This window comes from Musa acuminata, chromosome BXJ1-3 (genome assembly GCF_036884655.1).
Source record: "Musa acuminata AAA Group cultivar baxijiao chromosome BXJ1-3, Cavendish_Baxijiao_AAA, whole genome shotgun sequence".
Lineage (NCBI taxonomy): Eukaryota > Viridiplantae > Streptophyta > Magnoliopsida > Zingiberales > Musaceae > Musa > Musa acuminata.
In genome coordinates this window covers 3,439,892-3,511,308 of record NC_088329.1, presented here as the reverse complement: position 1 = coordinate 3,511,308, position 71,417 = coordinate 3,439,892, and the positions used below count along the sequence as shown (strand labels likewise).

Here is a 71,417-nt window from a genome sequence, read left to right as displayed (position 1 = left end):
ATGCTGCCAGAACTAGCCGAGAATGAGTAGGGAGCTTGCCGAAGGGTTTTTCGGAAGCTCGCCGGAAGGTTCGTTGGAAGTTCGCGGAGCTCACCGAGAAAGATCGTAGCTTGCCGAAGAAGTTCGTCGGAACTCGCCAAGATCAAATCGTGAAGTCTAGGAGCTTGCCGGGAGTCCGCAGAATGGTTTCCGAGAGTTTATCGGAAGACCGTCGGAAGTTTGCCGGAAGATCGCCTAAAGATGTCTTGACGTAATGGACTTTGTAATAGCTTAGAAAATGTCTTTAAATTCGTAGTTAGCATGTTAATTTGGGTTAGGATTAGGTGTTAATCCTATAACCCAAGTAGGGGCCAATTGGGCCCGAATTCGGACTGGTTTGGGCTGATTTTGAAGCCCAACCAGTGGGCTGAAAAAGCCTAGGTGGTGGCACCGCCTAGCACCCGAGAACTAGGCGGTGGCACCGCCCAACAGCCGAGAGCCAGGCGGTGGCACCGCCGGATTGAGCGGTGGCACCGCCAGACCGTTGCCAGCCTCGGGAACTTAAGAGAATTCAAATTTTGGAGCCCAAATTTGAATCCTCTTGGGGCCTATAAATACCCCTCTATTCTCAGCTGAGAACACAACCTTTTGAGAAGCTAGAAGTTGAGAAAAGCTTTAGGAAAAGTCTTGTTTTCAATAGCTTGAGTGTTCACCTCCTTTCTTTTCATTGAAATCTTTGTAAAAGGGGTGAACCACTTGTAAGAGGTTGTAAGAGGTTGTAAGAGGGGTATAAGAAGGAGGTTGATCTTCGCCTAGTAAAGGAAGATCGTTAGTGAATGCCGGTGGTCTCGACGGAAGAGGAATCGGAGGAGTGGATGTAGGTCACGATTGACCGAACCACTATAAACTACCGTCTTCCCTGGTTTACATTTACTTCCTGCTATTACCTTACTACAAACCATCTTCACTTTGATGCTCTACTTCTTTGTCTCTTTCTTACGTATGCCTTCAAGTTAAAACGCAATCGAAACTGTTTCAAATGAAACATTGCTTTTATCGTACGAAGTTTCCGAAAGTGTTTAAATCATCGAAAGTTTATCATATTTTTGTTAGGATCGGAGCGGCACTAAGAGGGGGGGGTGAATTAGTGCAGCGGTAAAGTACGATAAACTTTTGACGATTTAAACACTTTTGAAAACTTCGTACGATAAAAGCAACGTTTCGTTTGAAACCGTTTCGATTGCGTTTTAACTTGAAGGCATACGTAAGAAGGAGATAAAGAAGTAGAGCATCAAATTGAAGATGGTTAGTAGTAAGATAATAGCAGGAAGTAAATGCAAACCAGGGAAGACGGTAGTTTATAGTGGTTCGGTCAATCGTGACCTACATCCACTCCTCCGATTCCTCTTCCGTCGTGGCCACCGGCATCCACTAATGATCTTCCTTTACTAGGCGAAGATCAACCTCCTTCTTACACCCCTCTTACAACCTCTTACAAGTGGTTCACCCTTTTTACAAAGATTTCAATGAAAAGAAAGGAGGTGAACACTCAAGCTATTGAAAACAAGACTTTTCCTAAGGCTTTTCTCAACTTCTAGCTTCTCAAAAGGTTGTATTCTCAGCTGAGAATAGAGGGGTATTTATAGGCCCCAAGAGGATTCAAATTTGGGCTCCAAAATGTGAATTCTCTTAAGTTCCCGAGGCTGGCAACGGTCTGGCGGTGCCATCGCTCAATTCGGCGGTGCCACTGCCTGGCTCTCGGCTGTTGGGCGGTGCCACCGCCCAATCTGGCGGTTCCACCGCCTAGCTCTCGGCTGCTAGGCGGTGCCACCGCCTAGGCTTTTTCAGCCCACTGGTTGGGCTTCAAAATCAGCCCAAACCAGTCCGAATTCGGGCCCAATTGGCCCCTACTTGGGTTATAGGATTAATACCTAATCCTAACCCAAATTAACATGCTAACTACGAATTTAAAGATATTTTCTAAGCTATTACAAAGTCCATTACGTCAAGACGTCTTTAGGCGATCTTCCGGCAAACTTCCGACGGTCTTCCGATAAACTCTCGGAAACCATTCTGCGGACTCCCGGCAAGCTCCTAGACTTCACGATTTGATCTTGGTGAGTTCCAACGAGCATCTTTGGCAAGCTCCGATCTTTCTCGGTGAGCTCCGTGAACTTCCAACGAACCTTTCGGCAAGCTTCCGAAAAACCCTTCGGCAAGCTCCCTACTCATTCTCGGCTAGTTCCGGCAGCATTCCCAACGAACCTTCGGACTTGCGTCGAGCTCTCGAACTCCCAACGAATCCTTCGTGCTTGACTCCGACACTTTGTTTCGTTTTATGTCTTCATCGTTATCGTAGTTAATCCTGCACGCACAAGCCAAAACTCTACAACGATCCAGACAATTATTACAATGCGAATTGACATTCTGTTGCCCGGCACGTCATTGGTTGGCGCTTCGTCCGATTCTTTAGCGCATCGTCCTCTCTTGCGGCCTATTGCCCAATCGGTGGTTGACCTCCGCAACCCCGATATCCTTGGCACAATTCCGCTCTCCTTGGCCCGATACCCAACGTCCGAAGCGTTCTGCCATCCAATATCCTAACGTGATCTCCGGCGCAACGTCAATTCCTCCTATGTCAACTGTCTAATCCTGATCGAGTAGACCTGCATCACTCAAAATGCAGTTAAACATATAAACACAATCAATTAGTTTCATCATCAAAATCCGAGATTCAACAATCTCCCCCTTTTTGATGATGACAACTAATTGATGACTAACGGAGTTAACCTTAACTCCCCGGAGTTTAACTAAACTCCCCCTATCAATATGCTATTGATAGAACACTTGGATTATCCCCAATCCAAGTAACATTCATCACTTGTTCTGATAAACATTTAAACCATCATGCAAATATATATAAAATATTCAATTCATTGCATGAAGTCATCAATATACTTCTCCCCCTTTGTCATCAACAAAAAGGAGAAGAAGCTCTAGCTATTTTAAAAGATATGCAAATTTTTGCAACATGAAGCTAGATTTTCATCACAACATAGCAAGATTCTTAAGTTCAATCATGGCAATTCAACACTTGCTTCTTGTGCAAGATTGCACTTTGCTTTTCTTTGCATATTCTAACTAGCAAAAGCTTTCTCCCCTTTGTTTTTATCGAAAAGAAGGGAAGACTACAAGCTAGCCAGCATTTGCCTTGAGCTAGCAATCTTTCTCTCCCTATGTCATTGCCGAAAAGAAGGAGAGGAACCAATGATTTGGACTTTTACATAAATTATGAATTTGCATCAATCAATATTTCAATCATCACATGGTATATACAAGACAAAAATGCAAAGAAATCAAGTCATGAAAGACATCAATTGTTAAACATGATATGATAATAGTCTCAAAATTTTCAATTTGCGATACATGTGATACATTGTCATACTAAAAAAAAATTTAATGCGATACTTTTAAGGATATCAACCTATTTTTGATACAAAGCATGGCAAGAGCAATTTTTTTGCAAGTTTTCAGAGTTTTACACTTTTTGCTTCTTTCGATAGGCAAGATAGTGATGTTCAAGAAGATAACTTTTGCTTCTTGAAATAAGCAAGTTAGCAATCTTTGCTACTTAAGATAGACAAGCTAGCAATCAAGTTTTTGCATCCTCTTGACTTGTGCAAGCTAGCTATCTCCCCCTTTGTCATTGTCAAAAAGAAGGGAAGACCCTTTACATCAATTATGACAAAGGTAAGTATCAATCTTATTTGTGCATCATCATATTTTCAAATTAGAATATGCACATTTTCAAAAACCTTATATTCATTCATGCACAATATTGAATAAATCAATCAACATTATGAGGATATCATACATGATACTAAAATTTTTAACTATTTGTCAACATTTTGATCATGATACCAAACATTCATCATTTAGAGTATTCATGATACAAAACATTAAATCAATATTTATAATACATCATTTTAGCAACAACTCATAGTATTTTAAATCATGATTTACATCATATGCAATACATCACATCATAATTAGAAAGCACAAGTATTGCATACATCATTGTAAATTATAAATGTTTCATATCATGATGGTATTAATTTGTCAAATTATATCCTACCATGCATGATCAAAACTTCTACCCATTTGTATTTCATGCATAATTTCACTTCATCACATTAGGAGTATCAAGAGGAATTAATTGGGTGATGAGATAAATATTTCACGAATACATGGAATTGTATAAAACATCATATCATAAGTATTTCATACATTCATATCATCACATGAAGGATTATAAACAAAAATTAGTGATGAGATATTACTTCATGAATACAATAAAATTCATATAACATATCATGGTTTATTAGAATTAGTCTTCCTTTTGGTGAATAGCAAAAAGAATAATAGGAGAACAATATCGCAATTCATGCATATAAAATCTTATGATTCACATAGAACATCTCCTCTTTTATAAAACGAGAGAATCATGATGAAGAATCTTGATTTACATAAAGTTTCAAAATATAATTATCAAGATCATGAATACTAAAAGACCATGAAACATTTTGATAAATCTCCTTTTAAATAGAAAATAATCTTGATTCATTCAATAGAAAATTGTGAGAAATGATTTCAATAAAGCCCATTAAATTCAAATCGTCTAAATCATCAAAATCTCAACATTTCTTTCAAGAGATTCAAAATGGCATAACTAATTTTATTAGTCTCTTAGGTATAAATCAATAAGATAGAGAAAAAGAAAATTTTCAATAAAAAATCTTTCATCCTTTTGTTTCAATTGATTCCATGCATGCATGTCCTTTTCTTTCAAATCCATGCATCATTCTTAAATGCAACTTTCATCACGGTAAAAATCGATAATCCATAAATCACAAAATATCATCATGGAAATCATCAAAATCAATAAACTATAAATTATCCAAAACTCATCATCATCATGTATAGTTTCAAAAAAAATAAATTTATTAGGCGTGATATCATATTTCATAAGGCATTTTTAATCAAAATCATTTTGTTTATCATAAACATACAATTTTCATGATTATTTTCAAAATTACTAGAATGATAAGCATGATCCCAATTTTTTTCATTACATTATGCAATTAAAAATAATATTTCTAAACTAAATAAAAAGAAAATGCATCACGGAAAGCGTCAAGTAATTTCAAAATAATTCAAGAGAGTTGAGTTACTTACCTTGTAGTCGAAGCTTGTCAAAGCCCAATTCGCAATTTCACTTTTGGAAGTTCTTGATTCATCCTTGGTTGCCTTCCTCTTCTTTAGCCTCTTCCTCCGTTCAAGTTCATTGTTTATTTTAGATTTTTGTTTAATGAACTTATTAAGATTTAATGTTCGAAGTTCAAGTTCATCATTGTCCTCATCACTTGAGTCATCGCTCAAGTGGTAATCATTTGTCTGGAGTTCCAAATCCTTCCTATTCTTTGGAAGGTTGTTCTCAAGTTCTCTTTTTGTCACATTGTTCATTTCGTAGGTCATTAAAGACCCAATGAGTTCTTCGAGAGGGAATGTTTTAAGGTCCTTGGCCTCTTGAATGGTCGTAACTTTTGGATCCCAACTTTTTGGAAGGGATCTTAAGATTTTAGTGACTAGTTCAAAGTTAGAAAAACTTTTACCAAGAGCTTTGAGTCCATTGATGACATCCGTGAACCGGGTGTACATGTCTCCGATGGACTCACTTGGTTTCATTCGAAAAAGTTCGTAAGAGTGCACAAGAATGTTAATTTTGGACTTTTTCACTCGGCTAGTGCCTTCATGAGTGACTTCAAGAGTTCTCCAAATATCAAAAGCTGAATCACACATCGAAACGCGATTAAATTCATTTTTGTCAAGTGCACAATATAAGGCATTCATAGCCTTTGCATTTAGAGAAAACATCTTCTTCTCCAAATCATTCCAATGGTTCATTGGAAGAGAAGACATTTCAAATCCATTTTCGACTATATGCCATAAATTTAAATCCAAAGAAAGTAAGAAAACTCTCATTCGAGTTTTCCAATAAGTGTAGTCCGTCCCATTGAAAAAGGGAGGACAAATGAGAGAGTGACCCTCTTGAAAGCCGTAAAGAGCCATTTCTATTTGGGTGTTAAACCAAGATAGAAAAACGTGGCTCTGATACCAATTGTTAGGATCGGAGCGGCACTAAGAGGGGGGGGTGAATTAGTGCAGCGGTAAAGTACGATAAACTTTTGACGATTTAAACACTTTCGAAAACTTCGTACGATAAAAGCAACGTTTCGTTTGAAATCGTTTCGATTGCGTTTTAACTTGAAGGCATACGTAAGAAGGAGATAAAGAAGTAGAGCATCAAATTGAAGATGGTTAGCAGTAAGATAATAGCAGGAAGTAAATGCAAACCAGGGAAGACGATAGTTTATAGTGGTTCGGTCAATCGTGACCTACATCCACTCCTCCGATTCCTCTTCCGTCGAGACCACCGGCATCCACTAATGATCTTCCTTTACTAGGCGAAGATCAACCTCCTTCTTACACCCCTCTTACAACCTCTTACAAGTGGTTCACCCTTTTTACAAAGATTTCAATGAAAAGAAAGGAGGTGAACACTCAAGCTATTGAAAACAAGACTTTTCCTAAGGCTTTTCTCAACTTCTAGCTTCTCAAAAGGTTGTATTCTCAGCTGAGAATAGAGGGGTATTTATAGGCCCCAAGAGGATTCAAATTTGGGCTCCAAAATTTGAATTCTCTTAAGTTCCCGAGGCTGGTAACGGTCTGGCGGTGCCACCGCTCAATCCGGCGGTGCCACCGCCTGGCTCTCGGCTGTTGGGCGGTGCCACCGCCCAATCTGGCGGTTCCACCGCCTAGCTCTTGGGTGCTAGGCGGTGCCACCGCCTAGGCTTTTTCAGCCCACTGGTTGGGCTTCAAAATCAGCCCAAACCAGTCCGAATTCGGGCCCAATTGGCCCCTACTTGGGTTATAGGATTAATACCTAATCCTAACCCAAATTAACATGCTAACTATGAATTTAAAGATATTTTCTAAGCTATTACAAAGTCCATTACGTCAAGACGTCTTTAGGCGATCTTCCGGCAAACTTCCGACGGTCTTCCGATAAACTCTCGGAAACCATTCTGCGGACTCCCGGCAAGCTCCTAGACTTCACGATTTGATCTTGGTGAGTTCCAACGAGCATCTTTGGCAAGCTCCGATCTTTCTCGGTGAGCTCCGTGAACTTCCAACGAACCTTTCGGCAAGCTTCCGAAAAACCCTTCGGCAAGCTCCCTACTCATTCTCGGCTAGTTCCGGCAGCATTCCCAACGAACCTTCGGACTTGCGTCGAGCTCTCGAACTCCCAACGAATCCTTCGTGCTTGACTCCGACACTTTGTTTCGCTTTATGTCTTCATCGTTATCGTAGTTAATCCTGCACACACAAGCCAAAACTCTACAACGATCCAGACAATTATTACAATGCGAATTGACATTCTGTTGCCCGGCACGTCATTGGTTGGCGCTTCGTCCGATTCTTTAGCGCATCGTCCTCTCTTGCGGCCTATTGCCCAATCGGTGGTTGACCTCCGCAACCCCGATATCCTTGGCACAATTCCGCTCTCCTTGGCCCGATACCCAACGTCCGAAGCGTTCTGCCATCCAATATCCTGACGTGATCTCCGGCGCAACGTCAATTCCTCCTGCGTCAACTGTCTAATCCTGATCGAGTAGACCTGCATCACTCAAAATGCAGTTAAACATATAAACACAATCAATTAGTTTCATCATCAAAATCCGAGATTCAACAATTTTACCGCTGCACTAATTCACCCCCCCCCCCCCTCTTAGTGCCGCTCCGATCCTAACAGAATCGAGCTCCTCTGAAGACGAGGAGAAAATCAACAAAGGCGAGGTGGCAAACTACGCCTTTACACCTTTCGACGCTAAGGTAATCAAAATGCCCTTAATTTACTTTGAAATTACATAATGCTTTTCATAATGCATTTTTCTTTTTTTTCCTTGAAAATTACATGTTAAAAAAATATATATATATGATGAAAATGCAAAATTTATGATCATGCTAGTAATTTTGAAAATAATCATGAAAATTATATATTTTATGATAAACAAACAAAATGATTAAAAATATGAAATCATGCTTGATGATATAATGATGTTTTGATACCATGATTTTATTCTATGCATAAGATTTTAAAGTTATACATGATGATTTTTGTGACTTATTGGTCTTGATGGTTTTATGATGAAATTCATTTTAGGATCCTAAATGTTGATGCATGTTTTCATTTGACATAAATGAAAAGGCATGCTTACATGAAATCGATCACTTAATATGAAACATTTATGATTTGCAATAATGCACGCAATACTTGAGCTTTTTAATTATGATGTGATGTATTGCATATGATGTGAATCATGATTTAAAATGCTATGAGTTGTTATAAATGTTGATTTAATGTCATGAATGCTCTAAATGATGAATGTTGGTATCATGATGAAAATGAAGTGATAAATACTTAAAAATATTAATTTAATGTTTGGTATGATGAACACTTTATTATCACATATGAAAATAGTGATAAATACTTTGAAAATAAATGTTTGTATCATGTTAGATGGTTTGACACATTGTGCATGATAAGCTATAAAGATGATTGAAACAATGATAGGAATGATGATTTGGAATCATATAATAATGAGTCTATATATGATGATAATAATGCATGCAATGATGAAATATTCATGATAAAATAATTATTTTGACATTCAAAGACTGAATTTTCATCAATACTAGTTACCCTTGTTATAATTTAGAGATTAACGTATAGGGTCTACCCTTCTTTTTGACAATGACAAAGAGGAAGCAAAACATGCTTGAAAGCTAATTTGCTAGCTCATATAATTCAAAAAGGGGGGAGAAAGAAAATAATTACACTTCTCAAAAGAAAAAGAACTTGCTATATTAAACATCACCAAGGAATGATATCTCGTAGAAGCAAAAAGTTAACTTGCATATATAGCAAAACTTATATTTCAAGAAGCAAGAATTGCTTTCTTGAACATCTCAAAATTATTAGCTTGCTTATCTTAAAATCGTAAACTTGCCATCGTACTACCATGATGATGAACATGCCTTATCTTCATTTGAAAAAGCTATGGCAAAACTACGTCCTAATGATTGAACGTGTTAAAATTATCTTTTGAACCTTCTTGATTGAATGATCAAATCACATGATTACTATTACATGCCTTGGTATCACTTGATCAAATAACATGTTGAAAATCATGTGTCAAATACAAAAATGTTTTGTCTTTAAAAATCAATAGCTTACTCATGTCTGAATACATGAAAGAGTTCATTTCATTTTCGGATTTGTTTAAATGCTAAAAATCAGATTTTCCTGTACACTCTTATGAAAATTTTTTGGAAAAATGCGTTTCCTCCTTCATGCACAAAGAATTATAATATACAAGGAGAAGAAGTATTCAAAGCATTATACGTGTCATGCCTTCCTTTATATGCTTGATAACTTGCTTATATTGTTCTCCTAGTGTCACATCTACCATGCTTTTAGTTGATGACAAAGGGGGAGAAATATATGAATTGATATGTTTACTAATGCTGATATGTTTGATATCACTAATGATGATATGGTTGCTATCACTGATGCTGATATGTTTGCTATCACTAATGATGATATGGTTGCTATCACTGATGCTGATATGTTTGCTATCACTAATGATGATATGGTTGCTATCATTGATGCTGATATGTTTGCTATCACTAATGTTGATATGGCTGCTATCACTTCTGATGCTATGACTAGGCCATACTTGCATCACCAAGAAATATATGATTGCTATCACTGCTATATGCCTTGTATCAAGATATCAAACAAAAATTTGCATCGTATGAACTGATATCTTACCATATGATGAAATGCTACAATTGATAAACACTTGAAATGATTGCGTTACGATATCAAAAGCTAGCATTGCAAAGGAAGAAAAAATTGCTAGCCTGCAACTTGCATATTTCAAGAAGCAAGAGTTGTCTTCTTGAACATCTCTAAATTGCTAGCTTGCATGTTCTAAAAGTGCTATCTTGGATGCTGTAAAACTTGCATATCTAAAACTTGATAGCTTGAATGTTCTAAGCATGATGTAACATTTGCTAAATTTTTTGGCTTCAAAACTGCATGATGATAAAACTTGATATTATGTTTTTCATGCAAAGAGTTGAACCAATATCACAAACACTTGATTGTGGTACTTCTCCTTTTTGTTGATGACAAAGGGGGAGAAGTATGTTGATGACATGTTATGCATAAGTTTATGATGACATGTTGCTTGGATTTTTGAATCCAAGAGTTTCTATCAATATGGCATATTGATAGGGGGAGTTTGTTTAAACTCTGGGAGTTAAGGTTAACTCCGTTTATGATGACGTGTTGCAAGTATTCATGATGAATATTGCAATGACTTGAATTCAGTTTGAATTCAAGGTTTCTATCAATATGGCATATTGATAGGGGGAGTTTGTTTAAACTCCGGGAGTTAAGTTTAACTCCGTCATCAAGTGGTTGTCATCATCAAAAAGGGGGAGATTGTTGAATCTCGTATTTTGATGATAAAACTACTTGATATATGTTTATGATTTAATCTGTGTTTTGAGTGACGCAGGATGCTTTGATCAGGATGAGACAATTAAAGCAGGAAAATCATGTTGTGCTGGAGGAACATGTCAGAAGATTGGACGTCGGGCCAGTGGATCGATCGACGTATCGACAGAAGGCTTCGGGTCGTGGACTCGGGCATCGGGCCAAGAAGAGCAGGTATTGTGCCAAGGATATCGGAGTTGCGGAGTCAACTGGCCGATTGGGCAATAGGCTGCAGGAAAGGACGATGCGCCGAAGAATCGAACGAAGCGTCGAGGGACCAATGACATGCCGGACAACTTGGTTAATTGCTTAGGATTAATTGTCTCGATCGAAGTTTTTGTTTTACATTTGCAGGATTAACTACGATGAAAGTTAGACAAGCAGCAGGAGTTGCGCCGGAGTCAAGTTCATGATCACGTTGGGAGTTCGAGAGTTCGACGGAAGTTCGGACGGTCGTCGGAGGTTCTGCGGGAACAAATCCGAGAAGTCCAGGAGCTTGCCAAAGAAGCTCGTCGGAACTCGCCAAGTGGATCATCGCAAGTCCAGGAGTTTGCTGGAAGTCCGCAGGAGGATCACCGAGGGTTCGTCGGATGATCGACGGAAGTTCGCCGGAAACTCGCCGGAAGGAGCGATTGACGCACCGGAGCAAGCTGCAGGATATGTCTAAGAAATTTATCGTAGTTAGCACATTGATTAAGTTAGAAATGGGAGGTGATCCCATTAGCTTAATCTTGGGGCAATTGGGCCCCTGGAAGAATCAAATTGGGCCGAATGGATTGACCCATTCGGACCCTGAATGCTGCAGGCGGTTGAACCGCCCAGGCCAGGAGGTTGAACCGCCTGGGGCTCGGTCTCCGAGCTCTAGCAGGCGGTTGAACCGCCCCAGTCAGGCGGTTGAACCGCCTGAGCTCGGTCTTCGAGCTCTGGCAGGAGGTTCAACCACCCCTGACAGGAGGTTGAACCACCCAGAGGCTCAGTCTTCGAGCTCTGGCAGGCGGTTCAACCGCTCCAGTCAGGAGGTTGAACCGCCTGATCCCGGAATTCCGGGAATTGACAGATTTGAGCTCCAAATTTGAACTGGGTTGGGGCCTATAAATACCCTACCCATTCAGCACTGAAGACACACAACATACACACCGAAATCTTGATCTTGTTCAGTGTTTTTGAGAGTTCAAAAGTTGTCTAAGTTAAAAAGTCCTCCTCTTTCAGTTCTTCAAGCTTTGAGTTGTAAAGAGAGGAGAGAAAGACTCTGTAAAGGTTGTCTCCTGAGCCTGTCAAAAGGAGAGAAACTGTAAAAGGGCAGTGAGCCTTCGCCTATTGAAGGAAGGCCCCTAGTTGACGTCGGTAACCTCGTCGGTGGAGGAAGCCAAAGTGGAGTAGGTCAAGACTGACCGAACCACTCTAAATCTCTGGTTTGCCTTTATTTTGAGCACTTTATCATTTCTGCAAACCTCCTTCATAGCTACTGCTCTCTGCGCTTTTACGAACGAGTTTCAAGGTTTAGACGAAAATCTGCATTTAGACGTAAAAATGCTTTTAGACGTAAATCGGCTTTCCTCGTACAATCATCAGATTTCAGTTTACGTTTACGTCTTGATTTCAACTGCATACTGCCTTCTGTGATTTTACAAACGAGTTTCAAAGTTCAGACGTAAATCTACGTTTAGACGTAAATCTGCGTTTAGACGTAAATCTGCTTTTTCGTATGATCATCGTATTGCAGATTGCGTTTACATTTTGAGCTTTACCATAACTGTACACTGCCTTTACACTCCTGCTTAAACTGTGTCTTATCTACTCAAGTGATTTATGAATCAGCATTTAGACGTAAATCAGTTTCTTCGTACGAACGTCGGATTTCAGTTTGCGCCGATATTCTGGTTTTCAATCACAACTGCAAACTGCCTTCTGCGTATTTACAAAACAGTTTGCGCTTTACAGTTTACGTTTACGTTTAGACGTAAACTGACTTTTATCAAACGACGCAGCTTTCGGTTTTAAATCGTCGCAGAAAGTTTTATCCGCTGCACTAATTCACCCCCCCCCCTCTTAGTGCTCTCGATCCTAACAAGATGCTCCTGCGACATGGCCCTCCTTCTAGCGCCAAAAATGTTGGTGGATTGATGCGCCGTGGCTAATGAGTCAGCACGGCTTGGTCCACGGGGCAATGTCGGGAGTCTCTGGTTGGTTGAGCTGGCTTTCGAGATCGATCGACCACCACTTTGATCGTTGGCAGGGTTTGATTAGCGCCTTCTAGCCAGCGGATGATAGCTTCCCTGCAAAAAAGATCGTCGTCGAGTGTCTTCCGACTTTGGTCCCTCCGACGATTTAGTCAATGACGGGCTAGATGATCTTTTTTCTCCCCCTTCCCTCCCCAGGTCGGATGCCGACCTGGGGTTTTTATACTACTGTACGAGGGTCGACCGTACGCGGGCGTAGCGACCGGTTCTCGGGAGGTGAGGTGGTACCTTTGTACGGCCGCCGCTCGAGATGCGCGGAACGGCGCCATGCGGTGCCGTTCCGAGCTTTCCGGGACGGGATGTGCCGAGCGACGCCTTAGTACAGTCTCGGGCTAGTCGCGAGGGGGTGCTCCTGCTTTCCTGGCTGTAGCGCCATGTGCCATCGATCGTGACGTGGCTTGGGCCCAAAATATACCTTATCAGAATCTTTGACACTCAGAGCAAATTAAAAATTTTGAATGCTAATATGAGCCTTAATTAAGAGTCTTAAAAATCAATCGACTTCAAACCATTTTTAGATAAATTAATTTGATATGGTAGATTTTGATTAGACGTTTCTTTTTTAAAATCAATAATATATGTATACATTGAAACTCTTATTTAAATTAAGTTCCCATCTGTCTCTGCACAGACACTGATGGACTGTAACAACTATTAAGAGGGAATTCCACAAGTTTGCATGGGGTGCCACTCCCTCGTTGAAAGTTTCAATGATTCGCGTTCCGCATCTCCGGGCGGAGCGGTAGGCAAAGGCTGCTCGACCCACGTGGCTTTTGCCGGGTCCGAGGGGTCTAAGCCTCCTGCTTAAGATTAGTCCACCCCTTCCTTTAGTGGATTACAAGTGGTGGGACGAATACTGCCCTCCATCCATCATGCATCGAAGCTCCCAATGCAATAATCTGAATGATTTAGATCGAGAAGAGACATGACCACTTAACATGCAACAATCGTGTTCGTCGTGTGGAAGGATCCAATGTGAGAAGCTAATTTAGAGGAGATAAGTCAGATGGTGGTGTGAGATTTTACGCATGAAAAGCTTAATCTGGAAGAGGCATGTCTTCGTTGTGCTCAAGTCAGAAAGAAAGAAACACCAAGAAGATCTACGAAGGGAGCAAAGGCTGTTTTAGTAAGTTGACGAGGCTGTACAAACGATGACGACGACGGACTTGGGGTTGGTGGAGACGAGGAGGCGGCGGAGGGCGGTGAGATCTAGGTCGTACACGTCGAACTCGAGCAGGTTGGCGATGGCGGCGACGAGGCTGGTCTTGCCCGTCCCGGGCGGACCGTAGAGGAAGTAGCCCCGCTTCCAGGCGCGGCCGACGCGGGAGTAATAGTTCCGGCGGCTGACGAACCGGAGGAGGTCGTCGCGGAGAACCGGGTCGATGGCGAGGGTGTCGAAGGTGGAGGGGTGGGAGAAGGGCGCGGGGGACCAGGGGTTACGGTGGTCGTCGCCGAAGACGACAGAGCGGTTGGTGTAGAGGCGGCGCTCCCGGGCCCGGAGGCGGATGCGCTCGGCCTCCGGGAGGACGTGGGGGATGTACTGGGAGCGGACGGCCTCGCGGTGGCGGCTGTGGAAGGAGAGCTCGAGGTAGCGGTGGTCCGAAGAGAGGGAGCTGCTGCGGATGGGGGAAGAGGAGGCAGAGGCGCGCTCCACGACGGAGCTCCACTGGAGGGGAATGCCTTGGAAGGAGTCGTGGGTGGTGTGGTAGGAGGGGAGGAGGGAGGGGGCAGTCGTGGCGCTTGGCGAGACGGACGACGCGGGCGTCGTCGAGGCAGTGGCTGCCGAGGTAAGCCTGGGCGGCGCTGTAGAGTTCATTGCTGCAGGAGCCGTCGTACTCATCGACGATGATCTTGAGGTCGGTGTCGAAGCGGGTCATGAGGCCACGGAGGAGGAAGCCGACGGAGTGGTGGAGCTCCGGGGGAAGGAAGTCCCTGTACGCCGTCCGGAGGAACACCAGCGTCGCAAACAACTGCCATATCGAGTTCCATTCCCACTCGAACGCCATCACTTGCCTCTCTCTCGATTCCTCCATCCATCAATCTATCGCCCTTCTTCTCTTATACGTCGCGATCGGGAAGACTGCATTTTGTCATCACGGTCGCGTTAGTGAGTGCTCGATGACGACGAGCCGGAAGTGGCGGACAGCTGACAGAATCGTGGAACACTGGGATTGGCCCACCTTGAGAGACAGTCTGCGGGTGCCATTTTGTCGCCATCGCAACATCGCTAGGGACTTTCGACCCAACCCATGTGCACCTGACTCGCAGCCTCCTGTACTTGAGAAACGGCCTCAGCCCGTGCCGAGACTGCAAGTGGAGCGCACGGAGGAAGAATGCCGGTCTCTCTATCTGAGACCGTGCAACGGGAAGGCAGGGCCAAGAAAAGAGCTACTTACTTGGAGGAGCGAGGCAGCAGCTTCGACGTTGCGGCATCTCTACGCTAGTCCTCGACAAAAGAGAAATGCCAGGATCCACGTCTTAACGCCGCTTTCGGCACCCTCCTCCATTTCCCCGGTGGACCAACTTTTCATCTCCTTTTTTCTGTTCTCGCTGCTCTGCTGAAAGCGTCGTCGGCAGTGGGCTGCGGACGACAACAAAGCATTAAATAACAGGTTAGTGTGGATGGAAAGAGAGAGAGAGAGAGAGAGAGAGAGAGGCACCATACTCGATCAACTTGTTCATTCAATCGGTCGTTGTCTCCAACTCCATTAGCCTTCTTTTGGTTTATTTTTCTCTTCCTTTTTTTGTGTCCGAGTCAAGAAAGGTTGTGTCCACAACAGACGAGGAGAATATGAAGGCTAAGGTAGACTCTTTTGCACGAGGCAAACTGTGTAGGGTTAAAAAGTAACTTAGATGTTCCTATCCTTCTTGGATGACATGGGACCTATAATTTTTGTTAAGGGGCGCAAACAACAAATTAATAGGTTAGGTTCTATTCTATTCAAACACATCCGCATCTGCCACTCTAGATAAGACATGGGCATGACCCTTCATGGATCAATCACGAAGAATGGTTATACGGCTTTACCTTTGAATCTACGTCAAAATGGTCAAAGTTACCATGGAAACTATCACAATCAAACTCCACTATGTATCATTAGACTCTTCAATTCTGTATCCATGTGAAATTAATCTTCCTGCCAACATTTATAATACAAACTCAATAAGAGACCTTCTTTCATGGGTCTCATTTTGCTTTCATAGGGGGCATATCAAAATTGTTCCTTAAGGCTTAAATTACCAAACTTGAGCTACTTTAATTGCAGGAGTAAATTCCAAATGGTAAAAATGGTTTGTATATATAAACGACTATTCAGGAAGAAATTTAGGCACTCTAACCAAACAATCTTATTGATTATTCTAACAAAAGTGAAAACAGCATGATACAGACTCCACTAAGCATCACAAATATACTCTTTTTGCTACTAGTTTTGGTTAAAGCAAAGGTATCTTTTTATTGACTTCCAAATCCATGAAACCATTACAGATAACAAAGCGATGACAAAGATCAAGCAGACAATTTGTACCTATTGCTGCTCGGTTGTGTTATCAAGGCTAGCCAAGAAACTGTACCACGACACAAGCGATGTTGTCAGAACTACCTCTTTGATAGGCCTCCTGTAACAGTTTCTTTGCTGCTTGTTCTGGATCTTGTAGGGGTTTGACAATAGCTACCACCTCCTCCTGAATTTGGAACCAAATGAAAAAGAAAGGGTTCAATCTTCGGAGATGATATTTCAGGTACCTTTTTTTTTTTTTTTTTATTATCTTCTTTTAAAGTACCTCATTCGTGACAACATCCCACAATCCGTCACTTGCAAGGATGAGGAATTCGAGAGATCCATCAACCGCTTCCTCCTGCATTCAACAGTAGTCGAAGCAGTCAAAGGCATTACTGTCAGATGATGATATGTCTCGAGTCTTGAAGACAATAACATTGTAGGAATAAAGTGACAGGTCAGAGATCAAACATGAATTTCTGGATCTGCGACAACAAACTGTTTCAGGTGCCTATCACCAAATGCACGAGAAACGGCAAGAACACCACCGACACGCCATGTCCCTGCAGTTACAGTTGATCAGTATTTAAATAACGAAATGATCTAAACTGATAAAAACTGAGGGAGGAGATCAAGTACCAGCCCACATTACAAAGCCCCCAGCATCCTCAATCCTTTGCTCTCTCATCTGTTTGGTCAGGCTTGTGATCCCTTGAGACAGCTATAGCTGCAAAAGTAACAAAAAATAGCGTGAGCCGAGTTCCTAGTAAAGAACTAAACTTTTAAGAGGCTCAATCAATAATTCAATACAAGATTCTGGTGATTGTATTCTATTTCAGATACTGAATTTGTTAAAAACAGAACCTTCAAGCACATCCAGAGAAAATCATCTCCATATTATCACCATCAAAATAGAGTGATCGGTTTAATTATGAGAGCTCACATCAACCAAGTACCACAACAGGTTGATTTGCCAGGTCTCTGTTGTTCAAAGTACCAAGAACTGGCTTTTGCCCATGATGCACGAGGGACAAAAGGTTTCTTTCTCTAAATTACCAAGCAATCAGAAAAATTGCCGTTGCAATCTACTGGACGAGCTAGAAGCAAAACTTGCTATATGGGGAACAAAAGACTTTTTTCTCTAATTTATGAAGCACCCAGAAGTTCGTTTGGTCAACTACTCTTATCATGATCAGAAAATTGCTTTTGCAACATACTGTAAGAACCAAGAAACAGAACTTGCAAGTAAAATGGGTGCTCTACAAGAAATTGCCACAACTGTTTGCTTCAGAAAAGGACTTTTTTGCAACTGATGCCATTGAAAAAGCAAGAATCAGATGTTTGTATCAAGAGGTTCATAGAATACATAAACTTTTGTATTAATTGAGCACAAGTTGAGATGCCAAACTCGATTTAACAAAGAAAAAGTGGGGGAAAAAAATGAAAATTAGAACCACAAGCAGCTTTTTAATATGCTAAATAAAAAATCTTTAATAGTTACAATTTTCAAGATAACGGGATCGAGTGATGCAACAAATTCTAGATTGATTTTTGGACCCAATCAATTGAAATGAGAAGAGATTGCATGGATATCTTATAAAGAATACAGAACAACCACAACGGGTATAAGAACAAACATAAACAACAGGATTCAATGACAACAAGGATGTCAACAGCACCACAGAGTACTGTTTATTGCCATTCATAAATCAAACAGAAATTTGAATCTAGTTAGAAGGCAATAATCACAAACTAAAGATGACCACATATAGTATAATTGAACCATGAGATGAACAAATGGGCAAGCAAACATCCAAACAAAAGCAAATGGTAGATCACGGATAATGATTATGGAAATATATAAAATGTTAAATACCAAGCTCTACATACATGAGGGATGATTTTTTATACAAATGTGTAAATTTGGCAAGAAAAAATAATGGAGACACAATAATATCTACCTAAAATTCCGTATAAAAAATATATTCTTTAACACTGAACAAAACAAATAATGGAGAAATATGCTTATAACTAGCTTCAAGATTAAGGAAACATCACTTCCATTGTCATCCTGTTTTGTCATTGGCGTGAATAATTAAACTCCTAATCGTTGAAGTCTACGATTAGATGGTTTTGACAAGGGTGAATTCCAGAATGCAAGAAATATAACCAAAAAAATGTGGACTGGAGAATAAAAGACCCTAGAATAATAAATCACACCAATAAAAATCCCATTTGTAGATTTCAAGACATGTCATACATCTAAAGTGGCACCAAAACCTACCATGTATGGCGCTAAATGGAAAGTTTCATCAATTAAGGAACAACACTCAAGCGATGAACAAAAAATAGTTCTTGGATCATACATTAAAGACAAGATAACATGACTAAACTATTAATATACAATTTCACCAAAAGTATCTAGCTATCCAACCACTGTAGCATCGAAAAGTCATAAAGACATTAAGTGCAATGGCTTATAGAAGTAGCATAAAAAAGTGATCATTATTCTTTAACTAATTCTGTGTGTAAAAATTGGATAACTTAATATTAAGTTTCCAATCCTGTTTAACTTGCTAGTAAACTATTAATCTTCAAATCTCAGTTCAAAAAGAGTACATGCAATACGAGAGCGTAATGAACTTTAGCACCTCATCCATCATCGACAATTTGAATCCTCATTTATCATCATAAGTGTGCAGTTTCAGCCATTTCTGAATATTTTTTCGCAGGTTCAATTCTCCAAATTGAGGCTTAAATTCTGTGAATCCAAACAGGAATATGTTCTCTTTCTCCTTCCTGTCTATACTTTTTTATATTACTAGATTTTTGAAGAATCTGAAACTATATGATTATTTGTTTCAATGTGTACAGTACACCGGAGACACACAGAGCTACTATAGCATTTGGCAGGATCAAGAGAAGGCCAAAAAACTTTGTTGGTCTAGAACCTACATATATCCTAAGAACCTAGATGTCACTGGTGTCACATTCTAAACATTGCTCTTAAATAGGTTGGGTTGTCAAAATACAGTTGGTAAAAAAAAAATGCAGTACACTCCGTCTAAATTGAGCCGGTTTAGTTCTAGATTAAGTACAGAAATCCGTTACACGTAATTGATGATAAGAGAACTGATTTCAGGATGTGGGGCCTACCATCTCCTCCTCTACATATGACAGCTCTAGAGTCCCCAACATTTGCAACGAGCAAACGATCACCAACAAGGACAGCTGTTGATGCAGTTGAACCCGCCTCTCGGTTCTGGCTACAACTGCCACAACTGTTTGCCTCAGAAAAGGACTTGTTTGCAACTGATGCCATTGAAAAAGCAAGAATCAGATGTTTGTATCAAGAGGTTCATAGAATACATAAACATAGCAAAACTTTTGTTTTAATTGAGCACAAGTTGAGATGTCAAACTGGATTTAACAAAGAAAAAGTGGGAAAAAAAACAACGAAAATTAGAACCACAAGCAGCTTTTTAATATGCTAAATAAAAAATCTTTAATAGTTATAATTTTCAAGATAACTGGATCGAGTGATGCAACAAATTCTAGATTGATTTTTCGACCCAATCAATTGAAATGAGAAGAGATTACATGGATATCTTATAAAGAATACAGAACAACCTCAATGGGCATAAGAACAAACATAAACAACAGAATTCAATGACAACAAGGATGTCAACAGCACCACACAGTACTGTTTATTGCCATTCATAAATCAAACAGAAATTTGAATCTAGTTAGAAGGCAATAATCGCAAACTAAAGATGACCACATATAGTATAATTGAACCATGAGATGAACAAATGGGCAAGCAAACATCCAAACAAAAGCAAATGGTAGATCACAGATAATGCCTATGGAAATATGTAAAATGTTAAATACCAAGCTCTACATACATGGGGGATGATTTTTGATAAAAATGTGTAAATTTGGCAAGAAAAAATAATGGAGACACAATAATATCTACCTAAAGTTCCATATAAAATATATATTCTTTAACACTGAACAAAACAAATAATGGAGAAATATGCTTATGACTAGCTTCGAGATTAAGGAAACATCAACTTCCATTGTCAGCCTGTTTTGTCATTGGCGTGAATAGTAAAACTCCTAATCGTTGAAGTCTACGATTAGATGGTTTTGACAAGGGTGAATTCCATAATGCAAGAAATATAACCAACAAAATGTGGACTGCAGGATAAAAGACCCTAGAATAATAAATCACACGAATAAAAATCCCATTTGTAGATTTCAAGACATGTCATACATCTAATGTGGCACCAAAACCTACCATGTATGGCGCTAAATGGAAAGTTCCATCAATTAAGGAACAACACTCGAGCAATGAACAAAAAATAGTTCTTAGATCATACATTAAAGGCAAGATAACATGACTAAACTATTTGTATACAATTTCACCAAGAGTATCTAGCTATCAAACCACTGTAGCATCGATAAGCTGTAAAGACATTAAGTGCAATGGCTTATACAAGTAGCATAAAAAAGTGATTATTATTCTTTAAATAATTCTGTGTAAAAATTGGATAACTTAATATTAAGTTTCCAATCCTGTTTAACTTTCTAGTAAACTATTAATCTCCAAAATGTCAGTTCAAAACGAGTATATGCAATACGAGAGCGTGATGAACTTTAGTACCTCATCCATCATCAACAATTTAAATCCTCATTTATCATCATAAGTGTGCAGTTTCAGCCATTTCTGAAGATTTTTTTACAGGTTCAATTCTCCAAATCGAGGCTTAAATTCTGCGAATCCAAACAGGAATATGTTCTCTTTCTCCTTCCAGTATATACTTTTTTATATTACCAGATTTTTGAAGAATCTGAAAATATATGATTATTTGTTTCAGTGTGTACAGTACACCGGAGACACAGAGCTACCATAGCATTTGGCAGGATCAAGAGAAGGCCACAAAACTTTGTTGGTCTAGAACCTACATATATCCTAAGAACCTAGATGTCACCGGAGTCACATTCTAAATATTGCTCTTAAATAGGTTGGGTTGTCAAAATACAGTTAGTAAGCAAAAAATGCAGTAAACTCCATCTAAATTAAGCCGGTTTAGTTCTAGATGAAGTACAGAAATCCATTACACATAATTGATGATAAGAGAACTGATTTCAGGATGTGGGGCTTACCATCTCCTCCTCTACATATGACAGCTCTAGAGTCCCCAACATTTGCAACGAGCAAACGATCACCAACAAGGACAGCTGTTGATGCAGTTGAACCCGCCTCTCGGTTCTGGCTGTTCTCAGATTTCAAATATTCTGCGTCCGTGTGGTTGTATGCATCAGCTGAAGGTAACAGCACAGATGAATTTCATAAGCCAAATATTATATTTCTTTAAAAGCTCTTTCATCGCACTAAATGCAAATCAGCACCACCTATAGCTGATTTTGTCTCGGTAATGAACTTTGGATGCCTGAGTAAGTTGCCGAAGAGGTTTTGTTTAACATACTCCGCTACTTGGGCACCGCCATGACCTACACAACCACTCATCAAAGCATCAAAGTCTAACGTTAGGATATTGAATGTATAAGCAACTCTCCACGAGAGAAATTTACCCTAGAAAAGGATTGAAAGAAGCAAGTTAATGAATGGGTTTTCTATGAAAATTTTACCAAAAAATTTCAAATACAAAAGAAAAAAAGATAAGACATTCTAAACATAAACAAAGACAACAAAATACTGCAGAAATTTTACCATCAAAGACCCCAAACAAGCCAACAATTTCTCCATCAACGCTGTCAATTAGCGTCTCATAGAAGTCTTCCATTGAAGATCTTTTCCGTGGACAGCTTGCATACTCATAACCAAACTTCCCATCTTGACTGTCTTGAAAGAAATGAGCATGAGTTTTAATGTTAGATTGACACGCAAGAGTAGGATGTTTCTTTACAGTCTGCTTTAGGCAACATATTCAACTGCAGATTCAAGCACCACATTTAACAGATAGGAAGCAGTTCTATGAGTTTATTCAGCGTAAAAGAACCATGTTTCCCATGTAAGTTCACACATCCATATCTGAGGAACCATCTCATAACTTGTTTGTCAATTATTAAGGATCTAACTAATATTGAATTATTAAGGAATAAATGACTGTTTATACATAATAAATAAATAAATCTCTTCCGATAACTAGTTAGTTTGCCTTCGAATTAGAACTCAAAATATATGAAGCGAATGCTAGCATAAGATCAGCTCGAAAATCGCACGAGATACGAAACATAAACAAATCTAGAAAAGAATATCGTAAGCCTTAATACGACTTCACAAGGAATAAACGAACGAGACCTGAGTCCTCCCCCGCTGACCGGAGCACCGTCTGCTTGAAGCCCGCTGATGGAGTTCAAATACCCCATCTTCCCTCCGAAATCTTCGCCCCCCAAACAAAGATCAAAGTGAGGGAAGATCCCACCGAAACAAGAAGGCCGATCCAATCAGCCTGGAAAGAAACCCATGCCCGATTTCCCACAAACGTTTACCACGTCGATCGACGGAAGCAATCTCGAAATCCAAAACGAAAAGAGGGCAGATGAAGAGATCCTTCACCGAGAGACAGAGAGAGAGAGAGAGAGGAGACGCCGAGCTCTGGTTTCGATCGCTGGCAACGGGGAAGAAACGTCGAAGGAGGAAACAGCGGATTAATGGTGGGGGGAGGCGGTGGGTTTTCTAGAGGTTAAAATGTATGAATGCGCATATACTTAGGTCTCCATTTGGTACCCTAAATAAATAAATACACATGTGTCAAGAAAAATAACTTTAATTGAGTGTTAAAGTATAATTAATTAAGTTTAATTGACTAAATCGAAGATCAAATTAACAATATATGAGCATACATAACAATGCTATAATAAAAGGTTGTAATAAATCATACATACATTTGTGTGTGAGAGTTCACTTACTATCTTTTCTTTGCGTGCTTGCATTGCTTATGTGGTTGCCATCACGTAACCGCATGCCATCGTGACACTTGTCGCTTGTTTGGGTGTTCTTTTCGATGCATGATTATTCCATTTCTTATGAGATATATATATATATATATATATATATATATATATATATATATATATGATTTTACAAAATATTCATATAATCGATCCTAAATAATTAAGACTTCAAAAAATTTTAAAAAATATATTTTTAAAATATTTAAAAATTATTATTTTAAAATAATAATAATAATTTTTTACCGACATCTAATAACTTAATTTTTTAGTTTCTCATTTAAATTTATTTTTTAAATATGATTATAACATTTTTTTGGTTTAACCAAATCGATTATAATGTTTTTGCTTCGGGATTTTGAAGATTATATATAACAATTGAACTTTGGATTCATCTAGGCTGGTTAAAATATTTATAATTATTATGGATAAAAACTTGAAAATTTTGATGAACAAATGCCAAACGGGTTGAAATTTCTGTAATTGAAGACTTTATTATACCAAAAGGATTAGCAGTATATATATATATATATATATATATATATATATATATATATATATATATATATATGGATTAACAAATGCCAAACGTGTCGAAATTTTTGCAATTGAAGACTTTATTATACCAAAAGAGAAAGGATTGACTATATATATATATATATATATATATATATATATATATATATAATCATTTCATGATAATAATATTTAATTATTAAATTTAGTATGATCTTTCTAAGCATTCCTCTTTGTTAGACATTATCCATGATATCTAACATGCCAAGTAAATGATAAAATTGACTTTAATTAAGAGCCTTAGTTATCGCTAAGATCGATAGATAGTGAAAAGATCATTAAATTGCTCACGTTGCCTCGCATCACTACTTTTTCCTTATTCAAATAAAAATAATAATCATCTGAAAAAAAAAAAGTTATTTTTAGTTTCAAAATTTTCAGATAAACATAAGGATGCTAAAGATAGAATAGTTGTGCGAGGGAATATTTTACTACTGATTTTGAATGTTTAGGATATTTTTAATTTATGAAATTACTAATTTATAAGGAATCTTGAAAAAAAAGAACCTTTGTCACTCGAGCAAATTAAATTAAAGACTTCCAAGTTAAGAATGCTAATATGAGCCTTAATTAAGAGTCTTAAAGATCAATCCACTTCAAACCATTGTTAGATAAATTAATTTGAGATGGTAGGTTATGATTAGGACAAAATGGACAAATGCAAAATCCAATGTATTTGGAAAGATAGTGAGATTTGTCACAAAGATGTTCAAATTAGGGTAGAAGTGGTGTCTTTTACTCCAATTTTTGGAATGAATCGATTGCTGCCTACTCTACATATAATTTCTAATCTTAACTTTTCATACCTTTTGAATATAAGTAAATTTAAGATTTTCTAAGATCTATGAATTTTGGTAAAAAGACTCAATCTAGATGACTACACAATTGAATTATTTATTGGATGTTGGAATATCATAATGGTCCAACTGATTTTAATTTCATCATTTTCATCATAGGTGTATGCTTATTGATGATCGACTAAAGTTTTTTTTAACCAATATTATTATATATTTTAAATTATAAAATTCTTCCTAAAATCTTAATTGAACTTTTATTCCCCAAATTATCTCTCATGGGCAAATAATTTTTATAATTAGCCAATATTTAAGATAATATTCTATCGACATAGGAGATTCTTGTTTGGAGGTGGTAAAAGTTCTTTAGTGATAATTAAAAAAACATATTAATTATCCCTCAATGTCTCAAACTTATTTATTATCCCTCCATATGCTTGCATCATTCATTCTAATTTAGTCGGGGCATATGAACTTTTTCTTGCACAACCTGTTTACTATGCATTATTAAGTGAATTTGTCTATGATATGTTATACCTTCTCATAACAATTTTAATATTGTCTCCCAAGAAATCATTTCTTGCTGTTTCATTCACAATGGCACAAAATTCTACTAACAAAAAACCCTCTATTTCATGATATTTAATCGCAGCATTGGACACAAGGAAGACAACATTTTTCATTCAACTTCTCTTCTCTTATCTACGAGAATGTATACATAATAGGAAATACAAACAAACAAAAAAAGTCTCTTCAGGTTGTTTCGAAAAGTTCCTCTTCTTCACCGCATGGCCGAAGCGTATTAGAGTAAGGGATCAACGATGTAAACCACAATCCCAGCGGTCCCAGTTTCTTGATTTCTCCATCCTTTATACTGTAGGTGTATGCATCTTCAAGTGTAGCGAAAACAAGTAGTGTAGTCGTCGCCACCTCACACAGCATCGTGAACCCCATCCGGTCCAAGCTTGCCTCATGCGTCGTCACCCAGCGTATCGCACCGTTGCCACTCTTCTCCAGCAGCTCTAGAGCGAACACCCGAGAAGACTTACGGTAATGAATCAGGCAAACCGACTTTCCCTCCCACTTTCCGATCCCAATGGTGTCGGAGCGATCGATGTTCATTCTTTCCGGCGGACGGATGATCTGCGTGCACTTGGTCCTCAGGTCGAAAGCGACGACGTACCGATTAATCATCATGAGCGGTCCCGGAGTCGACACCCAGAATATGGTCTCGTCGTAGACCACCGGGTGATCCAAGTCTATTGCGGCCCCTCCAAAGTCGAGACGCTTGTCCATCGTCCACATCTTTGCCACCGAGTCGTAGACCTGGCAGCGGCGAAACGATTTCCACTCCGAGGTTGGTGAGAGGTAGACCAGCTTGTAGTCTTTCATCACCTTCTCTCCGTCGTTCATGAAGGTCACTGCCGCGATGCCACCCTCCAGACACATGTCCGATGGTGCGGGTAGATGACACCGAGTCCTACGTGCCGGGTTGTAGACAAATAAACTATGGGTGGTAGCACGGCGGTTGTCGTGCCTGACGAAGACAAGGCCATCAGCTGACCCAAGGATGAAGCCATTGTTCTTGCTCAGGAATTCGCCAAAGGTTCTGGGCACGCCGGCGCAGGGGTCAACGTGGAGAAAGGAGTCGAAGGAACTATAGCTCTTGATGAAGAATCCGGAGACGGCTTTGCAGAGATCTGATTGTGAATGGAGGAAATCAGACTTTTCCGAGAGCTCGTGGAAGGACTTACAGACAGGTTGGAGTCTGAAGAATGTCTTCGCGGGGAGGTAGGACAGGATCTCTTCGTGCAAGTCGTCGGGAAGCCGACAGCTTCCGGTTACGGGCTTCTTCTCGCCCACGATGCCGATCTCGAGCGGAGGGTTCATCGCTGCAGCAAGAAATCGAGATTCGAAAACTGTATAAGAAATCTCACTGTGTATATATAAACACACTTTAAACGTATATATATATATATATATATATATATATATATATATATATATATATATATATATATATATATATATATATATATATATATTTATATATATCTATCTATCTATCTATCTATCTATCTATCTATCTATCTATCTCTCTCTCTATCCCTCTCTCTCCATATATCTATATATATATATATATATATATATATATATATATATATATATGTATATATATATATATATATATATATATGTATATATATATATATATGTATATATATATATATGTATATGTATATATATGTATATATATATATATGTATATGTATATATATGTATATATATATATGTATATATATGTATATATATATATATATGTATATATATCTATATATATATGTATATATATATATATATGTATATGTATATATATGTATATATATATATATATGTATATATATATATGTATATATATACATTTAAATGTATATATATGTATATATATCTATATCTCTATGTATATATATGTATATATCTATCTATCTATCTATCTATCTATCTTAACATTGGTCTTTTTTTTTTACATGAGTTGAGTGCAACGCGAAGACACACACGTTGAAAGATGCATGCCTCGTTAGCAGCTCGTGTAGACATTTTTCTCTTTATTTTGGTACTTCAACATCACCAAGAAATCATATTTTGGTCATATTGTCTATCTCTGCAAGTTATATGTGCTCATTATTGTTTCTGAGTTTCGTAAGCAATTTATTTTTTGTGATGCATACATACATACTTTTTACCATTTATAAACAGGGATGTTTTTTGTTGGGGCCATACTCGATTGAAAATCCAATTGGGGTCTGAATCTGATAAGCTTATGGATCCAAAATGAGGAGGACCCGTACCTAAGATTCAGATCGGACATTCTAATTTATGTATCATCGGGTGGGTGAGATATAGGATCGATACTTGATCCTGTACTGTTAATGGATCCAAAATTTTAGGTTGGACTTCATATCTTGTATGGAGCCACGAGGGTTATGGGCATTCCTATCCCCATAAGACATGCAAACCACAGCAGCTTTCCTTTTCTGCTTCATTCTTACGTGTGTTCGAAACAAGCATTCCTCCGTTGGAAGGCTAAACATTTCTTTTCTCCCATTGGCATCCTCCCAGCCGGCGGTGTAATGGGATGTGTGAAGAGCGGCAGCCAGAAGTCATTAGTTGCCGGAGGGGTATCGGCTGCGTTATTGTGTCACGTGTACACCCAGCTTCCAGAACGACCTTTATACACATCATCCCTGGGGTTAGGGGTTCTACCATGGCTATTCTGCTCAACACCGGCTATATCTATCTTTTTCCCCCTTCTCCTTATGCTTAACCTGCCTGTTTTACTTATCAGGTACGTCTGTGACTCTTCTAGCTGTAATGGGGTCTCGTAACAACAAGTCTGGAAAGGTATTCCCTGCAGGTGTCGTTTCTCTTGTGTCCTTGATAATGGCCGGTGGCTATCTTCATGGAATTCTGCGTAGCAGTAAAACATTGTAAGTTTTGAATAGTCTTCTTCGTGTTCTTCATGGACATGCAGTAACTTCATCTTCATGGAATTCTGCGTAGCAGTGAAACATTGTAAGTTTGAATAGGCTTCTTCATGGACTTGCAGTAACCTTTTCTTTTATGCAGCTTGACTGTGTTCTTCTCTACCCAGTCACAGTTTCTACTGTGCAAGAACTTGCATAATTTGGATGCAGTTTTGCTAGGAAATAGAACATTACATCAACAATGTTCACGGCACCAAAACTCATAAAAGAATGCGCATAATTATTATTTTCATCATTAGGTTCTCTAAGGTTGTCAATTGTAGATGCTCGATGGTTTGCTTCACGAGCACATGGCCAATGGCCAATTAGATCTTTCAAACAGGTTCTTCTAATGCCATATCCATGCTCTCTTGATGGTTTTGTCGAAAGGTCTAATTACATATTAATCTTTGTAATTATTTATTATTTATATTTTAATTTTTATATTTTAAAATATTACATTAAGATATCTATATTTACGAATATTTACAAAAGTAAAACATTTGATCACGTTACTCTAAGAAAGAGAAACCGAAGAAAATTTTTCATGCTATTTTGTGTCTCTCTACGGTAATGCATATATATATATATATGACAGGGAAAAAGTCTCATCAGGTTGTTTCCAACAGCTCCTCTTCCTGACCGCATGGCCGAAGCCGAAGCGTATTAGAGTAAGGGATCAACGGTGGGTAATGGGCATCCCAGCGATGCCAGCTTCTTGAGTTTTCCATACTTTATATATCATAGCTATATGCCTCGCTTTGTATGGTGAAAACAAGTAACGTCACTCAGCATGATGGAGCTCACGTCGGGGGGGGGGGGGGGGGGGGGGTGGGGTTCCCTGAACCCTATCTGGCCCAAGCTCACCTCATGCGCCATCACCCATCCTGGCGGACAGTCGTTTGTCTTCCTCAGCAGCCACAGTCCGAACACCACCCAAGTACACATTTCCTAATGGATTAGGCACAGCGACTACCCAGCTTCATCGGACCAACGAAGTCCATGCTATGGGTGTTGTTGAGCGTACCGCCCATTCCAACGATCTGAGATTTGAAAGAATACGACTGTCCAAGAGGGAAGGGGGTAATTACCGTACCCCGAGCCGCAGCAGGAACACGTTACCCTACTTCTTCGCCATGCCCACGAGGTTCCGGTGGTTGAGGTCGTTGCCGACCTGTAGCCAGTTTCCGAAGATAGGGAAGGAGACGGGGCCTGGAGGGGCGCCATTGGAGCCGGAGCGGGAGAATACGAAGGAGAGAAAGAAGAGGAGGGGATGAAGAGAGAGAAGGAAGGGAGATTGATCAGGGCACAGATGCTTGGCTGCGTACGTGCAGGCAACTGCCGCAAGGGTGAGCATGGCCAACTTTGTGGTGGAGGCAGCCATTGCGATGGTCGTTGGCTTCCTTCTTGTTGCCAGTGCTGGTTGGATGCAAAGGAGGGAGAGTGGACGGTGATTTATATGCCAAGTAAGCGGTGGTGGTTCGCTCGCCCGCCCGCCGCACCTCCCGTTCAGCTTTCTTGTTGAAGTTTCCGCGTCCCACCACCGTGCCTGCATGGATGTATATGCACACGTTCTTGTCATCCTCTGCATCATCTATCGACACAGCTTTCTTCTTTAAGGACCGATTGCAATATTCATCAACTCTTTCCATGAAACTATATATATTTCATATTTATTGTATTACAATAAAGTGAAAATAATATATATCATTCTTCATATATTTTTATGAAAGTGACAACGAGTAATGACATTTAAAAGTTACTATTTCAGACATCATATAAAAACAGTAGTTAATTATTAGATTTAGTGTGATCCATCAAATCACTCTCCTCCGTTACACATTATCCATGACATCTAACTTGCCGAGAAAAGAAGAGGGAAAAGGTAGCAGAGGTTACTTGGTGTTGGGGGTTTTAGCATCATCACATTTCGAGATTTCGGTACCTTTTTTTTTTTTTTGCCGGATAAGACTTCCTGAGATCTGACTACTGAATTGCTCAGAATCATCCGACGATGAGTGATCTAATTCTGAAGTTGCATGAGTTTTTTTTCTTCAAATCTAACAACAGATATAATTCCATTAGAGATTCTTATCTGTTGGGCACATAGCCCATTAGTTCAGCCCATATCAGTATTAATTTTTTTTTCTTTTAACGTAAACCTTAACTTTGTTTAATCTAGACGTGTGACAGGTAAGGTTGAAAAAAAGAGGATTGTGGACGTGGTTGAGAAGAAAAAAAAAAAAAGAAGAAACTGAAATAGTAGCAATTAAGGGCAAAAACAGAAAAGAAAAAAAGAGAGAGGAAGAGGACGAGGATAACTCAGAGGCTGTTCTCAATTATTAAATCAGTTTTATAATTAATTCTTACTATGATCACTTATGGAATTTTTTGGATATTATGCACTGTAACGTAATCGCTTGGGTTTTGTACAAGAGATTATGAGATTTATACATTTATTATTTTTATAGTGAATTTTCTCTAGCTTATCCCATGATTTTTACCCTTCGTGTTATAGAGATTTTTTCACGTAAATCTTGATATTTCATGTAATTGTGATTGTTGTTTAATTCCATTATACCTCCTAGTATTTTTTCATATACAAATATTTTATCACATCATTATCGACCTTCGGGTGCATAAACAAATATGGATGATGAACTATGTACAGTGATACGGAAGTTGGTAGGAACAACCTCTGTAAATGATTTGTAAATTTTGGATCCATGGCCTGGTTTTTTTTGTAAAATTGGTAGGAACAACCATTCTTGTCTTTTAGTTATTTGCTTTGGTTTTGTACTCATCTTTTTTATTGTTCATAAATAATTAGTATTGAGACCTCTGAATCCACCGAAGGGGAAGGCATTGTTCATCTCGGTATCCTTCATGGTTTGTGTGGTTCGGATAGGCATTGTGCTGATCTCAGTGATGCTGCCATCTTGTGTAGTTGATGAATCCTATGGATGGGTTTCAATGTTTGTGTAAACAACCTTAAGCCGTGGCCTTGGGGTCGATGCGGTTGGGTCCGGGGCCGAATGATTGGGGATCTTCCTAGGACAGCCCTTGAGACTGCTGAGGTGGCCGACTACAGTGGTTCAATTGTGACGAGGTCACCATTTCCTCCGGAAGGGGGCTCCTCGCCTGGACGTTCTGCGGGAGGCCTCCGTCTTCGCACCTACACACAGGTCGGGTCAGGAGAGCTCAGCCCGACCCCTCCGACGATCAAGTCAGTGGATGATCTTGGGGGTTTTTATCTTTTTTTCCTCCCTTCCCGTTTAGAACATGAGGATCTTTATAAGGAAGCTTACTGTTTCCTAATGCACCCGCTTGCAGGGAGCAGGATCGTATTCCTGATAACGTCTGATAGCGGTGTTGGCGTGACGTGAAGGATCGAGCCTGAGCAGGATGTTAATGTGTCTCGGTCGGTGTTCCGGTCTGTTTGACCAGGTGGTGTCAGGGCAACCGGGGCGTCATCTGGGGCAGTTGACGTCAGCCCGAGTCTTAACATTATTATTACCCTCATCATATTCCCCCTCCCCCCCCGAAGGAAGCTATGCATCGGTTGTTGTAAAAAGGGAGTCCGAGGCATGACTTCAGCTTTAAGAGACCATCCCAACTGGGCGGTTGTCGGTCCGTTACCAAGGGTGTGGGAATTGTGGAGTTTAGTAACTAAGGAGGGTTGGATGTGTAGCGGTGGCCCTGGGTAGTGTGTAGCCGAGGAGCGCGACTCAGGTGGGCAGACCACGCAGAGGTAGTGGTCTCGGGCAAAATGCAGCTGAGGAGCACGACTCAGGTGGGCAGGCCACGCAGAGTAGTGGTCTCGGGCAACATGCAGCCGAGGAGCACGACTCAGGTTGGCAGGCCGCGCAGAGGTAGTGGTCTCGGGCAACATGCAGTCGAGGAGCATGACTCAGGCAAGCAGGCCACGCAGGCGTGGTCTCGGTCAACACGTAGCCGAGGAGCACGACACAGGCGGGCTGCGGCCGAGGGGTATGGCTCAGGCGGGCAGGCCGCGCAGGCGTGGTCTCGGGCAACATGCGGCCGAGGAGCACGGCTCAGGTGGGCAGGTCGCACAGGCGTGGTCTTGGTCAACACGCGACCAAGGAGCACGGCGCAGACGAGCTGCGACCGAGGGGTATGGCTCAAGCGGGCAGGCCGCGCAGGCGTGGTCTCGGGCAACATGCAGCCGAGGAGCACGGCTCAAGCGGGCAGGCCGCGTAGTCGTGGACTCGGGCAGTCTGCGGCCGAGGAGCACGTCTCAAGCGAGCAGGCCACGCAGGCGTGGTCTCGATCAACACGCGGTCGAGGAGTACGGCATAGACGGGCTGCGATTGAGGGGTATGGCTCAGGCAGGCAGGTCGCGTAGGCGTGGTCTCGGCCAACATGCGACTGAGGAGCACGACACAGGCGGGCAGGCTGCGCAAGCGTGGTCTCGGTCAACACGCGGCCGAGGAGCACGACGCAAGCGGGCTGCGGCCGAGGGGTATTGCTCAGGTGAGCAGGCCATGCAGGCGTGGACTCGGGGCAGTCTGCGGTTGAGCCGTGTAGATACAAAAGGGGTTAGGTCGAGGCTAACTGCGAGCCGGGAGGCGGTCAAGTAGATACTGAACCTTCGCTCTGAAGAGACTAAGGCAGGGCCTAGATTTCTTTTCACGAGGACTACATCGGATAGCCACCGCGGGTACTTGACCTCTTCTATGGAGTCCGCTGCCAAAAGTCATCCCTTCTCCTCACAGCCACCCAGGCCTCTGCCGCGATGTACTGGTTAGCCCGCTGGAGCATATCTGGTACCGTGGTGGGGGGTCGCTCCACGAGGGACCAGAGGAATCTGGAAGGTCGCAGGCCTATCATAAACGCATGCTTTAACAGAGAGGGATGAGCGTCCGGCAACCCTCGGATTTGTGTTGTAAAGCAATTCACAAAATGGGAGAGGGGCTCGTCCTCCCGTTGGTTAAGTCCGAGGAGCAGTGCAACAGACGGCTTTGGCTGGGCATAGGCCAAGAAGTTAAGCTCGAAGTCTTTGACGAGCTGATCAAAGGAGGCGATCATCCCGGTCTTCAGAGCGCTGTACCATGTGCGGGTTGGCCCCCTCAGAGTCGTGGGAAACACCCTACACATCAAAGAGTCAGAGGTTCCATACAACGCCATTTGGGCACGGAAAGCGGCTACGTGGTCCGCTGGGTCGGTGGCGCCGTCATATGCGTCCAAAGAGGGGAGCCAAAATTTCGGGGGGACTGTCTGATCTTGTATCTCGGGCGCGAACATACACCCTTGGTGTGCGTGCTCCCCGAGCTCTCCCTTTGACCTGCGAACCTCCTTCTCCACTTTGTCGAGCCGCTGACTGACAAAGCGTAGCTGGGCTCGTAGGGAGTCTGTTGAATCAGAAGACAATGCCTCGGGTTCCAGGCGACCGCTCGGGTTTGCCATCACTCGATCCCCGAGTGGGGCCGATCGGACCCGAGGCGAAGTGGGGAGCTCCAGAAGTGGCGTGTGGGCCCGAACGGGCGGCTCCTATTACTGCAGTGGTTGGATCGTAGGCGGGTGCGCCGGATGAGAAACGAGCGAGATAATGGTTTGCACCATACCCGTCAGAGCTTGGACTTGATGAGCGAGGTCCTGAAAGGCCTCGGATGACACAGGCGACGGGTCGGCTGGGGCTCCTTCGGGCGGCGACCAGCCCGGTTCGTTGAATAACCGCCAATGGTGCTTTGAGGTCGCGACGGGGTGCTCAGCTCGAGGTTCTTCACGTAGGGGATCCTAGTCATAGGTGCCCAGCAAGCCAATCACGTGAGTGATGGCACGTGTTACTTGATACAGAATCTTTTTGCTTATTATATTTTGGCGTATATCACTTTATAACTATTGCATATGTGCATATATATTGTGATGTCCTTGGATTTGTGCAATGGGAATCGGATTGTGATGAGATCACGATAATGAGATCGATTCACCTTTAAACACATATCCTAAATAATCCCGGTCATAGGTTACTCGAGAGGGACATCGTGATAACCGGATAGACTGGTGTACTGTATACCCGTCCATATGATGGATGCAGCTGGTCTCATAGCTGCTCGTGTAGGGACACTAGGGATACAGTACAGGTGCTCATTGGAGAATGAGTTCACTGATTGATCCGCTTACGGAATGTTGGATGGTTGATGATGCCTTATTGTCAGACAGCGATTCCGTAGTCCTAGTGGTGTATCTGGTCCTTAGACTTGAGACACCAAGGATGTCCTGTATGAGTGCTCCACTCTTTGATACCAGACTTATAGGTTTGGCTGTCCCAGATCTAGTACAGCTGGTCATTGGGAGTGGTAGTCGACCTTACGAGGGCTATTGAGTGTCGATAGAGGATCATCCACTCTCGGCGTCATGAGAGGAATATCTCATGTGTTCTTGCTCAGACAAATCCCTGGCCAGGGTCATTCGGGTTGAGAGAGAAAGAGTTCTCCGGGAGAATCCGATTAGAGCGAGACTCGAGTAGAAACCGTATGGGTCTGACAACACCATGCTCGATATACGGTCTCTGGGATATTAGATGGATGAGGGACTATAGGTACACGGTAACTGAGGACAGACAGGTCCAATGGATTGGATTCCCCTGTATCGTCTGGGGACTACGGCGTAGTGGCCTAGTACGTCCGTAGTCGATGAGTCAAGTGAATTATTATAGAGATAATAATTCACTGAGTTAGAAGGAGTTCTGACAGGTATGACTCACGGCCAGCTCGATATTGGGCCTAGAGGGTCACACACATATGGTAGGCATTGCGATGAGTAGAGGTTCAGATATGAGATATCTGATGGAGCCCTTGTCTTATTGGATGTAGATCCAATACCCATTAGGGCAGGACCCATTAGGGTTTGACAGGGGATCTCTATAAATAGGAGGGATTCACAGCCTCATAGGCTAGAGTTTTTGCTTGCCTTTCCTATTCTCCTCTCCCTCTCCACCGGAGTTTTGAGGAGCGTCGTCGCAACCCTGCTGTGTGGATCACCGCTAGAGAGGAGGACGCTTGACCTCCTTCACCCTCTTCTAAGGATCTGCAAGGAAACAGGGATATACGATCTCCCTAGGTAACACAATCTACTCTATACGCAGTTTTGTGTTTCGCGGATTTTGCGCACCAATCTTCGCACGACGACGAACATCTTTTTGGGAATCAGGGATTTTGTTTTTCTTGTTCTTCCGCTGCGCATATGATGTCGCCCCCATGATTTCCCAACAGGGGATGTTCCCCCGGAGCTCCGATCGGGTGTGACCCCTCAGCTGCGAGCTCGTCTGAGTCAATCGGGCGATCCCTTGACATTCGGGCCCTCCTTCTAGCGCCAAAATGTTAGTGTAAACAACCTTAAGCCGTGGCCTCAGGGCCGACGCGACTGGGTTCGAGGCCAAATGATTGGGGATCTTCCTGGGATGACCCTTGAGACTGTTGAGGTGGCCGACTACGGTGGTCCAATCGCGATGGGGTCACCGTTTCCTCCGGGAGGGGGCTCCTCGCCTGGACGTTCTACGGGAGGCCTCCGTCTTTGCACCTGCACACAAGTCGGGTCGGGAGAGCTCGACCCGACCCCTCCGACGATCAAGTCCGTGGATGATCTTGGGGGCTTTTATCTTTTTTTCCTCCCTTCCTGTTTAGAACACGAGGATATTTATAGAGAAGCTTACTGTTTCCTGATGTGCCCGCTTGCAGGGAGCAGGATCGTATTCCTGGTAACGTCTGACAGCGGTGTTGGCGTGACGTGAAGGATCGAGCCTGAGCAGGATGTTAATGTGCCTTAGCTGACGTTCCGGTCTGTTTGACCAGGTGATGTCAGGTCAATCGGGGCGTCATCTGGGGCAGTTGACGTCAGCCCGAGTCTTATGGATTGTGTGAACTGATCCTGAAGACATCTCGGTTGGAAAGGCCCTCAGATCGGGTGTAGTGCCTCTTATTCTGAATCATCATCGGGTGATCGATGGCAATAAGTATCCTAATTAAATTCATAGCTACGAGTATGTTCAGTGGCATAAGAAATTCATGAAAAAGAATGTTTGATTTGGTATATTAGAATGAGAAATTATTGTGGTTTTATAATATATATATATATATATATATATATATTGTGAATCAGAAAGAAAGAAAATTTCTTGAATCTCCCTTTTATGACTTAAAGCATGCAGTAAGTATTATTTAGTATGTTATATTTCTTTTTTTTCTTACATTTCAAAGCATTATTAGTTTTTGTACACTGATAGTATGTTATTCGATTTCTCCTCTCTTGAAATCGAACAAATCCCAAAAAGTTATATAGACAAGATGTTGCCTATCTAAGATTGTATAGAGTGCAGATTGGTTTTAGTTGCAGAATGACAAGATGTTGTTGCTCGACAGGGAACGCGTGCATGCATATGAATCAACTAAACAATCCTCTTCTCTTTCAGGACATGAACTTTTTCTTGCACAACCTGTTTACTATGCATTACTAAGTCAAAGTGAATTTGTCTATGATATGTTATACCTTCTCATAACAATTTTAATATTGTCTCCTAAGAAATCATTTCTTGCTGTTTCATTCACAATGGCAGAAAATTCTACTAACAAAAGACCCTCTATTTAATGATATTTAATCGCAGCATTGGACACATGAAAGACAAAATTTTTCATTCAACTTCTCTTCTCTTATCTACGAACAGTTCCTCTTCTTCACCGCATGGCCGAAGCGTATTAGAGTAAGGGATCAACGGTGGGTAACTGTATCCCATCGATCCCAGCTTCTTGAGTTCTCCATCCTTTATATCATAGCTATATGCCTCGCTATCTACGGTGAAAACAAGTGACGTGGTCATCGCCACCTCTCTCAGCACGACGCAGCTCACGTTGCGGGGTTTCGTGAACCCTAACTGGCCCAAGCTCACCTCATGCACCCTCACCCATCCTGGCGGACCGTCGTTTGTCTTCCTCAGCAGCCACAGTCCGATCACCCAAGTACACGTTTCGTAATGCATTAGGCACAGCGACTTCCCCTCCCACATGCCTATTCCGATCGTGTCCGAGCGGGCGACGGCTGCTTCTTTCGGCAGAGGGATGATCTGCGTGCGCTCCTTCCTCACATCGAAGCCGACGACATACTGGTCGATCTCGTTCGAGAACGAATTTGACGATTCCCAGAACACCACGTCGTCGCAGATCACCGGGTGCTCCAAATGTAGTTCCAACCGACCGAAGTCGAGTTCCTTGTCCATCGTCCACACCCTCGCAGACGAGTCATAGACCTGACAGCGGTGCAACTTGCTCCTTACTGAGTGCCGTGAAAGGTAGACCAACCTGTAGCCTTTCGTCACCTCATCTCCATCGTTCAAGAATCTCACCGCGATGCCACCCCATTTACAATTCTTGCCCGGCGGGGAGGGTAGCTTGCACCGAGTACCACGGACCGGGTTGTAGACGCATAAGGCACCATCTGTCTTATGCAACAGAAAGACGAGGCCACCAGCTGACCCAACGATTTTGCCTTTGCGGAACAAGAATTCGAGGCTGCTTCTGGGCACACCGGCGTAGGAGTCAACGAGGCAGAAGGGTCCAGAAAAGGCGCTGTCGTGGGGAAAGAAGCCGGAGATGACATTGTTGTGGTACGACTGTGAAAGGAGAAAATGAGAATCTGATGAGAGCTGGCGAAAGGTCTTGCAAACAGAGAGGAGCCTAAAGAAGGTCTTTGCTGGGAGGTAGGAGAGGATCTCTGCCAGCAAGTTATCGGGAAGGGGACGATCGCTACTTCCGAGGTTGATGCTATGGGTGCTATTGAGCGTACCATCATCCATTCCAACGATCAGAGATTTGAAAGAGTCCAACTTATTGTCCATTATATAGAGAATAGAGAAGGACGATGACTCTTAGTGTCAGAAGATATCGAACTTTTATCATCTGAAACAGAGAAATGTTTCGAGGACCGATTACCATATTCATGGACTCTTTCCATGAAATTATATATATATATATATATATATATATATATATATATATGTTTCATATTTATTGTATTACAATAAAGGGAAAAACATATCATTTTCATATATTTTTATGAAAATGACAATAAGTAATTACATTTAATATTACCATTTCAGACATCATATGAAAATAGTAGTTAATTATTAGATTTAGTGTGATCCTTCTAAGCACTCCCTCGGTTAGACATTATCCATGATATTGCCAAGTTAATGATAAAATTGATTTGAATTAAGAGCCTTAGTTATCACTAAGATTAATAGATAGTGAAAAGATAATTAAATTGCTCACGATGCCTCATATCACTACTTTTTCCTTATTCAAATAAAGAAAATAATTGTCTGAAAAAAAAAAGTCATTTTTAGTTTCAAAATTTTTAGATAAACATAAGGATGCTAAAGATAGAATAGTTGTGCGAGGGATTATTTTACTATAGATTTTGAATGTTTTAGGGTATTTTTAATTTATGGAATTGCTAATTTATAAGGAATCTTGAAAAAAAGAACCTGTTGGTGGATTGATACGCCGTGGCTGATGAGTCAGCACGGCCTGGTCCACGGGGCAATGTCAGGAGTCTCTGGTCGGTTGAGCTGGCTTTCAAGATCGATCAACCACCACTTTGATTGTCGGCAGCAGGGTTTGATAAGCGCCTTCTAGCCTGCGGATGACAGCTTCCCTGCAAAAAAGACCGTCGTCGGGTGTCTTCCGACTTTGGTCCCTCCGATGATTTAGTAAGTGGCGGGCTGGATGATCTTTTTTCTCCCCCTCCCCTCCCTAGGTCGGATGCCGGCCTAGGGTTTTTATACTACTGTACGAGGGTCGGTCGTACGCGAGTGTAGCAGCCGGTCCTCGGGAGGTGAGGTGGTACCTTTGTGTGGCCGCCGCCCGGGACGCGCGGAACGGCGCCATGCGGAGCCGTTCCGAGCTTTCCGGGAGGGGATGTGCCGAGCGACGCCTTAGTACGGTCTCGAGCTGATTGCGTGGGGATGCTCCTGCTTTCCTGGCTGTAGCGCCATTTGTCGGAACGTTGTGGCGTGCCAATCGAGGCGTGCCACGGGGTCTTCGAGAGGGCGAGAGGCGTGCCTGGGTCGGAACGTTGTGGATGTGTCGATTGCTTGCGAGGGGACGTTGGATCGGCTCGTCGTGAGGTGGTTCTGCGATATTGGTGGGTCGTTGGTCCGAGGACCGAGCTGTGTGATTTGAATTAGAGATTAGCGCCGAGGGCCGAATAACTGATCTCAGGCTCAGGTTTTTGGTCGGCGAGTCGCAAGTCGGGAATTGCTTTGGAGTATTTCGATCAAATAGCTTGTGTCGACGTGGTTGATGAATCCGAGCCGGTGAGTCGCGACTCGAGCAACGGGCCATTGTCGCAAGTCGGGAATCGATCTGGAGTGACTCGAGGAACGAACCGAACCGGCGAGTCGCAAGTCGGGAATTGCTTTGGAGTATTTCGATCAAATAGCTTGTGTCGACGTGGTTGATGAATCCGAGCCGGTGAGTCGCGACTCGAGCAACGGGCCATTGTCGCAAGTCGGGAATCGATCTGGAGTGACTCGAGGAACGAACCGAACCGGCGAGTCGCAAGTCGGGATTCGATCTGGAGCGACTCGAGCAATGAATTGAAAGGGCGAGTCGCAAGTCGGGAACTGATCTGGAGTGACTCGGGCAATGAACTGGGTCGGCGAGTCACAAGTCGGGAACCGATCTGGAATGACTTGGGCAATGAACCGAAAGGGCGAGTCGCAAGTCGGGAACCGATCTGGAGCGACTCGGGCAATGAACTGAAAGGGCGAGTCGCAAGTCGGGAACCAATCTGGAGCGACTCGGGTAATGAACTGGGCCGGCGAGTCACAAGTCAGGAACCGATCAGGAACAACTCGGGTAATGAACCGAAAGGGCGAGTCGAAAGTCGGGAACCGATCTGGAGCGACTCGGGCAATGAACTGGGCTGACGAGTAACAAGTCGGGAACCGATTTGGAACGACTCGGGCAATGAACTGGGCCGGCGAGTCACAAGTCAGGAACCGATCTGGAATGACTCAGGCAATGAACCGAAAGGGCGAGTCGCAAGTTGGGAACGGATCCGGAGCGACTCGGGCGATGAACTAGGCCGACGAGTCACAAGTCGGGAACCGATCTGGAACGACTCAGGCAATGAATTGGGCCGGCGAGTCGCAAGTAGGGAACCGATCTAGAACGACTCAGGCAATGAACCGAAAGGGCGAGTCGTAAGTCGGGAACCGATCTAGAGCGACTCGAGCAACGAACTAGGCCGGCGAGTCACAAGTCGGGAACCGATCTAGAACGACTCGGGCAATGAACTGGGCCGGCGAGTCACAAGTCGGGAATCGATCCGGAACGACTCGGGCAATGAACCAAAAGGGCGAGTCGCAAGTTGGGAACTGATCTGGAGCGACTAGGGCAATGAACTGGGCCAGCGAGTCATAAGTTGGGAACCAATCTGGAACGACTCGGGCAATGAATTGGCCCGACGAGTCGCAAGTCGGGAACTGATTTGGAGCGACTCGGGCAGTAAACTGGGTCGGCGAATCGCAAGTCGGGAACCAATATGGAACTACTCGGGCAATGAACTGGACCGACGAGTCGCAAGTCGGGAACCGATCTGGAACGACTCGGGCAATGAACCGAAAGGGCGAGTTACAAGTCGGGAACCGATCTGGTGCGACTCGGACAATGAACTGGGCCGGCGAGTCACAAGTCGGGAACCAATCTGGAACGACTCGGACAATGAACTAGGCTGGCGAGTCGCAAGTCGGAAATCGATCTGGAGCGACTCGGGCAATGAACTAGGCTGGCGAGTCGCAAGTCGGGAACCGATCTAGAGTGACTCGGGCAGTAAACTGGGTCGGCGCTGGTTCTGGAGGGAGACTCGCATGCGGAGCCATTCGCCATGCGGCGCTGGTTTTGGCGGGGGATTGTGTCACGCATGGAGCCATTTTCCACGTGGCATGCCAAGCGGGGCGGCACTGGTTCTGGCGGGAGACCTCTTGCTGTGAGTTGCCTTTTGGCGGGAGATATTAGGTGACGAGGCATTTCTGGCATGATCTCCAAGACTGGCGAATCTGGGAAATCCAAGGAGTCATGATGGCTTTGAATGTCGCGACTGTCTCTATCCTTGGAAGCTCAATCGTCACCCTCATGGTGGATCGACATGCTCTTTATAAGCTCCTTCCAGAGGGGTTTTCACCATTTTTGCTCAAGTGCTGTCACCTTGCTTGGCCGCCGTAGCCTTGTTTGCTCCTCCGTTCAGCGACCCAGCTTCTCCCTCCCTACTTCGAGGTCGGGATGTCTTCGCCTTCTTCTTCTTCGACTTCTTCTTCTTCCGGGGGTGTGCCTCTAGAGGCCGTGGGAGGTTCTGACGTGCTTGCTAGTCTCAAGCTGTGGCATGATGTAGACTCGGTGGTGACCGAGGAGCTTCTGGGGGAGCTTCGGGATCGTTATTGCATCCCGGAGTGTTATGGCCTTATTGCCCCTCGGTCAGGTCAGCGGTCGTATGATTAGTTTCCCCAGGGATTTGGGCTGATGGTGGGTGCCCTTGAGGCGGGGCTGCGGTTCCCGCTTCATCTCGTTATAGAGGATTGCCTCCGTACATGGGGTATATCGCCGTCTCAGATGGCGCTGAACTCCTGGCGCTATTTGGTGGCATTCCTTGGGGAATGTCGTGCGGTCGGGATAGAACCATCTAGGGCTCTATTCCTGACCTGCTTTCGACTGTGGAGGGGGCGAGGTGGTTATTACCTGACCGCCCTCCTTCTAGCGCCAAAAATGTTGATGGATTTATGCGCCGTGGCTGATGAGTCAGCACGACCAAGTCCACGGGGCAATGTCGGGAGTCTCTGGTCGGTTGAGCTGGCTTTCGAGATCGATCGACCATCACTTTGATCATCGGCAGCGGGGTTTGATCAGCGAATTCTAGCCTGTGGATGACAGCTTCGCTGCAAAAAAGACCGTCATCGGGTGTCTTCTGACTTTGGTCCCTCCGACAATTTAGTCAGTGGCGGGCTGGATGATCTTTTTTCTCCCCCTTCTCCCTTATTTGGAGGAAGATCTCGGTACGAGATGTGTTCAGCGGGAGAGGCGGGGGCTTCGGGAGCAGTAGCTCGGGTCGGTCGGGCCTCCGCCGGGGTTGCGCTGGGACTGCTGAGGTAGCATTTCGGGATTGTTCGACCCTTGGCCTCTTTCCGTCCACACGCCTTCCTGCCACTAGTACTTCTGCGGCAACGTACTGGTTGGCGTGCTGGAGCATCTCAGGGATGGTTGTTGGGGGTTTTTCGATCAGCAACCAGAAGAACCTTGAGGGCTTCATCCCCATCAAGAACGCCTACATGATTAGAGAAGGGTGAGCGTCCGGGAATCTGCGGATTTCAGTGGCAAAACGTGCCACGAATTGGGAGAGTGTCTTGTCCTCACGCTGGGATAATGCAAGCAGGGTGGCCATGGAAGGCCTGGGTCGCATGCTGGCGAGGAAATTCTGCTCGAACTCCATGGCGAGCTGATCGAAGGATGAAACTGAGGACTGGCGTAGCCGACTGAACCACGCGCGTGTTGGTCCCCTGAAGGTGGTCGGGAATGCCTGACACATTAATGCATCGGAAGTGCCGAAGAGGGCCATCTAAGCCTGAAACGCGGCGACGTGCTCTGTAGGGTCGGAGCCGCCGTCGTATGTCTCCAATGCTAGCAGCCTGAAGTTGAGGGATACAGGCTTTTCTTGTATTTCCTGAATAAAGGGGGATCCGCCCGAGTCGCCCTTGATCGGCTAGCTCCGTGACTTCTGAAGCTCTCGCTGGAACTCGTCCAGGCGATAGTTGACCCGGGATAGTTGCATCCTGAACGAGTCATTCGCCGAGTCGGATGATATGGTGTCAGGCTCAGGGCGGGGCGGTGTGACCTGGCAGGGCACATGTGCACTCTGCTCGGGCGATCCTCTCGGGCCTGTCGTTCTGTCTCGGGCTTCTCCTGTCCCGACTTGCTCCTTGGCCGGCCTTTGCCGGGTAGGGTCGGTCGGGGTAGTTGCCAACTATACGATCTGGGGGATGAGTGGGACGAGAGTCTGCATCATCCCCGTTATTGCTTGTACTTGCTTGGTTAGGCTGAGAAACGCCTCGGGCGACACGGTCGAGGGTCCTGCAGTAATTCCGGGGGGCGACAACCGCGGGTCATTAAACAAGCGCCAGTAACGATCTGGCGTTGAAGTCGAGATTCCCCCGTCTTTGAGGATGGGGAGGTGCTGATCTCTGGGTCCGGCAGAGGGGTGACCGATCGATGGTTCTCCTTCTTAGAGGGCTCCCGTGAGATGCTCCTGCGACATGGCCCTCCTTCTAGCGCCAAAAATGTTGGTGGATTGATGCGCCGTGGCTAATGAGTCAGCACGGCCTGGTCCACGAGGCAATGTCGAAAGTCTCTGGTTGGTTGAGTTGGCTTTTGAGATCGATCGACCACCACTTTGATCGTTGGCAGGGTTTGATTAGTGCCTTCTAGCCAGCGGATGATAGCTTCCCTGCAAAAAAGATCGTCGTCGGGTGTCTTCCGACTTTGGTCCCTCCGACGATTTAGTCAGTGACGGGCTGGATGATCTTTTTTCTCCCCCTTCCCTCCCCAGGTCGGATGCCGGCCTGGGGTTTTTATACTACTGTACGAGGGTCGACCGTACGCGGGCGTAGCGATTGGTTCTCGGGAGGTGAGGTGGTACCTTTGTACGATCGCCGCTCGGGACGCGCGGAACGGCGCCATGCTAATATGAGCCTTAATTAAGAGTCTTAAAAATCAATCGACTTCAAACCATTTTTAGATAAATTAATTTGATATGGTAGATTTTGATTAGACGTTTCTTTTTTAAAATCAATAATATATGTATACATTGAAACTCTTATTTAAATTAAGTTCCCATCTGTCTCTGCACAGACACTGATGGACTGTAACAACTATTAAGAGGGAATTCCACAAGTTTGCATGGGGTGCCACTCCCTCGTTGAAAGTTTCAATGATTCGCGTTCCGCATCTCCGGGCGGAGCGGTAGGCAAAGGCTGCTCGACCCACGTGGCTTTTGCCGGGTCCGAGGGGTCTAAGCCTCCTGCTTAAGATTAGTCCACCCCTTCCTTTAGTGGATTACAAGTGGTGGGACGAATACTGCCCTCCATCCATCATGCATCGAAGCTCCCAATGCAATAATCTGAATGATTTAGATCGAGAAGAGACATGACCACTTAACATGCAACAATCGTGTTCGTCGTGTGGAAGGATCCAATGTGAGAAGCTAATTTAGAGGAGATAAGTCAGATGGTGGTGTGAGATTTTACGCATGAAAAGCTTAATCTGGAAGAGGCATGTCTTCGTTGTGCTCAAGTCAGAAAGAAAGAAACACCAAGAAGATCTACGAAGGGAGCAAAGGCTGTTTTAGTAAGTTGACGAGGCTGTACAAACGATGACGACGACGGACTTGGGGTTGGTGGAGACGAGGAGGCGGCGGAGGGCGGTGAGATCTAGGTCGTACACGTCGAACTCGAGCAGGTTGGCGATGGCGGCGACGAGGCTGGTCTTGCCCGTCCCGGGCGGACCGTAGAGGAAGTAGCCCCGCTTCCAGGCGCGGCCGACGCGGGAGTAATAGTTCCGGCGGCTGACGAACCGGAGGAGGTCGTCGCGGAGAACCGGGTCGATGGCGAGGGTGTCGAAGGTGGAGGGGTGGGAGAAGGGCGCGGGGGACCAGGGGTTACGGTGGTCGTCGCCGAAGACGACAGAGCGGTTGGTGTAGAGGCGGCGCTCCCGGGCCCGGAGGCGGATGCGCTCGGCCTCCGGGAGGACGTGGGGGATGTACTGGGAGCGGACGGCCTCGCGGTGGCGGCTGTGGAAGGAGAGCTCGAGGTAGCGGTGGTCCGAAGAGAGGGAGCTGCTGCGGATGGGGGAAGAGGAGGCAGAGGCGCGCTCCACGACGGAGCTCCACTGGAGGGGAATGCCTTGGAAGGAGTCGTGGGTGGTGTGGTAGGAGGGGAGGAGGGAGGGGGCAGTCGTGGCGCTTGGCGAGACGGACGACGCGGGCGTCGTCGAGGCAGTGGCTGCCGAGGTAAGCCTGGGCGGCGCTGTAGAGTTCATTGCTGCAGGAGCCGTCGTACTCATCGACGATGATCTTGAGGTCGGTGTCGAAGCGGGTCATGAGGCCACGGAGGAGGAAGCCGACGGAGTGGTGGAGCTCCGGGGGAAGGAAGTCCCTGTACGCCGTCCGGAGGAACACCAGCGTCGCAAACAACTGCCATATCGAGTTCCATTCCCACTCGAACGCCATCACTTGCCTCTCTCTCGATTCCTCCATCCATCAATCTATCGCCCTTCTTCTCTTATACGTCGCGATCGGGAAGACTGCATTTTGTCATCACGGTCGCGTTAGTGAGTGCTCGATGACGACGAGCCGGAAGTGGCGGACAGCTGACAGAATCGTGGAACACTGGGATTGGCCCACCTTGAGAGACAGTCTGCGGGTGCCATTTTGTCGCCATCGCAACATCGCTAGGGACTTTCGACCCAACCCATGTGCACCTGACTCGCAGCCTCCTGTACTTGAGAAACGGCCTCAGCCCGTGCCGAGACTGCAAGTGGAGCGCACGGAGGAAGAATGCCGGTCTCTCTATCTGAGACCGTGCAACGGGAAGGCAGGGCCAAGAAAAGAGCTACTTACTTGGAGGAGCGAGGCAGCAGCTTCGACGTTGCGGCATCTCTACGCTAGTCCTCGACAAAAGAGAAATGCCAGGATCCACGTCTTAACGCCGCTTTCGGCACCCTCCTCCATTTCCCCGGTGGACCAACTTTTCATCTCCTTTTTTCTGTTCTCGCTGCTCTGCTGAAAGCGTCGTCGGCAGTGGGCTGCGGACGACAACAAAGCATTAAATAACAGGTTAGTGTGGATGGAAAGAGAGAGAGAGAGAGAGAGAGAGAGAGGCACCATACTCGATCAACTTGTTCATTCAATCGGTCGTTGTCTCCAACTCCATTAGCCTTCTTTTGGTTTATTTTTCTCTTCCTTTTTTTGTGTCCGAGTCAAGAAAGGTTGTGTCCACAACAGACGAGGAGAATATGAAGGCTAAGGTAGACTCTTTTGCACGAGGCAAACTGTGTAGGGTTAAAAAGTAACTTAGATGTTCCTATCCTTCTTGGATGACATGGGACCTATAATTTTTGTTAAGGGGCGCAAACAACAAATTAATAGGTTAGGTTCTATTCTATTCAAACACATCCGCATCTGCCACTCTAGATAAGACATGGGCATGACCCTTCATGGATCAATCACGAAGAATGGTTATACGGCTTTACCTTTGAATCTACGTCAAAATGGTCAAAGTTACCATGGAAACTATCACAATCAAACTCCACTATGTATCATTAGACTCTTCAATTCTGTATCCATGTGAAATTAATCTTCCTGCCAACATTTATAATACAAACTCAATAAGAGACCTTCTTTCATGGGTCTCATTTTGCTTTCATAGGGGGCATATCAAAATTGTTCCTTAAGGCTTAAATTACCAAACTTGAGCTACTTTAATTGCAGGAGTAAATTCCAAATGGTAAAAATGGTTTGTATATATAAACGACTATTCAGGAAGAAATTTAGGCACTCTAACCAAACAATCTTATTGATTATTCTAACAAAAGTGAAAACAGCATGATACAGACTCCACTAAGCATCACAAATATACTCTTTTTGCTACTAGTTTTGGTTAAAGCAAAGGTATCTTTTTATTGACTTCCAAATCCATGAAACCATTACAGATAACAAAGCGATGACAAAGATCAAGCAGACAATTTGTACCTATTGCTGCTCGGTTGTGTTATCAAGGCTAGCCAAGAAACTGTACCACGACACAAGCGATGTTGTCAGAACTACCTCTTTGATAGGCCTCCTGTAACAGTTTCTTTGCTGCTTGTTCTGGATCTTGTAGGGGTTTGACAATAGCTACCACCTCCTCCTGAATTTGGAACCAAATGAAAAAGAAAGGGTTCAATCTTCGGAGATGATATTTCAGGTACCTTTTTTTTTTTTTTTGTTATTATCTTCTTTTAAAGTACCTCATTCGTGACAACATCCCACAATCCGTCACTTGCAAGGATGAGGAATTCGAGAGATCCATCAACCGCTTCCTCCTGCATTCAACAGTAGTCGAAGCAGTCAAAGGCATTACTGTCAGATGATGATATGTCTCGAGTCTTGAAGACAATAACATTGTAGGAATAAAGTGACAGGTCAGAGATCAAACATGAATTTCTGGATCTGCGACAACAAACTGTTTCAGGTGCCTATCACCAAATGCACGAGAAACGGCAAGAACACCACCGACACGCCATGTCCCTGCAGTTACAGTTGATCAGTATTTAAATAACGAAATGATCTAAACTGATAAAAACTGAGGGAGGAGATCAAGTACCAGCCCACATTACAAAGCCCCCAGCATCCTCAATCCTTTGCTCTCTCATCTGTTTGGTCAGGCTTGTGATCCCTTGAGACAGCTATAGCTGCAAAAGTAACAAAAAATAGCGTGAGCCGAGTTCCTAGTAAAGAACTAAACTTTTAAGAGGCTCAATCAATAATTCAATACAAGATTCTGGTGATTGTATTCTATTTCAGATACTGAATTTGTTAAAAACAGAACCTTCAAGCACATCCAGAGAAAATCATCTCCATATTATCACCATCAAAATAGAGTGATCGGTTTAATTATGAGAGCTCACATCAACCAAGTACCACAACAGGTTGATTTGCCAGGTCTCTGTTGTTCAAAGTACCAAGAACTGGCTTTTGCCCATGATGCACGAGGGACAAAAGGTTTCTTTCTCTAAATTACCAAGCAATCAGAAAAATTGCCGTTGCAATCTACTGGACGAGCTAGAAGCAAAACTTGCTATATGGGGAACAAAAGACTTTTTTCTCTAATTTATGAAGCACCCAGAAGTTCGTTTGGTCAACTACTCTTATCATGATCAGAAAATTGCTTTTGCAACATACTGTAAGAACCAAGAAACAGAACTTGCAAGTAAAATGGGTGCTCTACAAGAAATTGCCACAACTGTTTGCTTCAGAAAAGGACTTTTTTGCAACTGATGCCATTGAAAAAGCAAGAATCAGATGTTTGTATCAAGAGGTTCATAGAATACATAAACTTTTGTATTAATTGAGCACAAGTTGAGATGCCAAACTCGATTTAACAAAGAAAAAGTGGGGGAAAAAAATGAAAATTAGAACCACAAGCAGCTTTTTAATATGCTAAATAAAAAATCTTTAATAGTTACAATTTTCAAGATAACGGGATCGAGTGATGCAACAAATTCTAGATTGATTTTTGGACCCAATCAATTGAAATGAGAAGAGATTGCATGGATATCTTATAAAGAATACAGAACAACCACAACGGGTATAAGAACAAACATAAACAACAGGATTCAATGACAACAAGGATGTCAACAGCACCACAGAGTACTGTTTATTGCCATTCATAAATCAAACAGAAATTTGAATCTAGTTAGAAGGCAATAATCACAAACTAAAGATGACCACATATAGTATAATTGAACCATAAGATGAACAAATGGGCAAGCAAACATCCAAACAAAAGCAAATGGTAGATCACGGATAATGATTATGGAAATATATAAAATGTTAAATACCAAGCTCTACATACATGAGGGATGATTTTTTATACAAATGTGTAAATTTGGCAAGAAAAAATAATGGAGACACAATAATATCTACCTAAAATTCCGTATAAAAAATATATTCTTTAACACTGAACAAAACAAATAATGGAGAAATATGCTTATAACTAGCTTCAAGATTAAGGAAACATCACTTCCATTGTCATCCTGTTTTGTCATTGGCGTGAATAATTAAACTCCTAATCGTTGAAGTCTACGATTAGATGGTTTTGACAAGGGTGAATTCCAGAATGCAAGAAATATAACCAAAAAAATGTGGACTGGAGAATAAAAGACCCTAGAATAATAAATCACACCAATAAAAATCCCATTTGTAGATTTCAAGACATGTCATACATCTAAAGTGGCACCAAAACCTACCATGTATGGCGCTAAATGGAAAGTTTCATCAATTAAGGAACAACACTCAAGCGATGAACAAAAAATAGTTCTTGGATCATACATTAAAGACAAGATAACATGACTAAACTATTAATATACAATTTCACCAAAAGTATCTAGCTATCCAACCACTGTAGCATCGAAAAGTCATAAAGACATTAAGTGCAATGGCTTATAGAAGTAGCATAAAAAAGTGATCATTATTCTTTAACTAATTCTGTGTGTAAAAATTGGATAACTTAATATTAAGTTTCCAATCCTGTTTAACTTGCTAGTAAACTATTAATCTTCAAATCTCAGTTCAAAAAGAGTACATGCAATACGAGAGCGTAATGAACTTTAGCACCTCATCCATCATCGACAATTTGAATCCTCATTTATCATCATAAGTGTGCAGTTTCAGCCATTTCTGAATATTTTTTCGCAGGTTCAATTCTCCAAATTGAGGCTTAAATTCTGTGAATCCAAACAGGAATATGTTCTCTTTCTCCTTCCTGTCTATACTTTTTTATATTACTAGATTTTTGAAGAATCTGAAACTATATGATTATTTGTTTCAATGTGTACAGTACACCGGAGACACACAGAGCTACTATAGCATTTGGCAGGATCAAGAGAAGGCCAAAAAACTTTGTTGGTCTAGAACCTACATATATCCTAAGAACCTAGATGTCACTGGTGTCACATTCTAAACATTGCTCTTAAATAGGTTGGGTTGTCAAAATACAGTTGGTAAAAAAAAAATGCAGTACACTCCGTCTAAATTGAGCCGGTTTAGTTCTAGATTAAGTACAGAAATCCGTTACACGTAATTGATGATAAGAGAACTGATTTCAGGATGTGGGGCCTACCATCTCCTCCTCTACATATGACAGCTCTAGAGTCCCCAACATTTGCAACGAGCAAACGATCACCAACAAGGACAGCTGTTGATGCAGTTGAACCCGCCTCTCGGTTCTGGCTACAACTGCCACAACTGTTTGCCTCAGAAAAGGACTTGTTTGCAACTGATGCCATTGAAAAAGCAAGAATCAGATGTTTGTATCAAGAGGTTCATAGAATACATAAACATAGCAAAACTTTTGTTTTAATTGAGCACAAGTTGAGATGTCAAACTGGATTTAACAAAGAAAAAGTGGGAAAAAAAACAACGAAAATTAGAACCACAAGCAGCTTTTTAATATGCTAAATAAAAAATCTTTAATAGTTATAATTTTCAAGATAACTGGATCGAGTGATGCAACAAATTCTAGATTGATTTTTCGACCCAATCAATTGAAATGAGAAGAGATTACGTGGATATCTTATAAAGAATACAGAACAACCTCAATGGGCATAAGAACAAACATAAACAACAGAATTCAATGACAACAAGGATGTCAACAGCACCACACAGTACTGTTTATTGCCATTCATAAATCAAACAGAAATTTGAATCTAGTTAGAAGGCAATAATCGCAAACTAAAGATGACCACATATAGTATAATTGAACCATGAGATGAACAAATGGGCAAGCAAACATCCAAACAAAAGCAAATGGTAGATCACAGATAATGCCTATGGAAATATGTAAAATGTTAAATACCAAGCTCTACATACATGGGGGATGATTTTTGATAAAAATGTGTAAATTTGGCAAGAAAAAATAATGGAGACACAATAATATCTACCTAAAGTTCCATATAAAATATATATTCTTTAACACTGAACAAAACAAATAATGGAGAAATATGCTTATGACTAGCTTCGAGATTAAGGAAACATCAACTTCCATTGTCAGCCTGTTTTGTCATTGGCGTGAATAGTAAAACTCCTAATCGTTGAAGTCTACGATTAGATGGTTTTGACAAGGGTGAATTCCATAATGCAAGAAATATAACCAACAAAATGTGGACTGCAGGATAAAAGACCCTAGAATAATAAATCACACGAATAAAAATCCCATTTGTAGATTTCAAGACATGTCATACATCTAATGTGGCACCAAAACCTACCATGTATGGCGCTAAATGGAAAGTTCCATCAATTAAGGAACAACACTCGAGCAATGAACAAAAAATAGTTCTTAGATCATACATTAAAGGCAAGATAACATGACTAAACTATTTGTATACAATTTCACCAAGAGTATCTAGCTATCAAACCACTGTAGCATCGATAAGCTGTAAAGACATTAAGTGCAATGGCTTATACAAGTAGCATAAAAAAGTGATTATTATTCTTTAAATAATTCTGTGTAAAAATTGGATAACTTAATATTAAGTTTCCAATCCTGTTTAACTTTCTAGTAAACTATTAATCTCCAAAATGTCAGTTCAAAACGAGTATATGCAATACGAGAGCGTGATGAACTTTAGTACCTCATCCATCATCAACAATTTAAATCCTCATTTATCATCATAAGTGTGCAGTTTCAGCCATTTCTGAAGATTTTTTTACAGGTTCAATTCTCCAAATCGAGGCTTAAATTCTGCGAATCCAAACAGGAATATGTTCTCTTTCTCCTTCCAGTATATACTTTTTTATATTACCAGATTTTTGAAGAATCTGAAAATATATGATTATTTGTTTCAGTGTGTACAGTACACCGGAGACACAGAGCTACCATAGCATTTGGCAGGATCAAGAGAAGGCCACAAAACTTTGTTGGTCTAGAACCTACATATATCCTAAGAACCTAGATGTCACCGGAGTCACATTCTAAATATTGCTCTTAAATAGGTTGGGTTGTCAAAATACAGTTAGTAAGCAAAAAATGCAGTAAACTCCATCTAAATTAAGCCGGTTTAGTTCTAGATGAAGTACAGAAATCCATTACACATAATTGATGATAAGAGAACTGATTTCAGGATGTGGGGCTTACCATCTCCTCCTCTACATATGACAGCTCTAGAGTCCCCAACATTTGCAACGAGCAAACGATCACCAACAAGGACAGCTGTTGATGCAGTTGAACCCGCCTCTCGGTTCTGGCTGTTCTCAGATTTCAAATATTCTGCGTCCGTGTGGTTGTATGCATCAGCTGAAGGTAACAGCACAGATGAATTTCATAAGCCAAATATTATATTTCTTTAAAAGCTCTTTCATCGCACTAAATGCAAATCAGCACCACCTATAGCTGATTTTGTCTCGGTAATGAACTTTGGATGCCTGAGTAAGTTGCCGAAGAGGTTTTGTTTAACATACTCCGCTACTTGGGCACCGCCATGACCTACACAACCACTCATCAAAGCATCAAAGTCTAACGTTAGGATATTGAATGTATAAGCAACTCTCCACGAGAGAAATTTACCCTAGAAAAGGATTGAAAGAAGCAAGTTAATGAATGGGTTTTCTATGAAAATTTTACCAAAAAATTTCAAATACAAAAGAAAAAAAGATAAGACATTCTAAACATAAACAAAGACAACAAAATACTGCAGAAATTTTACCATCAAAGACCCCAAACAAGCCAACAATTTCTCCATCAACGCTGTCAATTAGCGTCTCATAGAAGTCTTCCATTGAAGATCTTTTCCGTGGACAGCTTGCATACTCATAACCAAACTTCCCATCTTGACTGTCTTGAAAGAAATGAGCATGAGTTTTAATGTTAGATTGACACGCAAGAGTAGGATGTTTCTTTACAGTCTGCTTTAGGCAACATATTCAACTGCAGATTCAAGCACCACATTTAACAGATAGGAAGCAGTTCTATGAGTTTATTCAGCGTAAAAGAACCATGTTTCCCATGTAAGTTCACACATCCATATCTGAGGAACCATCTCATAACTTGTTTGTCAATTATTAAGGATCTAACTAATATTGAATTATTAAGGAATAAATGACTGTTTATACATAATAAATAAATAAATCTCTTCCGATAACTAGTTAGTTTGCCTTCGAATTAGAACTCAAAATATATGAAGCGAATGCTAGCATAAGATCAGCTCGAAAATCGCACGAGATACGAAACATAAACAAATCTAGAAAAGAATATCGTAAGCCTTAATACGACTTCACAAGGAATAAACGAACGAGACCTGAGTCCTCCCCCGCTGACCGGAGCACCGTCTGCTTGAAGCCCGCTGATGGAGTTCAAATACCCCATCTTCCCTCCGAAATCTTCGCCCCCCAAACAAAGATCAAAGTGAGGGAAGATCCCACCGAAACAAGAAGGCCGATCCAATCAGCCTGGAAAGAAACCCATGCCCGATTTCCCACAAACGTTTACCACGTCGATCGACGGAAGCAATCTCGAAATCCAAAACGAAAAGAGGGCAGATGAAGAGATCCTTCACCGAGAGACAGAGAGAGAGAGAGAGAGGAGACGCCGAGCTCTGGTTTCGATCGCTGGCAACGGGGAAGAAACGTCGAAGGAGGAAACAGCGGATTAATGGTGGGGGGAGGCGGTGGGTTTTCTAGAGGTTAAAATGTATGAATGCGCATATACTTAGGTCTCCATTTGGTACCCTAAATAAATAAATACACATGTGTCAAGAAAAATAACTTTAATTGAGTGTTAAAGTATAATTAATTAAGTTTAATTGACTAAATCGAAGATCAAATTAACAATATATGAGCATACATAACAATGCTATAATAAAAGGTTGTAATAAATCATACATACATTTGTGTGTGAGAGTTCACTTACTATCTTTTCTTTGCGTGCTTGCATTGCTTATGTGGTTGCCATCACGTAACCGCATGCCATCGTGACACTTGTCGCTTGTTTGGGTGTTCTTTTCGATGCATGATTATTCCATTTCTTATGAGATATATATATATATATATATATATATATATATATATGATTTTACAAAATATTCATATAATCGATCCTAAATAATTAAGACTTCAAAAAATTTTAAAAAATATATTTTTAAAATATTTAAAAATTATTATTTTAAAATAATAATAATAATTTTTTACCGACATCTAATAACTTAATTTTTTAGTTTCTCATTTAAATTTATTTTTTAAATATGATTATAACATTTTTTTGGTTTAACCAAATCGATTATAATGTTTTTGCTTCGGGATTTTGAAGATTATATATAACAATTGAACTTTGGATTCATCTAGGCTGGTTAAAATATTTATAATTATTATGGATAAAAACTTGAAAATTTTGATGAACAAATGCCAAACGGGTTGAAATTTCTGTAATTGAAGACTTTATTATACCAAAAGGATTAGCAGTATATATATATATATATATATATATATATATATATATATATATATATATATATATGGATTAACAAATGCCAAACGTGTCGAAATTTTTGCAATTGAAGACTTTATTATACCAAAAGAGAAAGGATTGACTATATATATATATATATATATATATATATATATATATATATAATCATTTCATGATAATAATATTTAATTATTAAATTTAGTATGATCTTTCTAAGCATTCCTCTTTGTTAGACATTATCCATGATATCTAACATGCCAAGTAAATGATAAAATTGACTTTAATTAAGAGCCTTAGTTATCGCTAAGATCGATAGATAGTGAAAAGATCATTAAATTGCTCACGTTGCCTCGCATCACTACTTTTTCCTTATTCAAATAAAAATAATAATCATCTGAAAAAAAAAAAGTTATTTTTAGTTTCAAAATTTTCAGATAAACATAAGGATGCTAAAGATAGAATAGTTGTGCGAGGGAATATTTTACTACTGATTTTGAATGTTTAGGATATTTTTAATTTATGAAATTACTAATTTATAAGGAATCTTGAAAAAAAAGAACCTTTGTCACTCGAGCAAATTAAATTAAAGACTTCCAAGTTAAGAATGCTAATATGAGCCTTAATTAAGAGTCTTAAAGATCAATCCACTTCAAACCATTGTTAGATAAATTAATTTGAGATGGTAGGTTATGATTAGGACAAAATGGACAAATGCAAAATCCAATGTATTTGGAAAGATAGTGAGATTTGTCACAAAGATGTTCAAATTAGGGTAGAAGTGGTGTCTTTTACTCCAATTTTTGGAATGAATCGATTGCTGCCTACTCTACATATAATTTCTAATCTTAACTTTTCATACCTTTTGAATATAAGTAAATTTAAGATTTTCTAAGATCTATGAATTTTGGTAAAAAGACTCAATCTAGATGACTACACAATTGAATTATTTATTGGATGTTGGAATATCATAATGGTCCAACTGATTTTAATTTCATCATTTTCATCATAGGTGTATGCTTATTGATGATCGACTAAAGTTTTTTTTAACCAATATTATTATATATTTTAAATTATAAAATTCTTCCTAAAATCTTAATTGAACTTTTATTCCCCAAATTATCTCTCATGGGCAAATAATTTTTATAATTAGCCAATATTTAAGATAATATTCTATCGACATAGGAGATTCTTGTTTGGAGGTGGTAAAAGTTCTTTAGTGATAATTAAAAAAACATATTAATTATCCCTCAATGTCTCAAACTTATTTATTATCCCTCCATATGCTTGCATCATTCATTCTAATTTAGTCGGGGCATATGAACTTTTTCTTGCACAACCTGTTTACTATGCATTATTAAGTGAATTTGTCTATGATATGTTATACCTTCTCATAACAATTTTAATATTGTCTCCCAAGAAATCATTTCTTGCTGTTTCATTCACAATGGCACAAAATTCTACTAACAAAAAACCCTCTATTTCATGATATTTAATCGCAGCATTGGACACAAGGAAGACAACATTTTTCATTCAACTTCTCTTCTCTTATCTACGAGAATGTATACATAATAGGAAATACAAACAAACAAAAAAAGTCTCTTCAGGTTGTTTCGAAAAGTTCCTCTTCTTCACCGCATGGCCGAAGCGTATTAGAGTAAGGGATCAACGATGTAAACCACAATCCCAGCGGTCCCAGTTTCTTGATTTCTCCATCCTTTATACTGTAGGTGTATGCATCTTCAAGTGTAGCGAAAACAAGTAGTGTAGTCGTCGCCACCTCACACAGCATCGTGAACCCCATCCGGTCCAAGCTTGCCTCATGCGTCGTCACCCAGCGTATCGCACCGTTGCCACTCTTCTCCAGCAGCTCTAGAGCGAACACCCGAGAAGACTTACGGTAATGAATCAGGCAAACCGACTTTCCCTCCCACTTTCCGATCCCAATGGTGTCGGAGCGATCGATGTTCATTCTTTCCGGCGGACGGATGATCTGCGTGCACTTGGTCCTCAGGTCGAAAGCGACGACGTACCGATTAATCATCATGAGCGGTCCCGGAGTCGACACCCAGAATATGGTCTCGTCGTAGACCACCGGGTGATCCAAGTCTATTGCGGCCCCTCCAAAGTCGAGACGCTTGTCCATCGTCCACATCTTTGCCACCGAGTCGTAGACCTGGCAGCGGCGAAACGATTTCCACTCCGAGGTTGGTGAGAGGTAGACCAGCTTGTAGTCTTTCATCACCTTCTCTCCGTCGTTCATGAAGGTCACTGCCGCGATGCCACCCTCCAGACACATGTCCGATGGTGCGGGTAGATGACACCGAGTCCTACGTGCCGGGTTGTAGACAAATAAACTATGGGTGGTAGCACGGCGGTTGTCGTGCCTGACGAAGACAAGGCCATCAGCTGACCCAAGGATGAAGCCATTGTTCTTGCTCAGGAATTCGCCAAAGGTTCTGGGCACGCCGGCGCAGGGGTCAACGTGGAGAAAGGAGTCGAAGGAACTATAGCTCTTGATGAAGAATCCGGAGACGGCTTTGCAGAGATCTGATTGTGAATGGAGGAAATCAGACTTTTCCGAGAGCTCGTGGAAGGACTTACAGACAGGTTGGAGTCTGAAGAATGTCTTCGCGGGGAGGTAGGACAGGATCTCTTCGTGCAAGTCGTCGGGAAGCCGACAGCTTCCGGTTACGGGCTTCTTCTCGCCCACGATGCCGATCTCGAGCGGAGGGTTCATCGCTGCAGCAAGAAATCGAGATTCGAAAACTGTATAAGAAATCTCACTGTGTATATATAAACACACTTTAAACGTATATATATATATATATATATATATATATATATATATATATATATATATTTATATATATATATCTATCTATCTATCTATCTATCTATCTATCTATCTCTCTCTCTATCCCTCTCTCTCCATATATCTATATATATATATATATATATATATATATATATATATATATATATATATATATATATATATATATATATATATATATATATATATATATATATATATATATATATGTATATATATATATATATATGTATATATATATATATATGTATATATATATATATGTATATGTATATATATGTATATATATATATATGTATATGTATATATATGTATATATATATATGTATATATATGTATATATATATATATATATATGTATATATATCTATATATATATGTATATATATATATATATGTATATGTATATATATGTATATATATATATATATGTATATATATATATGTATATATATACATTTAAATGTATATATATGTATATATATCTATATCTCTATGTATATATATGTATATATCTATCTATCTATCTATCTATCTATCTTAACATTGGTCTTTTTTTTTTACATGAGTTGAGTGCAACGCGAAGACACACACGTTGAAAGATGCATGCCTCGTTAGCAGCTCGTGTAGACATTTTTCTCTTTATTTTGGTACTTCAACATCACCAAGAAATCATATTTTGGTCATATTGTCTATCTCTGCAAGTTATATGTGCTCATTATTGTTTCTGAGTTTCGTAAGCAATTTATTTTTTGTGATGCATACATACATACTTTTTACCATTTATAAACAGGGATGTTTTTTGTTGGGGCCATACTCGATTGAAAATCCAATTGGGGTCTGAATCTGATAAGCTTATGGATCCAAAATGAGGAGGACCCGTACCTAAGATTCAGATCGGACATTCTAATTTATGTATCATCGGGTGGGTGAGATATAGGATCGATACTTGATCCTGTACTGTTAATGGATCCAAAATTTTAGGTTGGACTTCATATCTTGTATGGAGCCACGAGGGTTATGGGCATTCCTATCCCCATAAGACATGCAAACCACAGCAGCTTTCCTTTTCTGCTTCATTCTTACGTGTGTTCGAAACAAGCATTCCTCCGTTGGAAGGCTAAACATTTCTTTTCTCCCATTGGCATCCTCCCAGCCGGCGGTGTAATGGGATGTGTGAAGAGCGGCAGCCAGAAGTCATTAGTTGCCGGAGGGGTATCGGCTGCGTTATTGTGTCACGTGTACACCCAGCTTCCAGAACGACCTTTATACACATCATCCCTGGGGTTAGGGGTTCTACCATGGCTATTCTGCTCAACACCGGCTATATCTATCTTTTTCCCCCTTCTCCTTATGCTTAACCTGCCTGTTTTACTTATCAGGTACGTCTGTGACTCTTCTAGCTGTAATGGGGTCTCGTAACAACAAGTCTGGAAAGGTATTCCCTGCAGGTGTCGTTTCTCTTGTGTCCTTGATAATGGCCGGTGGCTATCTTCATGGAATTCTGCGTAGCAGTAAAACATTGTAAGTTTTGAATAGTCTTCTTCGTGTTCTTCATGGACATGCAGTAACTTCATCTTCATGGAATTCTGCGTAGCAGTGAAACATTGTAAGTTTGAATAGGCTTCTTCATGGACTTGCAGTAACCTTTTCTTTTATGCAGCTTGACTGTGTTCTTCTCTACCCAGTCACAGTTTCTACTGTGCAAGAACTTGCATAATTTGGATGCAGTTTTGCTAGGAAATAGAACATTACATCAACAATGTTCACGGCACCAAAACTCATAAAAGAATGCGCATAATTATTATTTTCATCATTAGGTTCTCTAAGGTTGTCAATTGTAGATGCTCGATGGTTTGCTTCACGAGCACATGGCCAATGGCCAATTAGATCTTTCAAACAGGTTCTTCTAATGCCATATCCATGCTCTCTTGATGGTTTTGTCGAAAGGTCTAATTACATATTAATCTTTGTAATTATTTATTATTTATATTTTAATTTTTATATTTTAAAATATTACATTAAGATATCTATATTTACGAATATTTACAAAAGTAAAACATTTGATCACGTTACTCTAAGAAAGAGAAACCGAAGAAAATTTTTCATGCTATTTTGTGTCTCTCTACGGTAATGCATATATATATATATATGACAGGGAAAAAGTCTCATCAGGTTGTTTCCAACAGCTCCTCTTCCTGACCGCATGGCCGAAGCCGAAGCGTATTAGAGTAAGGGATCAACGGTGGGTAATGGGCATCCCAGCGATGCCAGCTTCTTGAGTTTTCCATACTTTATATATCATAGCTATATGCCTCGCTTTGTATGGTGAAAACAAGTAACGTCACTCAGCATGATGGAGCTCACGTCGGGGGGGGGGGGGGGGGGGGGGTGGGGTTCCCTGAACCCTATCTGGCCCAAGCTCACCTCATGCGCCATCACCCATCCTGGCGGACAGTCGTTTGTCTTCCTCAGCAGCCACAGTCCGAACACCACCCAAGTACACATTTCCTAATGGATTAGGCACAGCGACTACCCAGCTTCATCGGACCAACGAAGTCCATGCTATGGGTGTTGTTGAGCGTACCGCCCATTCCAACGATCTGAGATTTGAAAGAATACGACTGTCCAAGAGGGAAGGGGGTAATTACCGTACCCCGAGCCGCAGCAGGAACACGTTACCCTACTTCTTCGCCATGCCCACGAGGTTCCGGTGGTTGAGGTCGTTGCCGACCTGTAGCCAGTTTCCGAAGATAGGGAAGGAGACGGGGCCTGGAGGGGCGCCATTGGAGCCGGAGCGGGAGAATACGAAGGAGAGAAAGAAGAGGAGGGGATGAAGAGAGAGAAGGAAGGGAGATTGATCAGGGCACAGATGCTTGGCTGCGTACGTGCAGGCAACTGCCGCAAGGGTGAGCATGGCCAACTTTGTGGTGGAGGCAGCCATTGCGATGGTCGTTGGCTTCCTTCTTGTTGCCAGTGCTGGTTGGATGCAAAGGAGGGAGAGTGGACGGTGATTTATATGCCAAGTAAGCGGTGGTGGTTCGCTCGCCCGCCCGCCGCACCTCCCGTTCAGCTTTCTTGTTGAAGTTTCCGCGTCCCACCACCGTGCCTGCATGGATGTATATGCACACGTTCTTGTCATCCTCTGCATCATCTATCGACACAGCTTTCTTCTTTAAGGACCGATTGCAATATTCATCAACTCTTTCCATGAAACTATATATATTTCATATTTATTGTATTACAATAAAGTGAAAATAATATATATCATTCTTCATATATTTTTATGAAAGTGACAACGAGTAATGACATTTAAAAGTTACTATTTCAGACATCATATAAAAACAGTAGTTAATTATTAGATTTAGTGTGATCCATCAAATCACTCTCCTCCGTTACACATTATCCATGACATCTAACTTGCCGAGAAAAGAAGAGGGAAAAGGTAGCAGAGGTTACTTGGTGTTGGGGGTTTTAGCATCATCACATTTCGAGATTTCGGTAACTTTTTTTTTTTTTTGCCGGATAAGACTTCCTGAGATCTGACTACTGAATTGCTCAGAATCATCCGACGATGAGTGATCTAATTCTGAAGTTGCATGAGTTTTTTTTCTTCAAATCTAACAACAGATATAATTCCATTAGAGATTCTTATCTGTTGGGCACATAGCCCATTAGTTCAGCCCATATCAGTATTAATTTTTTTTTCTTTTAACGTAAACCTTAACTTTGTTTAATCTAGACGTGTGACAGGTAAGGTTGAAAAAAAGAGGATTGTGGACGTGGTTGAGAAGAAAAAAAAAAAAAAAGAAGAAACTGAAATAGTAGCAATTAAGGGCAAAAACAGAAAAGAAAAAAAGAGAGAGGAAGAGGACGAGGATAACTCAGAGGCTGTTCTCAATTATTAAATCAGTTTTATAATTAATTCTTACTATGATCACTTATGGAATTTTTTGGATATTATGCACTGTAACGTAATCGCTTGGGTTTTGTACAAGAGATTATGAGATTTATACATTTATTATTTTTATAGTGAATTTTCTCTAGCTTATCCCATGATTTTTACCCTTCGTGTTATAGAGATTTTTTCACGTAAATCTTGATATTTCATGTAATTGTGATTGTTGTTTAATTCCATTATACCTCCTAGTATTTTTTCATATACAAATATTTTATCACATCATTATCGACCTTCGGGTGCATAAACAAATATGGATGATGAACTATGTACAGTGATACGGAAGTTGGTAGGAACAACCTCTGTAAATGATTTGTAAATTTTGGATCCATGGCCTGGTTTTTTTTGTAAAATTGGTAGGAACAACCATTCTTGTCTTTTAGTTATTTGCTTTGGTTTTGTACTCATCTTTTTTATTGTTCATAAATAATTAGTATTGAGACCTCTGAATCCACCGAAGGGGAAGGCATTGTTCATCTCGGTATCCTTCATGGTTTGTGTGGTTCGGATAGGCATTGTGCTGATCTCAGTGATGCTGCCATCTTGTGTAGTTGATGAATCCTATGGATGGGTTTCAATGTTTGTGTAAACAACCTTAAGCCGTGGCCTTGGGGTCGATGCGGTTGGGTCCGGGGCCGAATGATTGGGGATCTTCCTAGGACAGCCCTTGAGACTGCTGAGGTGGCCGACTACAGTGGTTCAATTGTGACGAGGTCACCATTTCCTCCGGAAGGGGGCTCCTCGCCTGGACGTTCTGCGGGAGGCCTCCGTCTTCGCACCTACACACAGGTCGGGTCAGGAGAGCTCAGCCCGACCCCTCCGACGATCAAGTCAGTGGATGATCTTGGGGGTTTTTATCTTTTTTTCCTCCCTTCCCGTTTAGAACATGAGGATCTTTATAAGGAAGCTTACTGTTTCCTAATGCACCCGCTTGCAGGGAGCAGGATCGTATTCCTGATAACGTCTGATAGCGGTGTTGGCGTGACGTGAAGGATCGAGCCTGAGCAGGATGTTAATGTGTCTCGGTCGGTGTTCCGATCTGTTTGACCAGGTGGTGTCAGGGCAACCGGGGCGTCATCTGGGGCAGTTGACGTCAGCCCGAGTCTTAACATTATTATTACCCTCATCATATTCCCCCTCCCCCCCCGAAGGAAGCTATGCATCGGTTGTTGTAAAAAGGGAGTCCGAGGCATGACTTCAGCTTTAAGAGACCATCCCAACTGGGCGGTTGTCGGTCCGTTACCAGGGGTGTGGGAATTGTGGAGTTTAGTAACTAAGGAGGGTTGGATGTGTAGCGGTGGCCCTGGGTAGTGTGCAGCCGAGGAGCGCGACTCAGGTGGGCAGACCACGCAGAGGTAGTGGTCTCGGGCAAAATGCAGCTGAGGAGCACGACTCAGGTGGGCAGGCCACGCAGAGTAGTGGTCTCGGGCAACATGCAGCCGAGGAGCACGACTCAGGTTGGCAGGCCGCGCAGAGGTAGTGGTCTCGGGCAACATGCAGTCGAGGAGCATGACTCAGGCAAGCAGGCCACGCAGGCGTGGTCTCGGTCAACACGTAGCCGAGGAGCACGACACAGGCGGGCTGCGGCCGAGGGGTATGGCTCAGGCGGGCAGGCCGCGCAGGCGTGGTCTCGGGCAACATGCGGCCGAGGAGCACGGCTCAGGTGGGCAGGTCGCACAGGCGTGGTCTTGGTCAACACGCGACCAAGGAGCACGGCGCAGACGAGCTGCGACCGAGGGGTATGGCTCAAGCGGGCAGGCCGCGCAGGCGTGGTCTCGGGCAACATGCAGCCGAGGAGCACGGCTCAAGCGGGCAGGCCGCGTAGTCGTGGACTCGGGCAGTCTGCGGCCGAGGAGCACGTCTCAAGCGAGCAGGCCACGCAGGCGTGGTCTCGATCAACACGCGGTCGAGGAGTACGGCATAGACGGGCTGCGATTGAGGGGTATGGCTCAGGCAGGCAGGTCGCGTAGGCGTGGTCTCGGCCAACATGCGGCTGAGGAGCACGACACAGGCGGGCAGGCTGCGCAAGCGTGGTCTCGGTCAACACGCGGCCGAGGAGCACGACGCAAGCGGGCTGCGGCCGAGGGGTATTGCTCAGGCGAGCAGGCCATGCAGGCGTGGACTCGGGGCAGTCTGCGGTTGAGCCGTGTAGATACAAAAGGGGTTAGGTCGAGGCTAACTGCGAGCCGGGAGGCGGTCAAGTAGATACTGAACCTTCGCTCTGAAGAGACTAAGGCAGGGCCTAGATTTCTTTTCACGAGGACTACATCGGATAGCCACCGCGGGTACTTGACCTCTTCTATGGAGTCCGCTGCCAAAAGTCATCCCTTCTCCTCACAGCCACCCAGGCCTCTGCCGCGATGTACTGGTTAGCCCACTGGAGCATATCTGGTACCGTGGTGGGGGGTCGCTCCACGAGGGACCAGAGGAATCTGGAAGGTCGCAGGCCTATCATAAACGCCTGCTTTAACAGAGAGGGATGAGCGTCCGGCAACCCTCGGATTTGTGTTGTAAAGCAATTCACAAAATGGGAGAGGGGCTCGTCCTCCCGTTGGTTAAGTCCGAGGAGCAGTGCAACAGACGGCTTTGGCTGGGCATAGGCCAAGAAGTTAAGCTCGAAGTCTTTGACGAGCTGATCAAAGGAGGCGATCATCCCGGTCTTCAGAGCGCTGTACCATGTGCGGGTTGGCCCCCTCAGAGTCGTGGGAAACACCCTACACATCAAAGAGTCAGAGGTTCCATACAACGCCATTTGGGCACGGAAAGCGGCTACGTGGTCCGCTGGGTCGGTGGCGCCGTCATATGCGTCCAGAGAGGGGAGCCAAAATTTCGGGGGGACTGTCTGATCTTGTATCTCGGGCGCGAACATACACCCTTGGTGTGCGTGCTCCCCGAGCTCTCCCTTTGACCTGCGAACCTCCTTCTCCACTTTGTCGAGCCGCTGACTGACAAAGCGTAGCTGGGCTCGTAGGGAGTCTGTTGAATCAGAAGACAATGCCTCGGGTTCCAGGCGACCGCTCGGGTTTGCCATCACTCGATCCCCGAGTGGGGCCGATCGGACCCGAGGCGAAGTGGGGAGCTCCAGAAGTGGCGTGTGGGCCCGAACGGGCGGCTCCTATTACTGCAGTGGTTGGATCGTAGGCGGGTGCGCCGGATGAGAAACGAGCGAGATAATGGTTTGCACCATACCCGTCAGAGCTTGGACTTGATGAGCGAGGTCCTGAAAGGCCTCGGATGACACAGGCGACGGGTCAGCTGGGGCTCCTTCGGGCGGCGACCAGCCCGGTTCGTTGAATAACCGCCAATGGTGCTTTGAGGTCGCGACGGGGTGCTCAGCTCGAGGTTCTTCACGTAGGGGATCCTAGTCATAGGTGCCCAGCAAGCCAATCACGTGAGTGATGGCACGTGTTACTTGATACAGAATCTTTTTGCTTATTATATTTTGGCGTATATCACTTTATAACTATTGCATATGTGCATATATATTGTGATGTCCTTGGATTTGTGCAATGGGAATCGGATTGTGATGAGATCACGATAATGAGATCGATTCACCTTTAAACACATATCCTAAATAATCCCGGTCATAGGTTACTCGAGAGGGACATCGTGATAACCGGATAGACTGGTGTACTGTATACCCGTCCATATGATGGATGCAGCTGGTCTCATAGCTGCTCGTGTAGGGACACTAGGGATACAGTACAGGTGCTCATTGGAGAATGAGTTCACTGATTGATCCGCTTACGGAATGTTGGATGGTTGATGATGCCTTATTGTCAGACAGCGATTCCGTAGTCCTAGTGGTGTATCTGGTCCTTAGACTTGAGACACCAAGGATGTCCTGTATGAGTGCTCCACTCTTTGATACCAGACTTATAGGTTTGGCTGTCCCAGATCTAGTACAGCTGGTCATTGGGAGTGGTAGTCGACCTTACGAGGGCTATTGAGTGTCGATAGAGGATCATCCACTCTCGGCGTCATGAGAGGAATATCTCATGTGTTCTTGCTCAGACAAATCCCTGGCCAGGGTCATTCGGGTTGAGAGAGAAAGAGTTCTCCGGGAGAATCCGATTAGAGCGAGACTCGAGTAGAAACCGTATGGGTCTGACAACACCATGCTCGATATACGGTCTCTGGGATATTAGATGGATGAGGGACTATAGGTACACGGTAACTGAGGACAGACAGGTCCAATGGATTGGATTCCCCTGTATCGTCTGGGGACTACGGCGTAGTGGCCTAGTACGTCCGTAGTCGATGAGTCAAGTGAATTATTATAGAGATAATAATTCACTGAGTTAGAAGGAGTTCTGACAGGTATGACTCACGGCCAGCTCGATATTGGGCCTAGAGGGTCACACACATATGGTAGGCATTGCGATGAGTAGAGGTTCAGATATGAGATATCTGATGGAGCCCTTGTCTTATTGGATGTAGATCCAATACCCATTAGGGCAGGACCCATTAGGGTTTGACAGGGGATCTCTATAAATAGGAGGGATTCACAGCCTCATAGGCTAGAGTTTTTGCTTGCCTTTCCTATTCTCCTCTCCCTCTCCACCGGAGTTTTGAGGAGCGTCGTCGCAACCCTGCTGTGTGGATCACCGCTAGAGAGGAGGACGCTTGACCTCCTTCACCCTCTTCTAAGGATCTGCAAGGAAACAGGGATATACGATCTCCCTAGGTAACACAATCTACTCTATACGCAGTTTTGTGTTTCGCGGATTTTGCGCACCAATCTTCGCACGACGACGAACATCTTTTTGGGAATCAGGGATTTTGTTTTTCTTGTTCTTCCGCTGCGCATATGATGTCGCCCCCATGATTTCCCAACAGGGGATGTTCCCCCGGAGCTCCGATCGGGTGTGACCCCTCAGCTGCGAGCTCGTCTGAGTCAATCGGGCGATCCCTTGACATTCGGGCCCTCCTTCTAGCGCCAAAATGTTAGTGTAAACAACCTTAAGCCGTGGCCTCAGGGCCGACGCGACTGGGTTCGAGGCCAAATGATTGGGGATCTTCCTGGGATGACCCTTGAGACTGTTGAGGTGGCCGACTACGGTGGTCCAATCGCGATGGGGTCACCGTTTCCTCCGGGAGGGGGCTCCTCGCCTGGACGTTCTACGGGAGGCCTCCGTCTTTGCACCTGCACACAAGTCGGGTCGGGAGAGCTCGACCCGACCCCTCCGACGATCAAGTCCGTGGATGATCTTGGGGGCTTTTATCTTTTTTTCCTCCCTTCCTGTTTAGAACACGAGGATATTTATAGAGAAGCTTACTGTTTCCTGATGTGCCCGCTTGCAGGGAGCAGGATCGTATTCCTGGTAACGTCTGACAGCGGTGTTGGCGTGACGTGAAGGATCGAGCCTGAGCAGGATGTTAATGTGCCTTAGCTGACGTTCCGGTCTGTTTGACCAGGTGATGTCAGGTCAATCGGGGCGTCATCTGGGGCAGTTGACGTCAGCCCGAGTCTTATGGATTGTGTGAACTGATCCTGAAGACATCTCGGTTGGAAAGGCCCTCAGATCGGGTGTAGTGCCTCTTATTCTGAATCATCATCGGGTGATCGATGGCAATAAGTATCCTAATTAAATTCATAGCTACGAGTATGTTCAGTGGCATAAGAAATTCATGAAAAAGAATGTTTGATTTGGTATATTAGAATGAGAAATTATTGTGGTTTTATAATATATATATATATATATATATATATATATATATTGTGAATCAGAAAGAAAGAAAATTTCTTGAATCTCCCTTTTATGACTTAAAGCATGCAGTAAGTATTATTTAGTATGTTATATTTCTTTTTTTTCTTACATTTCAAAGCATTATTAGTTTTTGTACACTGATAGTATGTTATTCGATTTCTCCTCTCTTGAAATCGAACAAATCCCAAAAAGTTATATAGACAAGATGTTGCCTATCTAAGATTGTATAGAGTGCAGATTGGTTTTAGTTGCAGAATGACAAGATGTTGTTGCTCGACAGGGAACGCGTGCATGCATATGAATCAACTAAACAATCCTCTTCTCTTTCAGGACATGAACTTTTTCTTGCACAACCTGTTTACTATGCATTACTAAGTCAAAGTGAATTTGTCTATGATATGTTATACCTTCTCATAACAATTTTAATATTGTCTCCTAAGAAATCATTTCTTGCTGTTTCATTCACAATGGCAGAAAATTCTACTAACAAAAGACCCTCTATTTAATGATATTTAATCGCAGCATTGGACACATGAAAGACAAAATTTTTCATTCAACTTCTCTTCTCTTATCTACGAACAGTTCCTCTTCTTCACCGCATGGCCGAAGCGTATTAGAGTAAGGGATCAACGGTGGGTAACTGTATCCCATCGATCCCAGCTTCTTGAGTTCTCCATCCTTTATATCATAGCTATATGCCTCGCTATCTACGGTGAAAACAAGTGACGTGGTCATCGCCACCTCTCTCAGCACGACGCAGCTCACGTTGCGGGGTTTCGTGAACCCTAACTGGCCCAAGCTCACCTCATGCACCCTCACCCATCCTGGCGGACCGTCGTTTGTCTTCCTCAGCAGCCACAGTCCGATCACCCAAGTACACGTTTCGTAATGCATTAGGCACAGCGACTTCCCCTCCCACATGCCTATTCCGATCGTGTCCGAGCGGGCGACGGCTGCTTCTTTCGGCAGAGGGATGATCTGCGTGCGCTCCTTCCTCACATCGAAGCCGACGACATACTGGTCGATCTCGTTCGAGAACGAATTTGACGATTCCCAGAACACCACGTCGTCGCAGATCACCGGGTGCTCCAAATGTAGTTCCAACCGACCGAAGTCGAGTTCCTTGTCCATCGTCCACACCCTCGCAGACGAGTCATAGACCTGACAGCGGTGCAACTTGCTCCTTACTGAGTGCCGTGAAAGGTAGACCAACCTGTAGCCTTTCGTCACCTCATCTCCATCGTTCAAGAATCTCACCGCGATGCCACCCCATTTACAATTCTTGCCCGGCGGGGAGGGTAGCTTGCACCGAGTACCACGGACCGGGTTGTAGACGCATAAGGCACCATCTGTCTTATGCAACAGAAAGACGAGGCCACCAGCTGACCCAACGATTTTGCCTTTGCGGAACAAGAATTCGAGGCTGCTTCTGGGCACACCGGCGTAGGAGTCAACGAGGCAGAAGGGTCCAGAAAAGGCGCTGTCGTGGGGAAAGAAGCCGGAGATGACATTGTTGTGGTACGACTGTGAAAGGAGAAAATGAGAATCTGATGAGAGCTGGCGAAAGGTCTTGCAAACAGAGAGGAGCCTAAAGAAGGTCTTTGCTGGGAGGTAGGAGAGGATCTCTGCCAGCAAGTTATCGGGAAGGGGACGATCGCTACTTCCGAGGTTGATGCTATGGGTGCTATTGAGCGTACCATCATCCATTCCAACGATCAGAGATTTGAAAGAGTCCAACTTATTGTCCATTATATAGAGAATAGAGAAGGACGATGACTCTTAGTGTCAGAAGATATCGAACTTTTATCATCTGAAACAGAGAAATGTTTCGAGGACCGATTACCATATTCATGGACTCTTTCCATGAAATTATATATATATATATATATATATATATATATATATATATATATATATATATATATATATATATGTTTCATATTTATTGTATTACAATAAAGGGAAAAACATATCATTTTCATATATTTTTATGAAAATGACAATAAGTAATTACATTTAATATTACCATTTCAGACATCATATGAAAATAGTAGTTAATTATTAGATTTAGTGTGATCCTTCTAAGCACTCCCTCGGTTAGACATTATCCATGATATTGCCAAGTTAATGATAAAATTGATTTGAATTAAGAGCCTTAGTTATCACTAAGATTAATAGATAGTGAAAAGATAATTAAATTGCTCACGATGCCTCATATCACTACTTTTTCCTTATTCAAATAAAGAAAATAATTGTCTGAAAAAAAAAAGTCATTTTTAGTTTCAAAATTTTTAGATAAACATAAGGATGCTAAAGATAGAATAGTTGTGCGAGGGATTATTTTACTATAGATTTTGAATGTTTTAGGGTATTTTTAATTTATGGAATTGCTAATTTATAAGGAATCTTGAAAAAAAGAACCTGTTGGTGGATTGATGCGCCGTGGCTGATGAGTCAGCACGGCCTGGTCCACGGGGCAATGTCAGGAGTCTCTGGTCGGTTGAGCTGGCTTTCAAGATCGATCAACCACCACTTTGATTGTCGGCAGCAGGGTTTGATAAGCGCCTTCTAGCCTGCGGATGACAGCTTCCCTGCAAAAAAGACCGTCGTCGGGTGTCTTCCGACTTTGGTCCCTCCGATGATTTAGTAAGTGGCGGGCTGGATGATCTTTTTTCTTCCCCTCCCCTCCCTAGGTCGGATGCCGGCCTAGGGTTTTTATACTACTGTACGAGGGTCGGTCGTACGCGAGTGTAGCAGCCGGTCCTCGGGAGGTGAGGTGGTACCTTTGTGTGGCCGCCGCCCGGGACGCGCGGAACGGCGCCATGCGGAGCCGTTCCGAGCTTTCCGGGAGGGGATGTGCCGAGCGACGCCTTAGTACGGTCTCGAGCTGATTGCGTGGGGATGCTCCTGCTTTCCTGGCTGTAGCGCCATTTGTCGGAACGTTGTGGCGTGCCAATCGAGGCGTGCCACGGGGTCTTCGAGAGGGCGAGAGGCGTGCCTGGGTCGGAACGTTGTGGATGTGTCGATTGCTTGCGAGGGGACGTTGGATCGGCTCGTCGTGAGGTGGTTCTGCGATATTGGTGGGTCGTTGGTCCGAGGACCGAGCTGTGTGATTTGAATTAGAGATTAGCGCCGAGGGCCGAATAACTGATCTCAGGCTCAGGTTTTTGGTCGGCGAGTCGCAAGTCGGGAATTGCTTTGGAGTATTTCGATCAAATAGCTTGTGTCGACGTGGTTGATGAATCCGAGCCGGTGAGTCGCGACTCGAGCAACGGGCCATTGTCGCAAGTCGGGAATCGATCTGGAGTGACTCGAGGAACGAACCGAACCGGCGTGTCGCAAGTCGGGATTCGATCTGGAGCGACTCGAGCAATGAATTGAAAGGGCGAGTCGCAAGTCGGGAACTGATCTGGAGTGACTCGGGCAATGAACTGGGTCGGCGAGTCACAAGTCGGGAACCGATCTGGAATGACTTGGGCAATGAACCGAAAGGGCGAGTCGCAAGTCGGGAACCGATCTGGAGCGACTCGGGCAATGAACTGAAAGGGCGAGTCGCAAGTCGGGAACCAATCTGGAGCGACTCGGGTAATGAACTGGGCCGGCGAGTCACAAGTCAGGAACCGATCAGGAACAACTCGGGTAATGAACCGAAAGGGCGAGTCGAAAGTCGGGAACCGATCTGGAGCGACTCGGGCAATGAACTGGGCTGACGAGTCACAAGTCGGGAACCGATTTGGAACGACTCGGGCAATGAACTGGGCCGGCGAGTCACAAGTCAGGAACCGATCTGGAATGACTCAGGCAATGAACCGAAAGGGCGAGTCGCAAGTTGGGAACGGATCCGGAGCGACTCGGGCGATGAACTAGGCCGACGAGTCACAAGTCGGGAACCGATCTGGAACGACTCAGGCAATGAATTGGGCCGGCGAGTCGCAAGTAGGGAACCGATCTAGAACGACTCAGGCAATGAACCGAAAGGGCGAGTCGTAAGTCGGGAACCGATCTAGAGCGACTCGAGCAACGAACTGGGCCGGCGAGTCACAAGTCGGGAACCGATCTAGAACGACTCGGGCAATGAACTGGGCCGGCGAGTCACAAGTCGGGAATCGATCCGGAACGACTCGGGCAATGAACCAAAAGGGCGAGTCGCAAGTTGGGAACTGATCTGGAGCGACTAGGGCAATGAACTGGGCCAGCGAGTCATAAGTTGGGAACCAATCTGGAACGACTCGGGCAATGAATTGGCCCGACGAGTCGCAAGTCGGGAACTGATTTGGAGCGACTCGGGCAGTAAACTGGGTCGGCGAATCGCAAGTCGGGAACCAATATGGAACTACTCGGGCAATGAACTGGACC

The 71,417-nt window shown here is 43.0% G+C and overlaps 6 protein-coding genes and 2 pseudogenes across 6 annotated transcripts; all 8 read right to left on the bottom strand.

The window, feature by feature from the left end:
* Positions 1-14,005: 14,005 nt before the first annotated feature.
* Positions 14,006-16,974, bottom strand: LOC103974552 (AAA-ATPase At3g50940-like; annotated as a pseudogene).
* On the bottom strand, positions 16,462-19,728 carry LOC135635946 (probable protein phosphatase 2C 59). The gene is made up of 4 exons (XM_065147427.1): positions 19,563-19,728; positions 16,878-16,969; positions 16,690-16,764; positions 16,462-16,590 (listed from the first exon to the last, which is right to left on the bottom strand). Exons 1-4 carry the CDS (start codon positions 19,726-19,728, stop codon positions 16,462-16,464), a joined length of 462 nt encoding a protein of 153 aa, XP_065003499.1.
* Positions 19,729-21,705: 1,977 nt separating this feature from the next.
* On the bottom strand, positions 21,706-23,154 carry LOC135617261 (probable protein phosphatase 2C 45). The gene is made up of 3 exons (XM_065117306.1): positions 22,735-23,154; positions 22,144-22,271; positions 21,706-21,923 (listed from the first exon to the last, which is right to left on the bottom strand). Exons 1-3 carry the CDS (start codon positions 22,800-22,802, stop codon positions 21,796-21,798), a joined length of 324 nt encoding a protein of 107 aa, XP_064973378.1. The 5' UTR covers positions 22,803-23,154; the 3' UTR covers positions 21,706-21,795.
* A 2,356-nt stretch (positions 23,155-25,510) lies between these two features.
* LOC135635940 (uncharacterized) lies at positions 25,511-26,647 on the bottom strand. Its single transcript, XM_065147422.1, has one exon. The coding sequence runs from the start codon at positions 26,645-26,647 to the stop codon at positions 25,511-25,513; it is 1,137 nt and encodes a 378-aa protein (XP_065003494.1).
* An 18,016-nt stretch (positions 26,648-44,663) lies between these two features.
* On the bottom strand, positions 44,664-47,634 carry LOC135617246 (AAA-ATPase At3g50940-like; annotated as a pseudogene).
* On the bottom strand, positions 47,120-50,387 carry LOC135635938 (probable protein phosphatase 2C 59). The gene is made up of 4 exons (XM_065147416.1): positions 50,222-50,387; positions 47,537-47,628; positions 47,349-47,423; positions 47,120-47,248 (listed from the first exon to the last, which is right to left on the bottom strand). The coding sequence occupies exons 1-4, from the start codon at positions 50,385-50,387 to the stop codon at positions 47,120-47,122; spliced, it is 462 nt and encodes a 153-aa protein (XP_065003488.1).
* A 1,977-nt stretch (positions 50,388-52,364) lies between these two features.
* LOC135617251 (probable protein phosphatase 2C 45) lies at positions 52,365-53,813 on the bottom strand. The gene is made up of 3 exons (XM_065117288.1): positions 53,394-53,813; positions 52,803-52,930; positions 52,365-52,582 (listed from the first exon to the last, which is right to left on the bottom strand). The coding sequence occupies exons 1-3, from the start codon at positions 53,459-53,461 to the stop codon at positions 52,455-52,457; spliced, it is 324 nt and encodes a 107-aa protein (XP_064973360.1). The 5' UTR covers positions 53,462-53,813; the 3' UTR covers positions 52,365-52,454.
* Positions 53,814-56,159: 2,346 nt separating this feature from the next.
* On the bottom strand, positions 56,160-57,296 carry LOC135635933 (uncharacterized). Its single transcript, XM_065147408.1, has one exon. The coding sequence runs from the start codon at positions 57,294-57,296 to the stop codon at positions 56,160-56,162; it is 1,137 nt and encodes a 378-aa protein (XP_065003480.1).
* Between the last annotated feature and the right edge of the window lie 14,121 nt (positions 57,297-71,417).

Bases quoted from the DNA above. Each gene is read 5' to 3' on its own strand.
- LOC135635933 (XM_065147408.1), bottom strand. From the start codon at position 57,296: ATGAACCCTCCGCTCGAGATCGGCATCGTGGGCGAGAAGAAGCCCGTA.
- LOC135617251 (XM_065117288.1), bottom strand. From the start codon at position 53,461: ATGGGGTATTTGAACTCCATCAGCGGGCTTCAAGCAGACGGTGCTCCG. The intron at 52,931-53,393 runs GTCTCGTTCGTT...CTTTCAAGACAG, and splicing joins GTCAGCGGGGGAGGACTCAG to TCAAGATGGGAAGTTTGGTT. The intron at 52,583-52,802 runs GTAAAATTTCTG...GTGGTTGTGTAG, and splicing joins CTTGTTTGGGGTCTTTGATG to GTCATGGCGGTGCCCAAGTA.
- LOC135635938 (XM_065147416.1), bottom strand. From the start codon at position 50,387: ATGGCATCAGTTGCAAACAAGTCCTTTTCTGAGGCAAACAGTTGTGGC. The intron at 47,629-50,221 runs GTAGGCCCCACA...CTGTAACTGCAG, and splicing joins CATATGTAGAGGAGGAGATG to GGACATGGCGTGTCGGTGGT. The intron at 47,424-47,536 runs GTTTGATCTCTG...TGTTGAATGCAG, and splicing joins TCGCAGATCCAGAAATTCAT to GAGGAAGCGGTTGATGGATC.
- LOC135635946 (XM_065147427.1), bottom strand. From the start codon at position 19,728: ATGGCATCAGTTGCAAACAAGTCCTTTTCTGAGGCAAACAGTTGTGGC. The intron at 16,970-19,562 runs GTAGGCCCCACA...CTGTAACTGCAG, and splicing joins CATATGTAGAGGAGGAGATG to GGACATGGCGTGTCGGTGGT. The intron at 16,591-16,689 runs GTACTTTAAAAG...TTCCAAATTCAG, and splicing joins GGGATGTTGTCACGAATGAG to GAGGAGGTGGTAGCTATTGT.
- LOC135635940 (XM_065147422.1), bottom strand. From the start codon at position 26,647: ATGAACCCTCCGCTCGAGATCGGCATCGTGGGCGAGAAGAAGCCCGTA.
- LOC135617261 (XM_065117306.1), bottom strand. From the start codon at position 22,802: ATGGGGTATTTGAACTCCATCAGCGGGCTTCAAGCAGACGGTGCTCCG. The intron at 22,272-22,734 runs GTCTCGTTCGTT...CTTTCAAGACAG, and splicing joins GTCAGCGGGGGAGGACTCAG to TCAAGATGGGAAGTTTGGTT. The intron at 21,924-22,143 runs GTAAAATTTCTG...GTGGTTGTGTAG, and splicing joins CTTGTTTGGGGTCTTTGATG to GTCATGGCGGTGCCCAAGTA.